The sequence below is a fragment of the Haliaeetus leucocephalus genome, unplaced genomic scaffold (genome assembly GCF_000737465.1).
Source record: "Haliaeetus leucocephalus isolate CR32 unplaced genomic scaffold, Haliaeetus_leucocephalus-4.0 Scaffold428, whole genome shotgun sequence".
Lineage (NCBI taxonomy): Eukaryota > Metazoa > Chordata > Aves > Accipitriformes > Accipitridae > Haliaeetus > Haliaeetus leucocephalus.
Window position 1 is genome coordinate 7,107,602 of NW_010972864.1, and position 72,089 is coordinate 7,179,690.

Sequence of the window (72,089 nt, forward strand, 5' to 3'; positions counted from 1 at the left end):
CTGGAGACTCTGACGGGGAGTAACGGCTTCGAGCTGCGGTGAAGTGGGGCTCCTGGGCCACGGGTAGGGTTGGGAGTGGTCCCTGGTGAGGCTGGTCAAGGCCGCCGAATTGAAGCCCTCGGGGCCCTGGCACTGGCAGGGATTCGTCACGCTTCTGCGGGGAGCGCAGAGCTACCAGCACAGGGGTCTTCTCATGGTGACAGAGGGGTAGGTGCCAGTGACGGAAACCGAGTGCTCTGTTCATTAGAGGGGTTCTCAAATGATCTTGCTTTAAGGCAAACTGACAACAAGCAGCCCTCAAATGGATTAGAGCAAGTAGTTTGGATGTTGAATTTCAGTAGCAATTGACTGCGTTGCCCTTTTGAACCTTGCGTGTTTCAGTTTTCCCTCATTGAGTATTCTTAAAAGAACGGATGCATTGACTTGCATGCATGGTTTTTGGGAGCAAAATCATCTGAAGAACACAGCCCCGTGCTGTAACAGCCGGCTGGCTGTGTGCATTCATTGGGGAAAAAGTCAAAAGCAGTCCACACTTCAAGAATGGCTCTCAAGGAGGCCAAGGCCGCTGAGATTTTGGGATTATTCATATTTCAAAGCCAGTTTACAGTATAAAATTGTTTAGGGGCTAAAGGAATATAAGCAATTGTCATGTGCAGTTGTTTTTGGGTTTTGTTTTTGTTTTTTTTGTTTTTGTTTTTTTTTTTGAGAGGTTTGTATTACTTAAAAATTGCTTACAATTGCTAATTTAGCATCTGCATGAAATGCTGTATTGTCTGGACTCCTATATTTGCAAACAGAACAGATAGCAGAAGTGTAATCACTTCCTGCACAGCTTCTTGGCTGCGACCTGGACTGACCCCATGAACAGCAAGTGAGGGTGAGCAGTATCGGACTTGGATGCTTTTTCCGCTGTCGCTGGTGTGTTAACCTAGGAAAACTGCTTGGCTTCTCTGCTGAGCTTGCCACGTAGTTCCATCTATAATGTAAACATCTGTCTACCAACTGCAGTGAAACCACGATTTCATTTTGTGTAGGCTACCGAACAGCTGTCAGATGGGAATAACTTCGGTTATCGCATGTCTTAACCAATGTCCTAGATGCAAGAGGTTCTGAATGCCTTTATCCTTGCTTGACTTTCCTGGTTTTGGACTGGATCCTTCTCAGCTATATGTTTTGAGACTCTTACTAGGCTTTTAAATACCCCCAAGAGTGTGCTGGATGTTATCCTCCTACAGAGCTCAAGTAGATTAGACAGGAGCATTGAGTTCATTGGATCACTATGGATCCATTCAGTTCTTCTGTGCATCTCCTATCCGCTAGTGTCCCATCTCTTAAAAGATTTTGTGATATTAGTTTTGACAGGATGCATTATGCTGTACAAGGTTATGTCTTAAAATCATAGAACTATGAAAAGAGGATTCCCAGGATAGCATCACAAGCAACTGTAATGGCAGATGAGCTGATATTTGAGAATTTATTTCTGTCAGCATGGGCATGCATGTTGCTTTCAAGGTGACAGTAGGTTATGAGTGAACATACCTGTGCAGCAAAATATACCATAGACTTGGAAATGTTTGGTTTGGAAAAAGAATGCTCTTTACATAAGTGAGTATGCATTTGGCAAACAAAAGCTGTGTTGAGCACTCACCAGACTTTTTGAAGTCAAATGGGAATTTCAAACCACTTGATCCTGCAGAGCAGGCTGTCCATATATATGAAGGAGCCTTGTAACGTTCATTCTGAAGTTAGAAAAATGGCCTAATTGAAGAGATGCTCATACAGATGGTTAGGCTTCAAGGGATTTATTTGGCTGAATACCCCAGAAGTCATCTTTAAGTTCTCTGTGACTCATCCAGGCTGTCTGAACTTCTTAAGCTGAAGAGAGGAAGCGATGAGCAGGTTCACTTATGACAGAGCTTCCTGTTTTGCCTTGAACAGAAGGTGTTTAGAAAGACCTTTTTCATGATGTTCTGGTGATCCAAGTTGAGTTCAGTGACTGGGCAAAAACAGGAGAGAAAATGCTGGTTGTGGGGTGCCATTCTTGCCAAACCTTTTCAGCCTCCAAGGAAGGCTTATTTTGGCAGAATGTTAAGCGATGCTTTTTGGTTTTCTTTTCATTTGGGGAGGCTGATGGGAATGATGCTCCTCCACAGGCACTGAACTATAAATATTTGACTTTTATACAACCAAAATGCCTCCGAGTAGACATGGAATAAGTGACGAAAAATGAGCTTTTACCAAACCTGTGGAATTCATTTGAACTTTGCCAGGTGTTTGGCTGTAAGACTGTGAGGTCCCATATTTAACAGCTCATATACTTTGCCAATAATATGTGAAGTGTTTCATTATCTTATACGCTGTAGTTGGCACACATCAGTTTGCAGGCAAAGAGCAATGGTTTATGATATTTGTGGATTCCATGTGCTGTTGTAGCCATGAAATGATGTGTGGTATATGATAAGACAAATATATAAGAATGAAAGAGCTCATATAGCAAATACAAGATACTTTCAAGTCTATGATAAGTAAAACCATAAATTGTTAAGTAACATCAGTATTTTGATTTTTGTCTCCTCTTATAAATGCCAGGAGTAAAAAAACAAGTAAGAGGCTTGCCTTCAGCTCACCCAAGATGTTCAAGGAGTACTTGGGACAGATGAAGAGCTATTTTATTTTGAGGCTGCAAAATAACCACGGCTTTTTAGGGTATTAATCCTAAAGGCATTTAATTTTTCACAAATTAAAGCTTAACGGACCAACTGCATACTCACACCAATTCCCAATATCCAGTGAAGTATTTCAATCAGTATTGAAATAATTACTGCAAGATTCTGGTTGGACGAAAAGGTCTTTGTGTGTATTTTTATGGATTTTTTTTTTTTTCTCTGGTGTTTTCTCTGTTTTCTGAGTTTTAATTTTTCCAGAAAGAAATTCAAATGCTTGAAACTTTAACTTACTTCTAAGTAAATCTCTAATTGAACAAGTCTTTAATGTGTTGCTTTGCAGCATAGCAAAGTGTAAGTGTGCACTTCTTTCTTTATGTATAAATGTTTTGCTGAGGTAGGGTCTTAGTCTGAAAACCAACTGACTATTTACACCAGCAGCTCCCCAGGCATGGGAATCTAGTGTGTTGCAAGAGTGGCAATGTTTGCTGTGGCAGTGGTTGCAGCAGCCTGTGTGGTCTGCCCTCCTGGCCTTAGCAGCCTGTCTGGAGAACTGGCAGGAGTGAGCTTCCCCAGGAGACCTCAGTCCTTGGGTGAGCTCTCTTAACAGCCCACCAAGGAGTCACAGGGCTGCTACCCAGCTGCAGTGAGCAGGGCAGCTCAGGGAGATCTGCTGTGCCTCACCGATTGTAATCCAGAAAAAACACAAGCCCCAGGTGTCAAGAAGACTGGGGGGGAGAAAGTTAGGCTATGGAAAGCAGAACAGGTAGCTTCTCGCTATCCTGTCTTCTGCAAGAACTTTGGCAGACTCATGTGTTTGTGGTGGTTCTGCTGGTGCTTAGGATCTCTGTCAGATGCATTTTCTTTAGAGAGCTAGTGAACCTTTGCATACGAACAGGAAAGCATGTCATTTGTCTGATGCTGAATTTCAATATTTGTAGTATTTTTCCCCTTGAGGTGGTTTAGGAGTATAGAAGATGATTTAAATGAAATTTTTATTTTTATTTCTAGTGCATTTCTGTGCTGTAAACACTGAATGAAAAGCTGAAAGGCAGTCCCATCCCCTGGAGAGACTGGAGCCATCTGACCAAGAAATGATTAGACTAGTCAGTGGGGAAGACAAGGTGATGGGAAGATGTGGTAAGAATAATGTTGTGTATATGTATCTAAATTAGTAGATTGTAATACCTGGCTGGATGCAGGTCATCACTAGAAGAGTGTATTTGAAGTAGTCTGAATTCAATGGTTTCTTGTTATCAGAGAAACAGGCAGTTCTAGGAGATGCATGTTTTTCTTCGTGTTTAAAAGAAGCAAAATCTAAGAAACTTCCAAAGAGCCCAAATCTTTTGAGGAAAATGATGAAAATAAAGCTTTCGACTGAATCTGACTTACTATGCTGACACTTTTGTGGTTAGTCTCACTTCTAGTGACTGCACAGATACCATTCATTCATATTCCTGACATGACAGTAGTGAAGCCATTTCTCTGGCACTGATGATGTACTGGTAAGACCAGAGGATTCCTGGATCAGCTTTCTGCATTTGCTGCTTAACCTCCCTTTTGAAGAAGCTACCATATTTGGAGGAAGTAGCATACACAGGTCCAGATTCAGCAGTGTTTTTTGGCTGATAGCAATTCGATACGGCATTATGCAATTTTTATTCTCCCAGCTTCCACAGTGGAGTTCATTATTTTCTATATTGTGTTGGTTGTCTGGATTCTCCATACATTGGATGGACAGAAACTTTCCACAGACATAAAAAATGATCAGCAGTTAGACTATGGAAATCTGTGTTTAAAACAGGCATAGATTTAGAGAGGACTTAAGGAGTGTCCTAACTATTAGTCTGTCATCTATTTTTGCTTGTTGGGCAGAAAATAATTCAGTATTGTCTAGCTTTTAGTGATAATATATCATGATTAGGGTATTTATGTAGGATAAGGATAGCAGAAAAATTCTGAGAAGGCTTGCTGGTACATTTCTTAGTGGTCTAATCCCAAGTCTGGATCAGTTACTGATGCCCTCTGAACAAGGTGGGAAAACCAAACATACCTGTTTGGGCCTTATGAAATGTCCTCTAAGTAGCCTTTGAAAACATGAGCAGAAGGTAAATTTTGGTTATTATTAATGAGCTGGTTTGATTTTGAACTACTGCTTAAATGAGAGAAACATCAGATTATTAGTGTCTATCAGTAATCAGCTAAATGAAATTTCATTAAAATACTTGTGAATAATTAATAAAATGAAATCATTGATGTTTTATCAAGTCTTTGTCTAAGACCTTAAGATAAATCTTGTGAAAATATGCAGTTTGCATGAATTGAAATAGAAAAGCCAGAATGTCATCTGCCTAAGACAAACCTGTACAATGCAGAGAAGAAAGTTACAGTTTAGGATAGCAGGAATTTGGGATATAATTTCAATATTCTTTCATCTTTGTTCTAAGACATCAGTTCATGTAGAAGTAATAAGGCACATCTGTATTTCAGTACACATCATTTTAGGTCTAGGAGTGCCAAGTGTGGAAATAAATTTTTCTTATGTTGCATTTTAATCAGGCTAAAATGACGGTTTTAGAGTCACACAGTGCACATAACAAGATAAGCAGTGCTGCTTCAGCACAGCTTGCATGTACTGTCAGAAAGAGGTATACACTCAGAAAGCAAATGACAGCCCTGAAGTTATGGTGATACTGTAAGGCACTGGTATACAATGGTTATCTTCTATATCATTCTTACAACCTTGGCACACATGGTTTATGCTCAAGAATTTAATTTCCTTAGTTTTATATTTTTACAGTCCTTAAAATCTGCCATATATCCAAGGATGAATATAGGCAATTAAAGAATTTCATAAAACTTAGTATCTTGAGGGGGGGAATTATTAGAAAGCTGAACATTTGTATCAACATTTTATTTACAATACTGTCTGTTCTCTCAATATATGCTCACAGCTCTCCGTTGTTGTTGGGAATTGCATATGCTGAAGTCAAGCAGTATTAAGCTTTCACGAGCAGATAATTAACAGATAAAGCAGATAAATGTAGTATCTCTGTGCTCTGTAAATTAGATGTTGGTCTTAAAGAGGTTTCTCAGAAGCCATAGTTATGGTTTTTTGCTTAGCTAAATTTCATATTCTTACATGTTATTTTTTTATTCAGTCTATAGTTTTTGAAAACATCAATATGCTTTATGGTGACTGATGATTTTTGTTTAAACTGCTTCTACACATCGCTATGAAATAATCTTCTATTTCAATGTAACTTGGAAATATGATCCATTTCTTTAGGTGTAGCTAATAATGCTCTGGACTCTTACTATTGTAATGGTGTTAATTCTTCCCAGTCTCTGTTCTGCTCGTCTGGCTTGCGCAAAGAGTTTAAAAAGGGCAGGAACCTAAGACCACCGGCATTGCAGGGAAATAACATCTGAAAAGCTCCCAATCTTACAGTCTGCCCTCCTGCTGATGAAGAGCAATAGCAGACTTGATTTGGGTTTATTTGTGGATGGATATTTTCTAAAAAATAACAAATCAAAGAAATAAATCAGTGCAGATCTTATATGACATTTTATCTGCTTTGATTTGTTGGTTGCTGTAGCATGACTGATAGAAAAGGAAGTACACTTCCTATTTTGCTACTGGGAGCATGCTTAAGCTTGTTTCATTTATTTACCTTTCTGTCATTTTGCTTATACTTCCAAACACATTCTACTACTTTTTTTTTTTTTTTTTACTTTTTTTTTCCAAATCCACAGATTTTATATTCATCAGTTCCTACTTAGTTTAACTTTTTTTTTTGCACCTTGGGTCAATCTTGCAGTTTCTATTTAGTCCTTACTTTGGAGAAAAGCCTTAGTGACTTCAACAGGTGGTCTGGAATCAGCTCTTGGTTATGCTGTATTGAGTACATGATGTCTGCTAGAGAAATGCAGCTGAAATCACTGTGCTTGTTTGTCTGGTTACAATCTGAAATTTTACGCCAAAATCTATATCGCCAGTCAGGCCCTCCAGAATTGCTCTTCAAATTTGCTTTATTACTGAAGTCTCATTGAGCTACTTGCATGATGGTTGAAGCAGTAAAGGGAGACTGCAAAGTCAGTACCCTCTTTTCAGAGCCCGAAGAAGGAGACATAGGAGTATATTTGTGACTCTCTTGACAAACAGGTTCAAAAAAGTCTACTACTGATTGGCTTGTGTGCTGCTTCAGCAGCTGAAAGTTGCCTTCTTTATTGAAATGATGGACTGTGGAGTGGAGAAGTCCTGTTCACATGTACACATAATGCATGTGCTGTAGGATTGGGGGAAATGAGATCCTATGTTTGTTTTTATATCCAGAATCTGCTCTGTTACGTTGCCAGGTTCCTTACTAGTTTCCTTGAATGCAGAAGAAGCATGTCTGTTTTGAAGGTGTTTTGCTAAAATTATGTTTCATTGTAAAGAACAGGTCTTATCCTGTTTGTTTTGCCTTTTTAAAAGCTACATTCACTTGTGGAATCGTATAAGCAGTTATTAATAGCCAAACAGTTAACAGTAAAACAAAGACGTCCATGTCTTTGATTTGGATTTAAGTCTTCGAATAATCTTTTGCTGAACTGTGCAAAACACTTCTATTGTGTGATCGTTTGAATCATCGCTAATGAAGTTGACACACCCATGATTTTGGTTTTGGCTTCGATACCTGGAGGACTTACTGAAGTGGCTGGAGGGTTTGGTTGTGTTCCACATCTCACAGCATCATGGGACACTGGGACAGTAGTTGCCTCAGGGAAGCAAGAGAAAGTCAAAACTGGCATCATCACTGTTCATCTTCACTCCCACTTTGATTCTGCTCTGGTTCCTTTTAGCTTCTCGCTTCTTTTCCTCAATGCAACAGCAGGAGAGCATCATAACTCGGTCTGTGCAGAAAAAAAAGACTAAAGATGGCTTGATCTCCATTTTTTAAGTATGTATCTGAGCGAAAGTGGGTGATACTTCAGGGTTCTTTACTTTGGCAAAGAGCATTTACAAAATCTAAATACTGGACATTTAAAGCTAATCAGATTTAACCTGGGAATAAATTGAAAAATGAGTTAAGCAAGGGTAAGTGATTATTGGAAAATTGCTAAGGTATATAGTGGACTATCCATAAGGAAGTCTTTAAAACAAGGTATCTTTCTAAAAGGTAGGTATTGTAAATTAACCAGAAGTTATAGCCTGTGTGATCAGGAGGCTGTTCCAAATGCAGATCATGGTTTCTGTTAAATTTCTAGGTCGTACCACAGAAAAGCAGTAAGGAAGAAGGGACTTGTTGCTCCTTTTTAAGTTACCAATACCTGTCAGCTTTTCTGTCAAACAGGTCTTATTAAAAATGGGTTGTATCTTGACAAGAATGATAAATGTTTAAACTCTATGGGGTTTTACTGTATTTCATTCTTAACTGAAAAGGTAGGCTCTCTTCAGGAAAAAAACAACCATGTTAATAACTTCTAATGTTCAAAATTGTTAAAGTGTGCTAGTTTGCAGTGTTGAGAGACTTTGCTTAGGTTGTAGGGTAGGAGAGGAAAGCTCTCTCCCTCTCTTTAAACTGTCCAGGTCCTGACCTCAGATTCGGGGGCATGCCTAGCTGTGCAGAAACCAAAGACTGCATCCTTTCTCCTCTTGCAGTATCAGTTCAGGAAGCAGGAATAATGGATCTCCTGAATGACAGCAGTGATGTTAGTATGGGATTTTGCTTGCAAAATTGTCTTCCCTTCCAGATGGGAAGGACCTGGCATCATCCTAGCTGGTGTCACTGTGATGGCTGCAGGACTATACCTGGCTTCTCCCACTTCTATGGAATGTAGGCAGAGCTGACACACCAGCCCTCATCAGCCTCTAAGAAGTGCCCTAAATTTATTCAGCCCTCTGGAAGCATCCTGTTTGCGTTTGGCATACTTAGAAGCTCAGAAATGATATTAATATAAGTATGCCAATAGGTAGAAGGAATGAAAGCAGCCATAATATTTGAATAGAAAACATACAGGAATAACAGAATAGCTTTGCTGGTGGAGAGGTGGCATGATACGTTAAAATTCAGGTTCAAACAAGCTAAATAACTGTATCACAGTATGCCTGTGGATTCCAGTTAGAAGGAATATTATAATGTTATGGTTACAATATTGATTACTTGGTTGGGCAACTAACAATGAACATGATATGCTAAGAGAGAGTAAAAAATCACAATAATAATGAAAAACTTTGTTTCTGTATAGATAGTGTAAACATCATATGGGCATATAAAACAGGCCCCCTTTTTTTTTTTTTTTTTTTTGACACCATGTATGACATTTCAGAGTAAATGGCCAAACAAGAGGAGAAACAGCTTGTGATTTAAGCCTAAGTTACTGTGCTGGACATGGTACAAAAGGTAACTACCAAAGAGTCAGTGCAGTAGTGATTGCCATGTACTGAAGCTCAATATTCCTGTGGGAGTGAAAGAGCCACAGAAGTGTTAGACAAAACTGATGAAACGTCTCTGAAAGGAAATTAAAACAGTCAAAATTCTAAATTTCTTGAAGTGCCATGAAGTATCAGGGGTGGTTTTAGAGTCTTTTTGATAGGTAATATGCATTTTCTCTTGAAAATTAGTTTCTAAACAGACTAAAAAAGAATAAAAGAAATAAAAAGACATAATTGAATATGTGGAAGTCATTCCAAATAAGGAACATACAAAAGAGAATAAACTTTCACAAGGTTCATATCAAACCATAGTAAGGTACACCCAAAAAAATTTGAAGAAAATTGTGAAAGACATAAAAGTAAATAAATTAACTCTTCTATTTCAAGCACATTTGAAGTTGAAACTCTGCTGATGTATCTCTAGAATCAGTATATGAAAGAAATGTGATAGCATTGTACTGATATTCAGTATGGAGGAGCTTACAGCTGCTACAACATTTTTTTGCAGGAGGTGCAGCAAAGAAATATATTCAAATTGAGGCAGAATAGTTTTAGGCTGAGTATAACAAAATTGTTATGAAATTCTGAGGACAGATGCTGCTTACCCAGGAGTTTAAATGACACAAATATGAAATTGCCAAATTGTTAACTGGAGTATGCATCCTAGCTGTTACTAGTAGAGGAATGGAAAGTGGCTGTTTGTGTTGCCAGTCTAGAGTGTCTGACTTTGTAGCAGGCAAACTGTTAGAAGCTAAGTAATGAAGATTAGGTGAGGAGACAGAGGGACATGTATCATGAAAGATTGCCATTGTGGTTTTGTAGCCCTGCTTCACTATTCTACCAATTTTTCTGAAGGAGTCAGCATAGGGCGGTTGGATGCTATGTGCTGCCTCTCCAAGAAACATGATCCACCACCATCGCCATTCATCTTATAAAATTACTGTGTTGTTCAGTAAGTGGGAAAGTTCCCTTCTGAGAAGGATGTGAGAAGTAAAAAGTTAAGTTTGCAGAGTAAAGGGATTTTTCCACTAGGGTCTTACTAGATTAGTCTGCGTACATGGGCCTATCGGTGTATTTATGAGAGGATGAAGGACAAGGTTGGCTTATTCAAGCAGGAAGGTCCTTTGCAGGGCAGTAGAAAAAGGTCATAATGCTTGCTGACTGAATGATAAAGTGGCAGATGAAATTCTATGTTAATAAATGCAAAATAATCCATTTAGGGGGAAAACCAGCTGCGACTATGTTATTCAATGCTAGACTCCACATTAGCTCTTACTTTTCAGGGAAGAGACCTGAAATGGTTGCAGGCAGGTCTATGCAAATTTTAGCTCACAGCCAGTGAGTCACTGTCAAAAAGATAAATAAATTTTAGGAATGAATAGGAAGGGGACAGAAAACTAAACAGAAACCATCCCTGACTTTGCTTAAATACAGGATACATTTCTTGTTATTTGTAACAGGCCAAGTAAATAGATCTTCATTTAGTTAAGTATTGACTGATTTCATAGGAAGCCAATCCAAATTTAAAAAAGCAGGCTCAAAGGGTGATTAAAGCGTCAAAATGTCTAAATGAAACTTTTCCCCTCAAAAATTAAGTTTTTCGAAGTCACTTTGCAAATTGCTTCTCCAAGTCCTTGCAGCTGTGGGATTCACAGACTCCGTAAGTTGGCTATACTTAAAAAGTGTCGTGATTCATCTGTCATACCATAACTACCAAGAAACATCATGCTGTTAGGAAAACAGTCTAGTGAGCAGCCCACAACGCTTATGGAGCCATTTCAATATCTCTTAGCATGTAAAGTTGCCCGTGATCATTGAATGGGCAAACATCCTCAGGTTTTTTGACATGTAATGGTATGGAGTGATGTTTAATAATGTCTTATGTTAGAGGTTGCAAGATAACTCTAAAAATCAATTTGTAGCAAATGACACTTCATGTACAAATCATTAGTTTAAAGACAGAATATTTCAATGTTAATTTTTATTATGGGTCAAAGAGAAAGAAGATGCAAGGTGAAAAACAGAGGTAATTTTTCTTGTGAGAAGAACAGAGGTATATAGTCATGCAAATGTCATGCGTATTAGCCAGAATTTTGTTAAGAGTTACCTTAGATTTATTTTCTCATTCCCATGCTTTCTGGGACTTGAAGTGGGAGGGTCATGTCTCCCGCTCCTTCCTGTGCAATAAATAGTTAACAACATGGACATTTTCAATGTCCTGGGGCAGGCCTTTGAGTTAACAATTAACATAGGAGAGACACCCTGTCAGTTATTGTTTCAGCCTCTTTTTCTGCAGACTGACAAAAGTATTCTGGTTCATGTTTGGCAATTTCACACTCAGAAGGATTTCTGTTAGCCAAAAGGTCTAAGTTGTTGTTATTATTGCCTTAATGTCAGCATAGATTCTGTAGGCTCTGGCAGAAATGATGAGGACAATTAGCCTTCCCTGTGCTTGAGATCTGACTGTTACACAAATTTAATCCTTAACAGTATCCACCAGTTGAACTACATAAATATGTCTAATGTATCTATATATGCATATAGATATAATGAAATCTGTATCGTTTCTTACTGCTGGACTACCAAAAGTTTTGGAAACCCATAATGATGTCTGTTGCCTTAGCAGAAGTTGCAGTAACTCTATTTATTTAGCATTATTTTTTTGGAAGGGCATATTGACTGCTGTAAGTGACATCAAACTCAGGCTGAAAGTTTCCAAACTGAGACAAACTCTGCCAAAACAGAAAGAATTCTGTTATTGTTGAGCTCTAGATGCCTAATGTGCAACTCTCAAACAGCAGTGCTATGTTTTGGGAAATACTGATCAACTGGGACCCAGAAGCAGGCAACAAAAAGACATTGCTGGCTCCAAATGGCAAATTCCCTTCTCTGAAAGGGCAAAATGAAAGGAGGTGAGGGATATTTACAGAGAGTGCTTGTTATTCCTCCTTCTTTATGCACTTCTAAATATGCAGTTTCCTATTTGAAAGAATTTCTCAGCTAGGTAAGACTTCTATTTCTTGCAGCTGATCAAACTAGAGGAAAATAAAGAGAGGAATAAGATCAGCATGGCTAGTAAGAATGAGAGTGATTCTCGAGCATACCATCCAACTTTGATTATATTTTGCAATTTACTGTAAATACCCTTATGATACTTTCATATTTTTGGGGGAATTCTTCAAACTTTTGCTCAGCTAACTTCCATGGGAATTTATATGAATAATGACCTCTGGATTCTTGATGTGGAAATAATTATCCTCCTACTGGATAATACCTTGTCAGCCTGTCTAGTACTACCACAGATTTCTGTGTGTGCTCAGCTAGGCCAAGCCTTGAGAAATGAAGCTGCATCATGCTGCTTTGCTTTTCTTCCATCCTAAGGACTGTATACTTCTAGAAAGGGCAAACTTCATTCCTAGGCCTGGGAATGACTGACCGAATCACTCACCTTTTTTCTTCTTTTTTTTCTGGTTAACATCTTAGATGTGTTGTTCGTTCGTTCTTTTTAGTGTCTGTCTTGGAATAAAAATCTACGAAGAAGAAAACCTCCCTACTTGCATTGAAATTATAATATTTCCAATAAATGCTCATTTGCTTCCTTTGCTCACTTGTTTTATTTAAGGCATTACCAAGGTGTTGTAAAGGATAACTCATGATTGGGAGTCTGGGGATGTACGTTGTGACATGATGACACTGTCCACTCTGAGATACGAACAATGTAGACTTTGCTGATGGCACTGTGCTGACTCGTAGGGCCATGCTTCTCGCAAGGCTGGCAAATGGAAGAGGACAGGTGCTGAGCACCGCAGTTCTGGTAACGGTGGTGGCTGCAAGGCATGTGTGCTCCCAGTCTTGCCTTCAGGGGCATAAAAGCTCGCATGTAGCTAGTCAAGAAACAGACATGTATCAATAAAATAAAGCCAGGGTGTAATTAAACAATAAAACATGACAAACAGTGCATTTCTAGGGAATTACAACATGCCTTGGGTGGAGTTACAAGGCATGAGGCCAAAGGTTGGATGGCTTTAATCACCCAAGACACACAGAAAACCCCTAATGCCGACAGTGCTAGAGAAAGGAAGAGTGGGATGGTGTGGGCAGTCTTTCTGCATACAGTTTAGAAGTCAAGTTTTGATTTTGTCCTATTTGGGTACAGAACTGTCTGTCTGTCCTGCATGTGTTTTGCTGTGTATGGCCTCAACTGGTTAACCTACAAGACTGCAAAATGACACTGGCACGTCCAACCAGATAGTCACTTGTTCAGCACCCAAGTAGATCTAATGTGTGGAGCAGAAAGTTCTACCCTGGATTAAGGCAGTTTTTTCCAGCCTGTGTGCCTGGGCTGGGATTTCCCTGAGTAGAGTTCAAGAGCAATGCGAGCAGCTGCTAGGTCTGGTATGGGGAACAAGGAACCGGGAGAGTGAGAGGATCCTTGGGATGCTGGAAGCTGGACTGTTGAAGGGGGTCTGTGCTGAGGCTAAGGCTGGGGAGCCTTGAGATGACATATCTGGGGTAACAGACATCTTGTGACCATGGACTTGGCCAGAGAGGTCCAGAGGATGAGCTGGAAGCCAGAGTTACATTGTCCAGTGAGGTGGGACAAATGCTTTTCAGTGTGGATAATTAAAATATAATTGTGATACCACCGGGTGTCCTGATGGCTACTATTGTAATTCTGTACAGGGGGGCTGTGAGATTTCAAGAAGCTGTGAGTGGGATGGCCAGTTTCTTCTTCTTCATGCTGATCTGCTCCAAGTGACCTTTCTAAGGATCTGAAGTTCTACCCAAGAGGTAGGTATGAGGCAGTGCTTGCAGGTGTAGTGTTTCTCTTACCCTGTGTTCCTCCTCTTTGTTATCTTCTGGCATTTGGCTGGAGGGATAGAAGACTTCTGCAGAGACAGAAGACTTCTGCTGAGAACCACAGCTGGCAGCAGGATGTCGTCTCTCAGTGAGGGGCAGAAGCTAAATCCGGCGTGCTCGCTGCACGGCAGCTCCCAGGAGGGTGCGAGAGTAACAGGCTCTTGGAGAAGAGGTCTTGTGAGGTGGGAGTCTTTGTGTCGTGCTGGTAATAAAGTGTTCAAAGACAGAACATGCTGATTCACAGAAATTGAGACTGTTTGTGGGAAAGGGTTGGCTTTCACAAATATCTTGACTTGAAAACTATTGTGGAAATAAAGTTTTGGAACTGTCAGAATGTTTTGGTAGTTTCTAACTGAATGGCTTTCTCATTCAAAGTTACTTTTTGTTTTGAAAATTAAACTTAATAGCATATTTAAGAAGTTGCATTGAAAAGATATGTTTTGAAATTGTCAAAGCAAAATGTTGTCCTTGAACTCCAGGTTTTTTTCTTTGCTCTAGGTCTTTAGCTTTGAAAATTTTTATAATTTAAACCTTTCCTCTCACCTTGAAGTGTGGAAAAAAATATATCTAGAAAACTCTTTACAAGGAAACCTTTTCTCTCTCAGCTTAACATAAAGTGCCACTTTAACATGGAGTAGGCCCATTTAAAAACAACAAGTTTCTAATAAATTCACTTAAAAAATAAATAAAACAATTCTATTGCTACATAAGCCACCTTTTACTGCTGCAATTAGTCTCCCACAAGTACAACCAGGTTCTCTGATTTTAAGCTTAAAATGATTACTGATGATTGTAATGCACTCAAAAGAAACCAAACACAGATGGTTAAATTTGAACAATGTTTTTCTCACACAGTATTTAATGTTCAAGAAAGTCATAAAACAAAGAAGTCCCAATTCAGTACTGTGCAGCGTGTCCTGCTGATGTGTTTATTTCTGTTGCCTGGATTTTAATCACTGGGATGTGCTCACTTCAAATGTGATGCTAAACATTGCCTGTTATTATAATGCATTTCCCAGGAAAGTGCATTCTGACTAGCATGCAAAGCGCAGGAGAAAAACATAGGAGGATTATTATTATTTTTTTTTAAACTTGGCCTTAAGAAAAACAATGGTTCATTCTTTCAAGCCCTGGATCCTGAGTCCTATTTATACTGTTACCAGTTTGGCAAAGGGAAAGGGCCTTCCAAGTGAGTGTGAATTACAGTTGTACCTACAGCCTCGCACTGCCAGCGGGCCATACTCTAAGTGTGAATTCAGCTCCTCACAACTCGGTGTCATACTTTCTGCCCCCACTGTGCCAGGAAGCTTCATGGCGTGGCTCACAGCCTTACCAATGTGCTTAGTCAAGCTTGCAGGGCAGAATCCCAGTCCCCATCTGCTCTGCATGGACGTTAAAGATACCGCTATGCATTTTCCTAAGAGTAGTGGTTTGTTGCAGAGTTCTTGACTATAATTATGTCCCACAGTAACCGTTGTGCAGCAAGACATGAGTCAGTTGCCTACTTCCAGTCCAGCAGTGGTTGCGTTTTGGTGGTGATGCAGATTTCTGGAGCAGTGAGTGTGTTATATAGTGAAGCCTTGTTACTGACGTTGTTAGGTTAGCTGGGCTTGCTGGTTAAGCTTGTGCGATAGAAGTGCTTCTCATCACTGTGATGTCGGGGTGCCATGGTGACATAAGATGTATAGAACAGATATGATTGCTTTTTTCTTTATTTGTAACATTATTGCCACCTTTATAGTACTATATATAGGTTCAATCTATTGCATTGCATTTTGCTTTATTGCATTAAAATGATGGTGGATGGTGAAGGTAGGTGGAAGGTAAAGCAGAATAGCTATGAAGGAAAGGTGGCAGCTTCTCAGTTAGCCCATATTACTGAAACTAAGACAAAATACTTTTTTTTCGCTAGGACTGGCTAGAACCTCATCACCAGCTCTGAATCAGTCAAGCACAAACCCGATTCATTCTGTGACTCTCCCCACTTCTACTGCCTTTCAAGTATTTTTTACCTGGGAAACTTTATGACAGTAGTATCTTGCAACGTAAAACATTATTGTCCTACACTGTGTGCTCAGGACTTTATCATTACAGCAGAACACCAACAGCAGCAGGTTGGCAGATTTGCTGCTGAGCTGGTTGGGTCCTCCATGTCATTAGTCCATGTTACATGTGTTACCGAAGCCCAGCATTCACTGCTTAGTGTGGAGGTACAGAGACAGAAAGGAAGCGCTGTTGGCAGACATCTTCAGCTAGTTCTTGTCTGCGATTTCATGATGTTTAAGGCACAGCAGAGCTTTTTTCTCATTAGAAAGAGTCAGTATGTAGAAAACAGATCTCATGAAGCGCTGGTGTACTGTGTCACCCTGTTCCATCCTCATTTCAGCATCACCCACTTCTGCCTTGCCTGAAAAGTTACACACTCTGCAGGATGCCTTGGGAAGACGGATTGTTTTCATTTGCAGAGAGGTTTGCAGCAGAGCACTTTTAAAATGACATTGTAAGAAATTGCTACAGTGCAAGACCTGCTCTGACTTTTATTTATATAAAAAGAGATCAGGGTTAGGATTTCTATTTGGAAGAAACCCATGATTTTACTAGGACAGGGGGGCTCATTCTTCTCTCTTGGCATACCATGCTCTCTGCAATCTATTTGAGAGGCAATAAAGGCGGTAATAAAGTGGCAATCAAAAACAACGCTTCAGTAGTCCTGATCCGCAGTTTGTGGGACTTCATTTGGAACTTATTTACCTAACCCCCTCCCACACAGCTATCTGTCTTAGGCACCTCCACGAATCTCCTCTTTGGAGTACTTGAGGCTGTCAGAATCTTGAATTTAGTTCTTTCTCACAGCAGCCTGGAAGGCTTTATTGTTGCGAAGGGGAAATGTAGAGAGGTAAGGGTATATGGGTACTACAGGTATGGAGTACAGAGGTGGCAGTAATGACTCTGGAGCCAGGAGCAATACATTTGCGTCAGTGCCACATTATACCAGGTTAACTGACCCCCCAAAGAAGAAACCTGTATTTCTCATGGATTTGCTGGGGCTGGGGGACTGTCCTGCCACCAGATCTGAGTGAGAACTTCTCCATGTCTCTGCACCATGCTGTGCTGCACTGCAGCCAAACGGTGCCCAGGGGTGTCAGACCTGTCAGTGTTTGGGTGCTCTGAAGTGCAAAGTAGATATGTCTGAGTGACTTACCTCACAGCAGCTGAACGTACCTCCTGAGGTCCCTTCCAACCTGAATTACTGTATGATCCTGTGATCCCTCGTTTCACAAGTCCAGAGCTATTGCTGCAGCCACTAGGCAATCCTTTCCTTCACCCCACAGCTGTGGTTAGCTGGCTACACTGACAGTAGGACAGTAGCTGACACTGACAGCAATGCTTCTCACCTGGTAATACAGCTGAGCAAATAGTTCAGAATGAAGTTGATGTATTATCTTTTATTGGCAGGCATATAATAAAAGCAAGATATGTATAAGCTGCTCATAATTTTCTCACATTCATTATTTACATATTTTAGGGAGCTGTCTTTCACAGATCTTTTCTCTCTGTGTTGATTATGAACCATTCTGTGAGCATCACCAGGCTTCTTGATTGCTACTTTGTGATTAGGTACCAGGACTTTGAAGATCTTGTTTCTGACCTAGCTGGGACAAGTTCACAGCATTGCTGGCATTCATAATCCTGAGTGGATAGGTTGGATGCTTTCTCTTATTCCTCAGAATGGCAAGATTGACATATACTTTCTGCAGATTTTCATGCCAGTAGATACTGACCTGGATGTGGCCAAGAAAGGCTGAAGAGAGGACTGAATGATCATAAATTCAAAATTACACACACAGAAAAGGCTTGTTTCTCAGTTTCCTCTGTTTTACGTTAACTGCTCTGGAAGTCTTTTTCCTTTCCCTCTCTATTTTTGCACATATCTTCTGTTGGGCAGGAACATATTTAAAAGGAAGAGCTGAGCAGCTAGTAATAGAAATACTGTATGTTTTTTGTATGCATAGGTAGTTTTCTGTCTCTGGAGGCTAATAGATTTAAGGTCCTAGGCTAATTGTTATATACACAACTGATGGAAAATTGGGACACAGTTGACCATGATTATGAACTTATGCAGAGCATTTCCTTCAGTTTTCACTCTTCCAGCATAAGTGTGGGATTCTGTGTTCCTTGCTCAAGCAAAGTCCTGCTGTGCAGCTGAGTCAAGGTAATGGGCTGTTGCCTGAATGAAGACTGCAGCATTTAGAAATATAGCGCAAAGCAGATTTTCTACTCTTTATTGACTTTCTTCCTCACTGTGGGATTTGAGCACATCCCAATCTTTAATACATTTCTCTTTGTAACATACTTTGGGATGGAGGAAAATGTTATCATCCCAAATCTGCCTATAGGGAATTGACATGGGTACAGGTGAAAAACTTCAAAACATTCAGGTTTCCAGTGGTACAGATGGGACCTTAATTGGGTGCCTCACTCTCATAGTTAGTAGCTAGACATTTTTAAAAATGCCCCTAGAGACGTCTCTGAAAATCAGCAACGTGGCAGAGCAGGGACTTGAACCCACCCTGGTGTCCCGGATGCTTAGCTAGTGCTGCAAATGCTGGTTTATCCTTCCTGTCCTAACACTGTACTTAGTCTTGTCACTGCTGCCTTTGATTTAGAAGGGCCGCTCTGAATAGAAAGACTGTACTCAGGGTGAGTAATGGTGGTGAAATTGGTCTGTCTTTTTAGTAGCTGATTTTTAAGCCTGAAAAATCTGGCATCTTCACAAATTATGAATCAGTGCATCCAGCTACAGATGTTATCCTCTGCAAATTGAGGATCCTGTACCCAGCCGTACTGCTGTTGAACTACAGAAATGCTATCTGAAAGTGATTCCTATTTCTGTGGCATCCAGAGGATACTTGCTTTCTCTTTGTAGAAGCAAAAGATCAGAGAAGGTAAAAAGCAAAGTAGACTAACACAAAGGAAGGGGAAAAATGTGTTCAAAAGACCTCTGTCTCTCCCCGGCTTCCTGCTCCCTCCCCCTGCCCCCCGCCTCCTCTTCCTTCTGTCTCTAAGGGTTAAATATGCAAAGGGAAAAAATTGCTAGACTTTATGTCTGTGCTTGGTGGGAACTATTAAATTACGGCTGGATGTTTTTAATTATGCCACACATAAATGCCTGAACACAACAGTGTTTTAATCCAAATGTGAGCCTCATTTATGTGTGTTCTGTGTTTGCTCTGAAATGCACTGGCTGGCACTTGTTTGTGGTGGCCCCTTTGTGGCATTGTAACAGTGTAGGGTTTTCCCCCCCCTCCTCTTTTTTTTTTTCCCAAGTGCGAGGATGGGAGCTAGTGCTGGCGAGGGGGAAAGGAAATGGGTAATAAAACAGAGAGCTAAGCGGCTCACTGGAGCCAGCGATGCTGGGATCTGGTTAATTGCTCCGAAATGAAAAAGATTCGGGGGTTTTCATGAAATCCCATAGGTGCATTTGCCAAGCCTCAAATATTAGATTGAATTACAGTTCCTAATTCCTCCCCCCTTTTACCCACAGCCATGTGTCTTATTTCTTCCTAAGGGTTGTCCACTTTTCAGAGCAATGAATATAAGAGGGAAGCTGAGTAAGGACTGCCTGCTTGCTTGTTTTACACCTTCCCCACCTACGTCTTTTCCTAATCCTACCTTTTATTAAAAAACAAGAAATCTCTCTCTCTCTCCTCCAGTGTATCCCGATCTGTTTGTGGATTTGAGGTTGAAATGTTGCCTATATATTCTGCCTCGCAAGGGACTGTGGGGAGAGTGTACCGAGGAAGACTGTCTCTGTCCCTTGTTCTCTACACCCACGCACTAGCTAAGCATAATATAATCCTTTTCTGCATAGCCACCAAGACTTGTTTTTTTAAAGGGGCTTTGACCTGTCCCTCTCATTTTCAGGAATAATTTTACATTGGCAGTTAGTTGTGCCAGCATTTTTACTATCCCACAAAGGGATTTTAGCACCTGATTTGTGGGTGTAAGGGGACTTCACTGGGAAATTACATCAGTGGCGTGGCTCAGAGGAGTAACTGTCTCTGAGATCAAATCCTTAAATGGTAGGATTGGCACCCACAAAACTGAAGCTGGAGCTGAGACTCTCCTGCGTATAAATTATATCCACAAATCAAGATGCAAGCCCCTTTTCTGACAGTTATTGTATTTTGTTAACCAGTGAACAATGTATATTTTCTCAGCCTGGACATTTCAAGATTACAAAAAGTGCACCTTGGTTATTCAGCTGGTATCTGATCCAAGTGTTGTTTCTCTTCTTGTGAGGAACTGGAGATCTTTCCTCTTTCTTCCACCCTGGAGCTGGGAAGGCCCTCTGAGTCATCTAGGTCTGTCCCAGCCTTGGAACAGACCTTTCTGCTGGAAATTTCTCTGGCATGTTTTTCTGAGCTGATTGCTCTGGTGTTCTCAGCATCCCCCCACAGGTAGAGAATTCTGATGCATTTCTTCAGGGACCTTTTTTTTTTTTTTTTGCCTTTTGCTTTTGTTTCAACCTTCTTTTTGTGTTTTGGGTAAAGGCGTTCCTGCATGCCAGCCCTCCATCCTCGTGAAAGTTGTTGTTTCCTACACACCTGTGTTATTTCTCACCTTCCTCATACCATTTATCAGTGGAAGCTCCCCTGGAAATGAGTGTGTGAAGTGTTACTTCAAAATTTGCATGCACATTAGTGATTAAATGTAAGTTCCTACTTTCAGTCAGCTGTGATTATTTTAAATAATTAAAAATTAAGAGCCCCATTTCCCACTCAAAGGCAAGAAGGATTTGAGCCACTGTTTAGCTGGCAATGTCTACCCAGCTCCTCATGCAGCCTCTGCTCTTAGGCGCTAGTCTGGGCTGCTTAGCTTAAGAAAGCAGAGCAACTAAGGGCATGCTCTAGTAAAGCATGCTTTGATACTTCTGCTGTTTCCTTGTACGTGATCTCATGATGCATTGCTGTGGGGAGATCTAACTGTTCTGCCAACTTGTTTTCAAGAACTGTTTTCAAAGAGAATGGTTTTAAATTGCTCACTTGGGGGGTCATTTATTGTCTATTTTTTTAGTGCTGGGTCCTCAGGCATTTGAGGGTGAAATCTCTATTGTTCACCCCACCTCCAAAATGATCAGAAATCACGGATTTTTATTTAGCCACCCACTGTCTTTTGACCTGAATACTTCAGTTTTTATTTCCCACCCAGTCCCTTCCTAATGTTAGCCACAGTCTTCCCATCTCGCTCTCACCCTGTAGGGTAAGGAAATGTGGTTTCATCCATGAATGACATTAATGCCATTGTGTGAATCATTAGTGGATCCAGCATCACAAGCCCTAGGGGATCAAATACTTGCAAACCACTAGAGAGAGATTCTAATATCAAATACGTGGCAGGAATCATCCTAGCTCGAAGAAAACAAAACAACCCTATTTAATACCCAGAGAAGGTCACGGTGCTTAGAGAGAGCAGAGAGCTTGTGTAATGGCCTTGAGGGGCCCAGTGGCAACCATCCTGTTTCTCCCTTCTGTCTGCAGCCCCTCTCACCTCCCCTCCTCCCTTTCCAACCAACTAACCAGTTCCTTCCCACTTGTGGCATATAATGGCAGTATTTGAAGCCCTGACAAGGCAGTTGCCTTGTTCTTCCTCAAAACAAACAAACAAAAAGTCAAGAGGAAGCATGATTAACTCAGAAAAAAATTAATAAAGACAAAAACTGAGCTTTTGTGGGGGGGGGGTAGGAGAGGAAGAACTGAACACCTGCTGCACTGCTGCAGTGCCATCTCCATTGCCCCGGAGGCTGCGGTTAATTCTACCTTTGCTGGTCTTTGTGCCAGTGTTTCTGCTTTGCCTTAGCCCTAGGTAGAAGAGAGCACAGGGTTGTCTCGCAGCCCAAGGAAGAGCATAAGATGTAACCTTGTGACTGCTTGCTGGCACCTCCGATGATCCCAGCACTTAAGTATGTGTTCAAAAAATTTTTTTTTGTCTAATGGCAGGTGCTCACATTCAAAAATTTTGGCCAAACATCTGCTGGGATGTAAACACACAGGGCATATTTGGCTGTTGGCTCCTGCAGTATGCATTACCTGTGTAAGAACAGGAATACTGTGCAAAAGCAGAGGAAAGCAGATGGGAGTGCTCTGTTATGCATAACAGGACACAGACTTCCCTTAATGACCTCATCCTGGTAACCTTGAAAAGAAAATTCAAAGGTATCACAAACTCCTTTTCTGTGGAAACAATTATTCACAAATATCAGGCATCAATACTTCACATTCACTGCAAAAATTAGGCGGTTAATAAATATGGGCAGTCTATCCAAGTAATTAACCGGCATAGCTAGAGCCTGCTGTGGTGCAAGTGGCAAACCTAGAGATGTGTAAAACATCTTAAAACAGCTGTTGAAATATTTGTGTAAAATTGTATTTTTTTCAAGAACCTACATTTCATTTCTTTTCCCTTGTGCCCTATGAATTAAAATATTGGAATATGGGAATCTCTAGTCCCAGAGGGTGGTCGTGGTGGCAGAACTGAAGGGAAGGTTAATTAATTTTATCAAGTATACAGAACAAGCTTGAAAGAACTTGAAATCAGCTAGGTTGGTTTTAACTATATTCATGTCTGAAACTCTTTGCAAAGTAAACCTGATCATTTGTATTGGAGTTCTTACACTCCATCTCCAGAGCTAACAGAGGTGACAAAGCAATGCGGAGTGGAAAAATTAAAGTCAGTATTCTGAGAAATATCAGGTAACACTCTGAATTTTCAAACTCTTCGATGCTGACATCTGTAAACAGAGATTCTGTAAGTTTACTTTTTGAAGCTCATTGCCATAGTGAACTTGTTAGTTCTCTGGTAACTATGAAGGTTTTGCCAGCAGTGATGTCAGACTCAGAATTAAAAGTATGTGTAGAACAGATAAGATAAAAGGTGCCTTTTTTCTTCTTTGAACATTGAGGGTTTTCTGGTTGTAGTTTCTCAAACTTGTTGAAGTTAATACATGATAACACAAACTATTTTGGGACAGGGAAAGATAATCCTTCAGGCACAACAACAAAAAAACAAAATAAAGAGAAAGCACCTCCCACCCAGACCCTACGTATATGGAAGATTGATTTTCTCTGTGCATGATTAAATAAATATGTTAATTTATTAAGCAAAGACTTATGGAAAAAAAAGAAAAATGATAAAAATAATGTTTAATCCATGCATATGGCTACTACAGAGTCTTTCTGAGTAATCGATCTTTTCCTGCACATCAGTGTTACTACAAAACTGGAAAAGCATCAGAGGAATCTTTCGCTTGCTGTATGAGCCTTGGGAAGTTAAGTACTGAGATGAGGCTAGGATATGTTTTCCCAAACTGTGAAACTTTGATAAAAATAGGGCTGAAAATGGCTGTATAAGGTAATAGATAGGTACAAGCCCTTACTGGTGAAATCTTTGATCAGGATCAGCAATGTTCCATTATTTATCAGGAACTTGGAAATGCTATGATGTTTTAAAAATTCAACTAGATACTGTCCCTAACTGGATATCTCTCTACATACTGTATCTTTTGCTATTTCTACAGTAACTTATATGAACTATAGTATAAGTAGTGAAAATACAAACAGTAGCGAAGACATTTTTAAGTGATAACTTCTATTAATAAGGTACAACATAGACTTCAAGGTCTATGAGCATTCCTTAACAAGCAGAAGCTTATGTGGTAACTGAATAGTTTCATGGTTTCTAAAAAACTGTTTAAATCAGTGGACTTAAAGCAACTCCTGTCAAAGTCAGAGAGAATTTTACCAGTGGAAACAGAATTAAGCCCCAAAGAGATCATTTTTTCAGCACCTTTGCAACTTTTCATCTGGCACCATTGAAGGCAATGGAAAGGTTTTAATTGACTTTGGTGCATAAAGGGATCTTAGCTGTGTAACCCAAGATATCTCATATGTGCCAAAGAATAAACGAAATTTAGAATGAGACCAGTTTTGCTGTAATGGTGATGATATAATACTCAAGAGCAAACAACTAATAACCTCTTCTTAAAACAAGAATCCATCATGAATACTCTAAGACCAAAGGGAAAATTTGCCTCTGGCCTCTGGGATTCCCTGCTGGGCAATGAAAAGAGGAGCTATATCATGCAGAAAACTATGAGGAAAGAGGAAAAGCCCTCAGGGGTAAAAAGCCTCTTTCCTCCTTGCCTCCCCCTCCCCCCCCGCATAGCTATCTTTACTGCTTGTGCACAATTCCATTGAGAAAAAACAGTTCATGATTGAACAAACTGAGAAAGTGCTAGTTCAGGCGGCCTCTTCTTTCCTTTCATAGATTAATGGCAACTGAAAATGAAAGGATTATTTAAGGCCACTTGGGCAATATTAAGTACTGTGATTGTGTGAGTCTAGGATCACATGTAGCCTGGAAACTAAAGGCAGCAAACCACATTAGGTTAGTGTAGGTGGACACCTAGGTTATGAAACAGGGAGTTCTTGGATTTGCTTGTCAGTAGTTCAAGAATTGCCTGTTTTGAAGATGGAAATGAAGTAAATGGTGGTTTGCAGTCAGCCTTTCTGTGCTGGGACAGGAGCTGCCTTTTGAGTATCTCACTTTGGCTTTTGCCTCTCTCTGTATCAGCAAAAGGTTCTACCTGCTCTGTATCTCCAATTCTGGACCAGTACAAGTGTGCCAGTGTCAATTCATCATTGCTGTGAGAAAGCTGAATTGGAGAAGTGAGCTTTATATTAACTTGCTGACATGAGATACATGCTTATTCTGTTACCACATGGATGCGAGTTGCATAGATGGAAGCTTGCTGTCAGACCTCTCAATGTTCTTAGATTTATTATCTGACAATTTGGTTGTGCCCACGGAGCTTTGCATTTATGGGCAATCGTGTCTGTAAGAAAGGGTAGGGGTATGAAAGTGCATATCTCCAATGTAAAGCAGTGTAGAAATCCCTGAACCACCATCAGATGAGCTAGCTTGGGATCTGAAAGCTTTGGTATAGCTCTACAGCTGAGATAATTAGTCCTCCTAGGGGTGGGGGAAGGACCCAGGGCTAGTTTGCTTTGGTGCCATACAGTACTAACATGACTACTGCTTGTAAAGTCTGAGCTGGTGATGGTGCATTATGCTGTGTCAGAATGAAGCTGGCAAAAATTTGGATGGAACTAGATCTGGAAATCTCTTTGCATTAGATTGTTATATGAACTGACATTTGTTTGGATGAGTTAAGTGAAAGGATTTAATATAAGTCTGAGAACTTCCAATGGTATCTGGGAGGCCATTGGTCTTTCCAAGCATGTAGTACCCCTGTAGAGGAAGAAGCTTCACTGATACTGTCTGGAAAATGACTGGAGGAAAGTAAACAGAAATAAGCAGCGGAAGACCACTGCATTTTTTTTTGTACTTGAGAAAGTATGTTGGTAGATGGTCTCCATCCCAAATTGTGCTAATTCTGCAGTCCATGCACCCCTGTGCTTCAGGAACCTGGTTGCCAGTGATCATATGTAAGAGCTTTCATCTGGGATGGGCATTACACAGTGCTGGTGTCATATGGGACTTGTGACTCTCTTCTTGCAGAGACTAGGTATTCTTTACTTTGTGGAAGATAAAGGCCAAATCACAGATAGCTCCCAAATGTACTGGCCATGTTACACTGTGTGTTCTCCAGATACAGCTCTGGGTTCTTGAGAGTTTAGAACTGACCTTGTAAAAGGTACACAGAAATGATTTAAACGAACAATGGGGAGTGGGAGGAACGTACCTCTGCACGGAATACTTTGTCTGTGTCTTCCCACTCACTTCTTTGTCTCTAGTAAACCCTTACTGCTTCTTTCTTCCTTGTTTGTTACAGTTTTGGATGTCTCGCTGCATTGATATTTCCAATTCTGGATATTTTGAGTCTTACTAAGAACAGAAAAAATGGGTGGAATGAGAATTTCTATGGTTTTCATGTACAGAAGGTGGTGGTGTTCATGTTTAGCTGTAAGTTAATAAAAAAGCCCCTGAACCCCAGGCTAAGGTTTTTCAAATGGGCCCAGGCTCACTTTCCCCTTTTATCCAACCTCTATTCTTTCAGGCTAGGAGACATTCTTTCCTATGTGTGAAGAAGTGATTGGTTTCCTTCCCAATCTGGATCTACAGCAGTCTCCTGAATTATTTTGTCTAAGGTTCTTGTAAAGAGAAGCAGGAATTTTTGTTCCCCCTCCCTCATGCAGAAGTGCAGGTTTTGTTCTTGCTGTCTCTGCTTTGAGCAGTGGGGAAGAGAAATCCCTTCCTGGCAGTTGAAAGGACAGACAATTCAGAAATATAAATGTGTAAAGGAGGGTGTGTGGGGGTCATTCTTATATCACGCCGGTGTAAATCAGCAGTGGGGTCAGAGTGATATATGCTGCATCACTTGGTGGGAAACCTACTTGCCCCCATGCCCATGTTTTCTCACAGGAGTTTGGCTCAGTTATGTCCCAAATTCTTGTTGGACTGCTCTTCTCATGCCAGAGTATTCTTTGGAAGGAAACCCAGGCCAAAATAAAGCAGAGCCACACTTCAGCAGGTCCCACAAGCAGCAGGAGGCACAGAATGGAGACAAGTGCTGTGGAGAGTCCTACCCCAAGGTTTGGGCTCAGGGAGCACCAGACCCAAGGCTGTGGCGTCTTTAGAAATGAGCGTACTGGAAAAGGGATAGCCATTTCACTGGCTATGCTAAACATTACACAGCTAGTGCTAACTATAATACGCTCTGAAAACTCTTAATAATAAATTTTGGCTGGATTTATTAGTTGTAGGACAGGAGCCAAGTTAGCTCTTACTCAATCTTGATGTGTTTGGAGCAATCTCATCTTTATATGTCTGGAACTTTGTTTTTCTGACTCGGTTTCTTTGTATCTTCAATAGTTTTTATCAAACTGTAACAATGACATTCTTTCTCTAACTTGGCTTAGGGTCAGAAAAGGGGCTCTTAATCATACACATTTTGTTAATGGGCTTTTCTTTTAATTTTCTTATTCAATTAACAAAGAATCTCTAGTCTTTAAAATTTGCAATTAGCCTTTTCCTGCCTACTCAGGAAGTGCTTGGCTTCCATTTTTCAGAGTAATTATAACTTTTCCATTAATTTGGTAGCTGTGATAGCACTTGCCTCCTCTGATGCATGCACTCACCCACCCACCCCCCCACTCACATACAATGACATCTTTAAGGGGGCACATAATGTGTCCATAGAGGTAAACCTGATAGCGACATGTACAACAGAGGCCACCTAACCTCTGGTGTAAGTCACAGGTCTCAGTTTTTTGTAACTTTGCCCATTCCCCTTGCAGAAAACTTCTGTGTGTGTCGAGTTGACTTTTACACATGGAAGGTTTCAGTGAAGTTGGTTTAACCCTTATCAAGAAGGGAGCAAAGGGTAATAATAAGTAATTTTGGCCTATGACAGTATTATTTTCTCTCTCTTTGTTTCTTTCTGTCTCTGTTTTTCTGTCTCTGTCTCTCTCCCATTTCTTTTCCTGAGAGATCTTACATTTTCCTGTCCTGTAAAAGCCCACACAAATCTAACTGACTTACGAGCAAATTATCTTTATACCTGCTCCTTGGATCTCATCAGATGTCTGCTGCTAAAGTTCCTGAATGTTCTTTGTACAGATCACGCAGCTGGCTACGGTTCAGTTAAAGTTTACAAAGTTAGCTAAGGATGATCTCCTATATTAAAGGCGCTGGTCTAAAATGCTGTTAGAACTGTGATACATCTTTGGATCTACCACAGACTTTGTATCTATCTGACAGATGTCAAAGTGACTCTATGGAATATAGGGAAGATTACGTATAATTTCTATAAATTAAGCCTCACAAATATTGTTTCTAGGAGATGTGTGACTATTACTGCCACGCTTAATGATGGTTTTGTTTGTAATTTTAGTTATTAGTAACTTCTTCACTAAAAGCAATGACTATGGCCTATGATAAGATTATACACCCCTCCTCCATATTTTTATAGGGCATTTTGCTATCTGTTGGCTGAGATAAATTTAATGAGAATTTCTTAAAGATGCATGAGATTTTTGTACTTTCAATTATGAATTAAAGGCATAATTAAGGTTTAGATGCTCTGAAGCTGTGTATCCTCACTGAAATGGTACCTTTTTGTATCATACTACTCATTATATTTTATAAGTAATTCTAATTATAAGTAATTTGATACAGGATGAGTGCTCATTTCTGAGTTTTGTTTTCTGGAGCATATTTTATGGTAAGCAATGATACATGCTTTCTACTGTAACACCTTATAACTGCAGTGGTATTTTTTGTGAATATATGCACGCGCAGCTGTATCTGTAGAGAGTACATGTATATCCAACAAAAGCAAAGTGTGTGATGTAAATATGTATGTACATAACACATGTATATGATATACATTTGATTTATTGTAGCATCTAGCTGTATGTATTGTACCTGGGCAAGGAGGCAAAAGATCCTGGTAATTCCAGGGCCTGATTCACCACTGCACTGTGATTGCTTTGCAGTGCTTTGGTCATGCAAAGTAATTGTAAACCTGGCTTTACTGGGCAGTTAAAGTGGGTTTACAGCTGTCTTGTGTCAGGAAGCTGAGCAAAGCAGGCAATGAATCCGGCACAGCACTCCTATGATTTTGGTGTGGTGGAAGCCGCTCACCAGGCAGCCTTTCCACCAAGCTACCTCACCGAGAGCGGAGCAGGGTGATAGTTGGAGCAATTTCTGTTTCCACGGTACGATACAATGCGACTCTTTGAGACCTTCAGTGAACTTCAGCATGTCCAAATTTGATTGTAGGAGCAGTCCTGCTTGCTTACAAGTCTAATCCTACTCAGCGGGAGCGAGTACCACCACCCTGTCTGCCTCCACTCTGCACAGAGCAGTGTGGGCTGTGGTGGGTTTCTGTGCTTCACTGCCAGGGTGGCTGCTTTGCCATGATGCCTACCAAAGTATCTGCATCATATCTGCAGCACAGAATGGGGCTGTGGACTCTGCAGGGGAGGGAGAACAAAGCAGGTAGAAGTACCCCTGCCCACATTGCTTTTCAGCATCGGTTTCTGAACAGCAGTGGTTTTTCTTCCGAAGGGTAGCGCTGGAGGGCAATTGGTGCTTTTGCACCCGATAACTCTTCCTTTGTCCTGCTCAGCTGTTCCTCCACCAGTGCTGCCAAATAAAGGCTGAGCTGTACTAGAGCTCACCCTGGGGCGTCCAGGCTCTCAACTGCAGCGACTTGCTGCAAAAAATTAAAAAAACCCAAGAAATGAAATAGGAAAAAAAATTACATAAACCCTAATAAATAAGTGCAAAGTAAAAATACACACACAAGACGCTCTGCACACAATAGCTGGAAAGCAGGAGTGCAGCGGTGTTTTCCTCTGTCAGTGGGTCAGTGTGTTCTGTAAGCACTTCCATCCTGTCGAGTCCCTGGTTGGTCTCCACCTGCTAGCCGGCTCACTCGAGAGGCAGCGCTGACCTGGCCGCTCCCTCATTTTGCTGGCGCCAGCGGCTTGATGGGCCTTGCACTTTGATTATTTGTGTTAACAGTTAATTTAGCACCACGGACACGTGTGCCAAAGCTGCCTCCACTTCCTGCAGCCTTCCAACAAATGGGACTTTTATGAGATGCCTTTCACAGCTCCCCCGCCTCCTCCAGCTCAACTCCTTTGCCTCTCTTCCCCCCCACCCCTCCCCTGCTTTCCCTCCCCACCCCGCCGTCTCAATCTCAGCTGTAATCTTTTCTACATCTTGCAGGAAAAGAGCTATTTCTGGCAGCTCTGTCTCTAACACTCGCCCCACTCAAACTGATTTAATGGAGATTTATAGACGCGAGGCTATGCAGCTCTGAGGCGCTTTCCTGAAAAGTTTTTCTGTGCCTGTGTTACGTATGGAATTTATTTATTTAATGTTTGGTGTTGCAGCTACACTGTCAACTGTTAGCGTGACATATTCCACGTACTTTTTTTTTTTTGTTTTTTGCACAAGAATTCCAGCGAAATCCTGTTACACAGCACATTTCTGGTCCAATTCATCCCAGCTGCTAACTTTACCAAGCTAAAATCTGACACCCAGGTCCAATTTCATTAAACCTCAGTCGGCATGGTTCTTTGTGATAATACTGACTCTTGTCTAAGGCAGTATGTATTTTGGCTCACAGCTACAAATAAATCCTATCATAAGTACCTTCTTCCTAGTACGCAGCACACTGCAATAGTCCAAAAAAAAAAGCAGCTTCTGTAAGAAGTCACGGAGAAGAGAGACTATTATAATTTATCATGATTTTCCAAGTAAGCTTTCTGCTATCTTAAGAAATTATGTTCTCTAAAAATAAATGAGAACTGTAGTTGTATATAACACCAAAACTGCTGTTTCTGCTGTTGCTCCAGCTTTGATTGATGCAGAGAAACCCAGGCTGGTATGTAGGGGGCTGTATATTTACAGCCCAACACACATAACATGTTTATTCTGTTTTACCCCTTCCCAACTGCCCAACTACTAAAATTAGCATTAAATATTCAGAACAGAGCCAGATAAACAAAAGGAAATGTATTGTTAAAACTCCCATTTCATCTCCATTATTGGAGGGTGGTTTGCGTAAGTGCTGAAGAGCATATATGCTAGCGGTGGGACTCCTCCAGCAGGCCAACATCCCCGCCAGTCCCACTTAACCCCCAAGTGAGACCTGGCTTTCGTGTGGACTCTCAGCCTGAGGGTTTGTCTCACTCGATCTCTTTCACTGTCCCAGAGCGGTGGCACACATGGACTGTCCCCTGTCTGCTCACAGTGTCCCTCCCCATCCTGCCAAGCGCTCCAGGTGGCTGCATCTCTGCTGGCTTTGGGTGTAGGAGTCTTCTCATCTGAGCTGCTTTCAGGAGCTGGGGCATAAAGCTGTTTCCCAGCAGCTCCCCTGAGTGAAAACGCGTTTCTTTTGTAAATGAAACCGAATGAGCTAAGTGTAACCTGTGAAGAGGTCGAGCACAAATCCTGTACTCTCCTCATCTTCAAAACAAACACTGTGTGAGCCAGGATCCTGCCTGCTCCGCTGCCTCCTGCTTGTATAACAAATGATATTTTGAAATAATGCCATGGTGTATTTTTAAATATCAAATTTTGCTGTGTTTTTAAATTGCAGCTTCCCTTTGGTCAAGAAGGTTTTATCCCTGTATTTAATGTTTTGTTATTATGGTCTCTTTTAAGCTCCAGGACAGCACATTTTGGAGGTTGCTGCTTAGGCTGAGGCAGGTACTTTCCTGCTGGATTTTTTGTGACACCAAGGAAAAAGTTAACAAGTTGGAAGAATACAGGTATTACCATACCAGATCAGACCAGTTGTGCCTTGAGACCAGTATCTTGCTGTGAGAGTAGCTAATCCTGGATGACAGGTCTTTTTACAAATTAAACATACTTTGAGAATTATTATCTTGTGTAAGGGTAGCAGTGCTGGAAATTAAATGGGTTTTCCATTCTGTGCCATTGTACAGCACATGGCTTTCGACTTTTGGGGAATTTACATTTGTTCTGGTCAGTTACGGGGTTTTACAAAAGGCCTAGGAAGTGTTGAAATTGCAAGTTCGTGTAGGACCAAGTGTTGCAGTAACATGGTGTTTCAACACTGTGTACGTCATGAACCTGTAATTTCAACACTTTCTAAGAGTCACCAGAGTGTCTCAGGCTGAACTATAACATAACTAAGTGTTCCCCTCTGAACACTGAACTGTCTTTTTTTTTTTTTTTCCTGGAAAATATAATTTGAAACACCATTTGGCTGACATTAAAGAGTTTAAAATTGTTTTAATAATAATGAAAGAAAGACAAAGTAAAGGATTACTGTAAATAGAGAAACTTGCTGACTCAAGTGGTAGCGGGAGTGAGTCCTCCTGCTGGATAAGTACAATGGACTATAGTTGCAGTTTTAATTATGGATTCGCTTGTGAGGGACAAAGCTGAATTTTTACAAGCCGTCTGTGGTTATGCTTCTGCCTTATGTCATTGCACACTGGTTCTGATATCAAGTGTTAAACTCCTGCAAATGAATCTGCTATTACTTCTGCCTCTGGGCTGGATCTCCCGCAGGCTCAGCCAGAGCGGGGAAGAGAGATGCGGCATGGCTTTGAACGGGGTTTCAAGCAACCTGGCTGCCCTGTAAAGTCCACGGTAACAGTCCTGAGACTTGCACGTTGCGGTGTGTGCTCTCTTTCACTAGCTTCCCCTCTCAAATCCTCCAGAACAAACACCCAGGATGCAACCTCCCTTTTAAAGATACCTACTAGCACTAAAGAAGCCAGGGCTGCCACAGCCAAATGATCACAGCTGCAATAGTGAGAATGGGCAAGACCACCTTGCCTTGTAGACATCGTGGCTTTGCTTCCCCAACTGGCAGCCTGTGCGTTGAGTGACCAGATATTCCCATTCAGTGAAAAAAATGCCTTGGTCCTGCTAAGTATTTTGCAAAGTCTGAGCAACACCCCATTATTAGCTTGAGAAAATGAGCTTGAGAAAATTGCTGGAAGTCTCCAATTAGGGCAGCAGAGGACAGAGCCCCAGTAGCCAAATTCTTATTCAGTAGCCTAGTCACTGGGAGACACTGTCTCCATGGCACTCAGCTTCCCACCATTCTGTGATGCAGGGCGAGTAGGCGTAAGGCGAGTTGTTGATGCAAAAGCTATGTTTTGCATTTTTCCTTATGTGTTTGACCAACTTTCTTCTATCTCACTTCAGTAACCTTTCAGAAGCATCCACCTCCCTCTCATATCCCTTGCTATTTCCCTCAAGATCTAAATGACCAACACTTTCTCTGAGTATAACATTTTTCTCTTTTTGTATTTATGAGATGAATTGGGAAACTTCCTGTACCATCCCTGGGAAACTGGACAACAAGCAGGACAGGAACTCCTGCATTAACATAGCTTGTATTAAACATGCACTGGTGTGATCGTATCTGAGGGTGGAGAGGCAGAACTACTGGGAATGGCCAGGATTGCTCCCTGTTGCAAGCAATGCTGCTGAGAAAGCACAAACCAGCCACAGTGGTGAAGTCATGCAAATGCAATGCTCCCAAAGGCCACAGGAATTGTGGAAAGATTTGTGTAAATATCTCATGCATTCTTGTGCTCTAAGGTTTATGGAAACAAAAACCACAGTCACAGAGCCAATGCCACATTTGCTCGTCCCTCCCCCCTTCTGTTTCTTCTCTACAGAAAGGTTGTAGAAGAGTTTATGAGCAGCCGAGAAACTGAATATTTTCTCTTTTTTTTTTACTAGTAATGTAAAAAAAAGTGGAAAAGATGGCAAGCATAAATAAGGTTAAGCAGGGTGCAAGGGAAAGGATGGCTGATTTGTGAGTACCATGTGAACGTCTTTGCTGTAAGCATGCCTGGAAAAATACATGCCACACGCACATTCCCCAAGTCACTTCAGACTGTGCAATGTCTCTGTTACCCACCAGCTGGACCCCTCCTTTCCCTGCACCGGTTTATTCTGTAGATCGTCCATGCGATTTGCTTACCCTCACAAGGAAGATAGATAGTGTATGTTTACCTTCCTGCTTAATTTTTGAGGTTTTATCGTGCTCTCTTGAAAGGCTTACAATACCTGAGCCTAGACAAAACCAGCCCTGTTTATTCACATCCTGGCGTCATTCCTGTCTGTTATTGAATGCACCAGGGACACTCTCCCCTTCTGCGAGTGCTTTGTATCATTTCAGATAGTGGTATCGTACTAGAGAGGGACAGTCTACATGAGGGCTGTTATGCTGGAAATAGCTCAGGGGAATAATGCACCTGCTGTGAGGAAATATGTGAGTCGGTCCTACTGCTCTTACTGGATGTGAGCTGCTAGGAGCTGGTGACTGACTATACAACACTAGCAGGAGTGGGGGGGAACTCCATCAGATGCTCTTTTTTCTCAGGTCTTAGCTGCTTGCAGTCCCATACTGACAAGGGAGCAGATGGGGAAAAGGCAAAAGGAGCTGGTTAAAAGATGCATCCTTACTCTGTTGCAATTAACCGCCCCTTTTAAGTATGAGGGAGCTTTACCAGCATCTTTTTTCAATGGATCCACAGACCAGAGTGTGGGGAGGAGGGGAGTGAAGGACTCCAGCAGGGACTGGAAGCTGTGAAATTACTGAGAAAGAAAAAGAACAAGTTGTATTGTCTCAGGGCAATAACCAGCCCGGCTGCTGGCACAGAGACTGCTGTGACCCAAAGCTTTGCTGAAAGGCGAACATCTTTCTCACGTCACAAAACCCAATCCCTTGCTGCCTTCCCACAGTGCCAGAGCACCCTGTGCCTCCACCCCTGCGTCTGTCGAGGTGCATTCTTTTTTTTTTTTTCCAAGGGGAGATTTTTATACATAGGAAATTAGGCAGGACAAGCTGGTGCTAATATCAGGCTGGCTGCATCGGCCATGGAGCCAGGCCTTCCCCGGCCTCTCAGAGGGACGTCGGCTGCCGCCCTGAGCAGCCCTGGTGCCTCAGCAGGTGGCACTGTGAGTCCTGCTCACCCGCTGCGGGGCTTTTCTGCTCCAAAAGGTATTTTTCTTTTGGATAAGGAATAAAGCTGAGGTTCTGGCCACTTGCGGTCGTTCAAAACACCACAGTATTTTTAAAAATACAGGGGTGCTGGCCCAGGCATCCCAGCCAAATTGCAGCCTGGGTAGCGTCCCACCAGCCCAGAGCTCCACCGGTGATTCTGCTGGCATGTGATTTATTTCTTCACTTCCTGTCCTAAAGGAACACCCACAAAGTTGTGAAAGTCGTGCTCGCAGGGTATGCTGGGATCTCTGGTGAAAAAGAGATGGCACTGATTCCTAGGTGTGGGTCAGCAATCGCTGGCAATTCTGGAGTGGATCTTCAGATCGGAAGCGAGCAGGAAAGCAAGAGCTGAGCAGCTCCTAGTCAAGGCCACTTTTCTGGGTGTTGCTGATATAAACACCAATAAAAAAGGGGACAAAATACTTCAATATGTCAGCTGTGAAACATTTATTAAGTTAACAAGTCTACATGGACCAATAACACCACCCTCAGTGTCTGTTCCTACAGCCACTTATGGGTGCAGGCTTTACTCTCGCTTTAGCTGAAGTGTAAGGAAATCGGTGCTAGTTATCCCACACTGGGCTTTTCCGATCGCCCAACTGGCAGAGCTCCGTAGCGGTGATTCATTTGCTTCTATCTGTTGCCTCAGCTATGGGCTCAAAAGGCAATTATTTGATCGTATTACATCATCAGGGTTTTGTTTGGATAGATGACTTTATGTTTTAGATTCTATTAGGGACCGTCATTGTCCTTTTTTTTGTGAGGGAGTCTCTTGCCCACAGTGCAAGATTTGGAAAGCTATGGAGCACTTTCCTACCTGCTTCCAGATTCACTCCAGCTTTTCTGCCCTCCTCCCTGCTGTGAGTGCTGCACACAGGGCGCAGGGCTCCTGACCCTTGCAGAGTGCTATTTGCTTATTTTATCTCTGAAAACAAAACAAATTTCTCTGCGTTTTGTTCTATTTCCTACACGATAGAATCTTTTGTTTTCACTTGCAACCTTTGCAGCTTCCAAGAATTTTTACTCCTTGTGGTTTGTCGAGACGCGCGGGGTTCAATAGTCTGCCACCAGGCCCTGTCCCAAGGTCGAGGATTCCCTCCTTTTCCTTCCCAGTATTGTCCTGCATCCTGCAAGGCCCTTCTCCTTACATTGCTGCGGCTGTCGTGACAAAGGGGACTGGCACCAGGCACACTCCTGCTGCCACGGTGACAGCTGCTGAGCGCTCGCCAAGCTCTAATGACAATAGCATGACCTCAGATACTTTATTAAGAAAGAAAAACTTGAAAGGGAGGGTACACTTAAAAGCAGAAAATAACACCTCGTCTCAGCGCAATGCATTGTTTTTGCAAGCCCGGGATGGAAAAGGTTTAATATAGTCTTGGCCTATTCTCTCCCAGCCTCCCTCCCCATTTTACACACAGGCTCACCCACATCCACACTGGACTCAAGTTCACAACAGTAGCTGTGAATCTAAATGTGTAAATAGATCTTACTGAGTGTTGGACTCAATACGGGGCCAGGCGTCAGGAGTGGGAGTCTACTTTTAATGCTGCTGTGGCACTCCCTAAGTGGTTATTTCTCTATGCTTCAGTTCCTGTGGCTGTAAAATGGGGGTATTGGTACTTTGGTCACCATGACAAAGCCTCCTGAGCTACACAGGTCTGGATGGAGCTGTGCAATGGATGGAGAGGGAGAGAGGCTGAGAGCTGTGCTGTTGCGTGGCGCTGCCCTCCCATGGGGATATGAAAGGGGAGGACACCCCGGTGGGCGAGTGCCTGTGTTCACCTGTGCCTGAAGACCCCCCGAGCACAGGGGTCTGCAGCCGTGATGGTCCTGGCAGAAAACCTTCGCCTGGAGCCACACAGAAAGTTTGAGAATTAGTAAATAGGCTTGGCAGGAGGAAGTAGAGTTGGTCAGAAAAATTCTGACTAAACAAGTTTTCGTTGGAATTTACCGATTCATCAACATCAAAGCACTTTGTGGAGAGGGTCCAATTTTGACAAAGTTGCTTCCAAAACCATGCAGGGCTTGAAAACTGCCTGCCAGGCACATTTTAGAAACCTGGCTAGTTTTCTGCTGATTTACACTGTTGGTTCCTGAGCAGTTCACCAACTGGCTGTTAAGAAATGTCTATTGCCAGGTGTAATGACTCTGAAGTGACTGTCTCCAAGTGAGGAACCCCATGGTGGTCAGTGTCTGTGACCCTGGCTTGGTCCACCAGGCAGAGTGCTGCAAGGGTTCATGCAGCTCGTAAAAGCTAGGGCTCAGGGAGATTGGCTCTGCATAGTGCTATCAACTTTTATCAGAGGCTCCTTCTTAAATAACAGAGAAATCGGCTGACCTAAGACTTGCTGCTTTTAATTCTGGGACCTTTTATTTTGAATCTGGGAGCAAAATGTCTGAATTTTCTCTTTTATACATATGCTCAAATAACTCCATTGATTTAAATTTAATTACTACTCAGCTGAATTTGTGTAAATGGGAGAAGTTCAGTGAATTGCTACATAACTTTTGAAACATAATGAAAGCCACAAAAATACCTAGTTATTTCTCCTCTCCAGTTGGAGTAAACAATTCTTCTTTTGTTTCTTATGGATGATACTGGTGGTAAACCTTAAAAAAAAAAGGGAGAGGAAGAAGAGGAATAAAAAAATACGTGCTGGACCTGGTTCTTCTCAATGTGCAGTTCCTCCTTTTTTATCCTTTGCAGCTGGGTTTGTGTGTGTGTGAGAGTGTGTGCGTTCATGTGTGTGTGAGAGAGGGAGAGAAAGGAAGGGCTATTTCACATTTCCCATGATACATTTTGTTTAGGGTTGTGATAGCTTGATTCATTGTGTATAATCTGCAATCCTTTACAGGGCTTTTCTTGAGCTTCTCTTCATGGGAGGAAAAATAGCTGTTTTTTTTTTTTTCACAGAGGACTTTTCCAGTGTCTAGTGTGAACATACAGTACTGGAGAAGCACAGAAATATGCCATTGCTTTCAGGCTTGCCCATGTCCAGATGTGCATCCCAAGATGCGCTAGCTTTGGGGAACATAAAGCAAACTGAAAGGAACAGGATTTTACTGAAACGAACAGGATTCCACAAAAAGAAACAGACCAGTAAAAACTGTACAGACAACATTTTCTTTCATAGTACCTACTGTTATGCAATTGTGCTAATGTACTGTACTTCACAGTAGGCCTGTCTTTTACAGCAGACTCTTCCTTTTAAATGTATGCTAGTATTTTTTTTTCCAATTAGACACAAGATAATCTTTTAAGTAATGTGTTTATTTTAGCTTTATTTTTCCCACTCCCCTAGCTCTGCTAGGATTTCTCTCCTATCTTTTTTATGTGCCAGTGACATTGGTTGTTATAAGGTCAGGATTAGAATTCATTGTGGGGGGTAACAGTGCTGTAAGGGCTTGACATGAGATCAGAAGTAATGCTGCAGTGAATTTAAAAAAAAAAAGAGCAAAAAAAAAAGTAGCAAGGCTTATGGTGCCGAAAGCTCTGGGTTTCCCATCCAGACACCATCTGTGAAGCACTTGGGGACAGTGCCTAATGTCTGAGTCATCATGTTTGGCAGTCATTTACCCAGTGGTCTGTTTCCCTGGGGGGAGTATTCATTGGGGGAGAAAAGGAATGGTAGAAAGAAAGAAGATAAACTGCCCTTTAGCCCCATGATTTATATTTGGTCAGAGTACCCCTGTTCTATTTTCTTTTACTTGGAATGTATCTTGGACATGTTGTTTCAATATGAGACAATCAGCTGGGCTCTCAGAGGAATGTCCCTGGAGACTCGAAACAGCCTCCCAGTAGGGTAATATGTTCAGCAGAATTCTAAGATGTATTCTCCAACATCTGCAGTCTATTTGTGCCTCCAGAATATTTCCCATCAGCATTTGGGGAATCAAAAGGCGCTTTGAGAGATGGTCACCAATTCTCCACACTGCATGATAACTTGTAAAATGTTTACTTCTTTAAACTTCTACTGAGCTGGTGGTTTCTTTCTTTTCCCTTCTTTCTTCCTTCCTTCCTTTCTTTCTTTCTTTCTTAAAGAAACTAACAACAGAAGGACATGGACATACACTTTAAATTATTCTTTCATATGAATGGGTTCTGAATGTAGTAGCAACCTCCTGGAAAACAAGAAGAGCTAGGAGGCATCATGGACAACACAGTGAATGTTCTGGGTGTGTGACAGAAAAAATGACTTATTAGACTGCACGTTAGAAGTGGGTAGACGATCACATGGGGAGTATTACATGTTGCATCTAAGATGCCATGTCCTTATTTTGATTATTGCATTTGGTTTTAGTAACCCCATCTAAAAAAACAGATGGGCACAGAACTAGAAACAAACTCCAGGCAGGTAGTGAAAATATCAGAGAGCTACAGAGAACATACTCCTTGTGGGAAGAAATTGACAAGATTAGGATTATTTACTCAGGAAAGTGAAAAGAACAAGAGAACATACAGCATGTGTCACACAAGAAATAATAGATAGTAGGCAGGAAGCCAACTTAAAACTCCTTTTCAACCTTCCCAGTGATACAGGAATTAGGAATGTTCAGACACCAAGGGAAAAAATAATTGACACAATGTGTAATCAATCAGCAGGCATCGATTTTGCAGGAGACCATTTGTACAAGTAACAGAAAGTTGGCTGAAAGACTGAGAAAAGTATTGGGCACAAATATTAAATTAAAATGTCATCCAGGTAAGATAAAAATAAATCCATCTAGCTTTATGCAGCAGGGCATATAAAGGTAAGAAGAAAGATGAGCATATTACTGCGACTATGAGAGTACAAGGGATCATGTGTTCTTATGGCAGAGAGTTTCTAGGTCACCTGTCGGTATTCATGGGAAGCTGCTTGTTTGCATGACACTGATTTCTACTTGATTTCAGTGACTGGGAGCACTTAATTATTAAGAAATGGATTAAATTCTTTCCCATTGTTACTCTTGCTGACAAACAATTTCATAGCTGGTAATTGTGAGTTTTCATATGGATGAGAGCAGGCATTTGTCCATGAAATGGTGACAGTGAGAAATTACGGGCAGCTCTGCTCTAGCACTACTGTTATCAGCTGTGTGTGGAGACAGACTATCAAACTCAGTAGAGCAGAAATAGGTATATTATGGCATTCTTCTATCACAAGGCAAAAGAAACAAGCTGTGGCGCTGCATACGAAGCACATTAACTCACACCAAACAATAAAGAAAACATCTAAGGTTTTGATTTCATTCATCTTTTTTTCTGAGATCCTTTTTCTGTTTCTGTTCTGTGAAAGCCAAATAAGAGCAACAAATAACAAAAAAATCCCTAAACAAACAGTTGGGACTTTGACTTGCGAAACTGTATTTGCATGTTTGTTCTGAAGAGGTTCCCATAGCCCGGCTCTGACTTTTATCTATCCCCACAGGATGTACTCCTACACTTTTTCTTCCAGGGTCCCATGCTTCCTGTGGGTGTTCCCACAGCTGCCAATTCAGACAGCTCAAGTCTGGAATAGGCTTTGCACAATCCTGAAGATGCTATTCTCTCACTAAGTCAAGTGATTCCACACAAAAATATGGCAGATGTTTAGCATCAGGAATCAAAACAGCTTTTTCGCACCACACAGCACATTCTTCTGTTCTTGATACCTTTCATTTCCTCTCTACAGGATATGGAGCAATTTTCCTCTTTTGCTGCTGTTCATGTGAACTCAGGAATCTGTGAATTATACCAGGACACTTGAATTCCCATGTAATCTTCTCTGAGAGGTAAAGGGGCTTGGTTCACTGATGTCTCATGCTTCTTTTTTTCTTGCCTAAAAGATAAATATGGTGTTTGAAGACAGGTAATAACACTAGATTACTTCTCGTCCTTGATTTTCAACTTCTGTGATTTTCAACACCTGAAAAACAAGAGCTTCTGAAGGCAATCTGTGCTTCAGAAAAAGAATAACCATGGGCCAGAAATGTCTAAATGGCTATTAAGTGTTTCTGCAGAGGGGTCTGCAGCAGGAGCTAGAGGAAGCCAGATTGACTGATGCTGGAGATGAATATTCCTAATGATGTCAATGGGTGGATTCAAACTGAGATTCCAGCCACTTGTGGCCTTGGATTATCCTGTGGCATTTTCTTAAGGTGATCTAGCATCCCTTTAGGTGGTCTGATTGAGCTCTGCATGTGGCCCTCTTCACCAGACTTTTCAACTGCCTAGAGAAAGGCATGGTAGTGCTGTGCTGAGCCCAGCTCAAACCATTCCCCACCTTGTCTCTGGAGTCCTTCAGTACTGCCCAGTGCATGGGTTGCTGAGATACTGTACTGCCCACCGGAAAATGTCCAAGTACACTTATGTGGTTCAGGGTGAAAAAAACTTGGGAAAAGCTGTGCCTACCAGTCCCGATTCCAAGGAGCAAAGAGGAATTAATTCATTTGCAGCCTGATTCTCTGTCACAGAGACCCTGGGTTTTCTGCACATCTTGGGTTTAGCAATGTGACACACTGTGTTAAAGCATTAGACATACAAAAAATGAACACATTGTGTAACAGAGGATAAAAGAACTGCATGGCTGTCACAAATTCTTTAAGCCAGTGATTAAATTACTTTCTTTGCCCCCCATTCACTAAATTACTTCATCAAGAAATTACAAGCTCTTTCTCTTCTCATGATGGATCTGAGACCAAAATAAATATGAGGTACGTTACAAACTCGTCACTGTGTGCAATGCTGTTACTAATCCTCATTTCTACTAAGAATCTACACTATGCTGCCTGTGTTAGGCAGATCTTTAAAGAAACCTATAAACATTTGGAAGAATTCATGCAGAATTGTCCTCTCTACTTTATAGTATAGTTTAGTTATAAGGATTATGTGAAAGCTTTTAAACTCAGCATTTTTAACAATGTAACATTCTCCCAGAAAAATGCCTGCTTTCTCTGAAAATGTTCAGTTTTGGTTTAGAAGATTTAACATCTTCTGTAGACTATAGGATTTTAAAAGCTTTACAGAAATATTTGGACTTTTGCCCATTTTTGAAAAGGGAGGGATGGGACATTTTCTGACAGCTATGCAAAATAAGCCCCGTTTACACCAAACCCTTAACATAAACATACCAAGCACAAGCTTAGCAGCTGCACAGAATTCAGCAGAGACAGTGGAAAGGCTTTTGAATCCGTATTTCCAAATTGGACAGATCTGCAGTGTTAGTGTTGGTGGTGGATGAGGGATAGACAAGACCACGCATACTTCAGAGGTTTGTAGCACTGTCTCGTACGGTTTCCCCTCCAACTTCTGGAGCTGGGAGAGAGGTGCTATACAAACTTGTATGGCAGATCTCCTACCAAAGGTTTCCCATACACGATGGGCAGCCTAAACGGCCTTTATGTTGCTTTGACCCTCCAGGAAGAATGACTACAGTTTTTATCAAGCAAACTAACAAAACGGCAGCAATGTTGCAGGAAGAAAAAGTTCAGTGCTTGGCTTGAATCTTGCAGAGATCCCTGCATATTTTACCAGACACTTGTTGCATTCCTTCAGGCTTCTCAGGAATGTCTGTAAGCAGCAGTGCTGCGGGCAGTGTGTCATATAGTGTGAGCATCCTGGAGGAGAACACAGGTCCTGTTCTGTACAGCTTCCTCCCCACAGCTCTCTTTTTCTCTTCCAGCTTCCCAGGAAAGAAGTCTGTGAAAGCCGGCCTGAATTTTAAAAGCTGAACTGCTAACCTCAAATCCCAACAGCAGCACCAGCACCCTGAGTGAGAATTATGTTTTTAACACCTGAGATCCCATACAGGCTAGGGAAGTATGTGTATAAAGTTCTGTATAATTAGTCTGTGCTCCTCCTGGCATCTGGCTACTGCTGATACTCTCTGTAGTGTTTCAACATGTACACATGACTTCCAGACATAGCATTTCTTCATTTGTTATTTTCTTATTCTTTTATTCACCTGAAAATTATTGCAGTTGCATTGATTTCACTATGTAATCAGTGACTATCCAATGATTGCTTTGCCGTGATAGGACTGATCTCTAATAGGTAAAGAAGAGACTCTCACGCCAAGAGAAGGTTACCAAGGAGTGCAGAAATTCTGTAAAGTCCAGACTCTTTAGAAATATTTTATAAATGCATTTCTTTCTGTAAGCTTTTCCAAGATGATCGTTTCTTTACTTTTTCTTTTCAAGGTTAAAAGAAGAACTAAGGGTCAGTATTACACTTCATTCTATACATTTTTTTAGTCTGTAAGATTTCTAAGAAAGTTTTCACACTTTTGAAAAACCAATGCACTAGAGAGATAATAGCAGTTCTACTCTGGTTTACTGTATTCACACACTATGCTTCTGTATTTCAGATCCCTTATATGAGCTTGCTAGAGGCAGTAGGAGCCACAAAAGACCTTTCTCAGAAACAGAGATTGCAGATGACCCCATGCTGAGAAGAAAGGATGCAAACCAAAAACTTCTGAGGTACCCACATGGCACTATGTGAAGCTTTAGCAGGTTTGTGAGACTTCTGTTCTGATTTGCAATATGGAAGGTGCGTATTCCTGGTGTTCCCTGGCAAAATAAACATTGTATAGCATGTACTATTACAGACAGAATTCTGGACACAGTAAAAATTAGGTGTGCATATTTCAAATCAGTTTTTCTTTCAGTACGAATTTTTGAGGATGTGAAGAAATACAAACTATATTCTTAAATTGTCATTATTCTCTACAAGATGACTTCTCAACAGTCACTAGGCAACATATTTTTCTCTTATGGAAAGTGTAGCCACTTAAGTTGATTAATTGATTCAACTCTTCTGCACAGTCATCCATTCTAATATATATGGTGAAAAAAATCATTCACATGCCATTCTCCCTTTGGGATGAGGATAAAAGTACCTTCAGTCTTCTTTCTGATGTAAATACTGCAGCTGGATCTTTTCTGCTCTTCTCTAAAGAAAGTCTTTAACTTGTTGATGAATATTGGCACTTTAGCTAGTGTTCTTGTGAGTGGGCATGAGGAAGAGAATAGAACTTTATCTGGCATAGTCCGTATAGCAGTTACAATAATGTCTAGTTTTAGTAGATAGTAATATTGTGAATAGGTCCTCAGCAATAAACTCAGCTGGTTATTTGGTCAACAGAAGTGCTATACTGGCTGCTAATTACAACCCTATGTTGGATACTGTGCCAAGTAAATGTTCTCAGTATTAGCCCAGAAGGCACTGGTTTTCAAAAGAGAAAAGCTCTTCCATAAAATTCAGTTGTGAGACTGGTGCCTGAGAAGAAAGGCGCCAGACAACAGCTTTAAAAAGCTGTGGCACCTCCTCTTCCTTCCTAATCATTTGGATGTCTTTTTCCTTAGGGAGCATTAGCGGGTATTGACTAACATACTTGGAAGAAAGTATGTCAGAGAATACAGACTCTGTGAACTACTCTTTGAGTTTGTGTTGATCTACGTGGGGATCAGCCACAAGCTACCAAGGCAATGGGTAACACATTTTACAAGATGGGAAAAGAAGTAAATATTACTAAATAGCTATGATGCCATGGAAAGGGCAAAAGGTTATGAAAATGATTAGCTTGGGGGAAGAGTCATGTATACAGAGGGATGGAAACACTTGGCTAATAAGTGTGTGGCATTCCACGTCTGTGATATCAGAATTCCCAATACCAGCTGGCTTCCCTTTTCTGAACTCTTCAGAAACTGCCTAAATTTTCCATAAATAAAAATGAAAATAAAAAGGAAAAGATAATCCCCTGGGAAGTAGGAAATTTTTTTGTTCTGGAGCACAGCACCGCTATTCAGTTGCATGGACACAGCCTCATCAGTGCGGGTTAATGTTCAAAGGCCCCAAAGAAGATCGCTGTTTTTTCTTTGAATGTTTGAATACATTTTTCTCTGGTATTTTGGCTGGACCGAGGAGGAAGCCCTATGTTGCTTTAAGATAAAGAAATGAAACCTCAATGACTTCATTTCTGTCCTGTTTACTGCCAGCTATGAGTTTTATTGTGTATTTTTAATTACCAAATTCCTTAATACTCTCTATTTTAAGGAAAAGATCTTGTGGCTTTATTTAGTAGATCTGCTCTGCCTGGATATGTGTCTGCTTGGATTAGTGGTGAGGCCTATTTCATACAGCATATACTGTAAAATATGCTGCTGTCTCGATGTGGCTGCTCTGAATCCTGATGTACAACGCTAAGAGGAGACCTTGGACATTGCAGTTCCCTTTGTGTCTCCTGTCTCTTCTGAAATTCAGTCCTCTTGTAGGAGCCTTGTGGAGAACTGCCCTACTTCCTAGATAGAAATGCAGGATTTTGCAAATTGTCTTTTTTGTTATAGCATGTTGTTTGAAGGAATTTGCCTTGGATGGCATTGTCAGCTAGTGAAAGGTCTACAGAAAGTGCTCTACCTACTGTAAGCCTTCCATATAATATGAAAAGGTTGTAGATAGAATGGCTTCAGAGAGGTAGCCTTTGATGTCCCAACGGTCATCATGTAAATTCATGCCTCTCCCCATTTAAGCTTGTACAGAGAGAAGCATCTGAAAATGTTAAATTTTTTTTTAATTTAGTGCATTTATGCGAATGGGAAGTGATGCTCCATTAGCATGGATGGACATGCTGTGGCTCTGTTTACTGTCTAAGAAGATGCTTTACCTTACGGTCATTAATCCTCTTTAATTAATGGCACTTCTCAATATCCCACTCACTCATTTTGGAATTTCTCAGGCATTGACTGTTCCACTGCAATGCCAGTGGGCCTTGTCAAAAGAAAAAAACACAAACCAGTCCCAGTTTTACAAAGCTTTATATCTGAAAACCATCAGTACTACCACGCAGCCACCTGCTGCCTGGTGTGGCACTGAGAACAGCTATCTAACCCCCAGCCCCTGTGGGTTGTTGGTTCAGACAGCTGCAGTGAGAATTCTTATTCAGGCAGTCCGGCGGTGCAGACTGCCAAAATTAATCTCCTGTGTGCTAACCTACAGGGCCTCTGCGTGTGAGAAACATGAAAGTACGACCACTTTCCAATGAATGATCTAAGGAAAATTACATAAATGAAAATACAGCAAAGTCCGGTCATCTGTAGTTATAAATAACTTCTGTTGTTTGGTCAGCTGGAATCACACAAACATGCTATTGTTAGGACCCGCAAATGTATACATACAGATTTTGAAATGGGAATAATGCAGAAAGTGAAAGGAGTAATTAACCAGATAAATGCTTGGTTCCTATCTTATTCTGGCAATCTAATAGATAGGTGTGTAAAGACCTACAGAGCTAGCAAGATCTTGACCCCAGGCCTTCACAAGACTCCCAGCTTTGCCAGTGGGAAGTGCTGCTTTGATTGACTGACTTCCTACAGAAAAGCATCAAGCCAGGACTTCTGCAAAAGGCAGGCGCAGTTCTTCCCCTCCCTTTAGGGGCAGGAGTTGGATTAGAGTGGGGGAGTGGGGTGGGGAAGAGTGGGAACAGCAGAAACCATCCTTACAGGAGAAAGAGGAAACTAAAAGAGCTTTGCAGCTCAGGTCAGCTTTTCTCTATGCTTCCCCCACCCTTCTTACGAACAATAAGTCAGTTTGCTATCTCCTTTTCCTTCCTTCCCTTTCCCTCCCTGCAATACTTGGCCTGGGAACAGGGTGAAGGGGGTTGTTTATAGTAGTACCCACCGCAAGCAAGAGGGTGGAGGTCCTTTGTAGCCTTGGCCAGGGAAGGGCTTGGGGGAGACTGCTTATAGCCACCAGTTTTCTAGTCTGGAAGGTACGGAGTGAGGAGTATCTCTGATATACTGCAAAATGGAAAAGTAGTTAAACAAGCATTGGAAAGCCAAGGGAGTGAGTTAGGGCTGTGTAGTTGGGCCAAGCTGATAACTGGGTGAGCGAATTCCTAGACCGAGTGATGGACAGGCCTGAGATGCAGGCTCTATAGTAATTGCTTATCTAGATTGGGATCAGCTTTTCATCTGGGGGAATGTCAGCTAATGCAAGACATTGCAATAGTATGTTCAAGAATTCTCAGATGTGCTGCACTGTTATGCCACATGCTCTAATAAAACATGCTGCCTGTAACTCACCTTGATGCAGCCTTTTGTGCCTAAAGGCAAAGAAGACACTCCTCCTCTCTTCCTAAGAACTGAGAGAGAAGGAGCTGGATGCCGAATAAAAGATAGCTGGGAAACTTAACAAGAACTTGAGGAGACATGAAGGCTGCCTTTTTGGAGAGAAGGGCAAGATAGAGAGAATAAGCAGATCTGGCCCCAGGCAATTTCTATTTGTTCCTCTTCCATTCTGCCTTGTGCAAATACCACTCCGCTCTCTTAATTTTTGGCCTTTCTGCCCTTGCCTTAGAGACCTGTGGAGTGGGAAGTTGAGCAGGCAGCCCAGAGACACCACAGCCAGAAGAGAAACAGGAGGAGGATGTGGAAATAATTGGAAATCCCTGGGTTCCAGAAAGTCAGCAGAGAACATGCCAGCACCCTTAAGCTAAGGAGGGACCTGGGAGAGGGTACAGTTTGCATATTTGGAAGGAGAGAGGGAAGTGCGCGTTAATAAGACAGTGTGAAGGTCTGTGAACTGCAGAAGAGGCATTCTAGGTGGGAACCACACCCTGTCTCTAATTCCCTCATCTAATCTGGCTGCAGCAGAAGCCCACACAGAAACTCTTTTTCAATCCCCTTTACTGTCAGCCAGCTCCACACCGCTTTTGGGCTCTGCAAATGGCCAAAATGCGAAGCATGGGTGGTTTGTGTGTGCTGTGTTTCAAGTGTCAGGTTATAAAGCTTTGAAGTTGAAAACCTGTTTTTAAAATGAAATTTCCTCATCATGTGAAGAACAAAGCAGCAAATTTGCTACCTGAAACAGCCCCTGTATCAGTTAAATTATCAAATGCAAATGGCTCATTGGAGTAATTCAGAGGGGAGAACCCCCCCCAGCTTCTTAAGAAACATGCTATACATTTAAAAGATTTATATTCTGCTCCCTTGAGAACAGTGCACAAGAAATACGGATGTTCCCAGCTCTGCTGGCTGCCATGAAGCCTGATGGCTTTTGTCAAGTGGCTTTTGGCAGTGGCGGAGAGATACGCTGTAGGCTGAAGAGAAGAGTTTTAGCTTGCTCTGCAGGGCACGTGTTTGGAGCAGGGAAGCTCCTTCTCAGCCCAAGACTTCAACAGGTTATTTCATATGACAGTTCAGCCAGTGCAAAGGGAGTGGAAATCACCCCCAGATGCCCCTTCCTGGAAAGTCCTCTGAAAGGGGGGACTTCCCAACTTTAGAGTACTGCCAGAACATCCTACTTCTGCAAATCCTTCCAGAAGAAATACACTGTAGGACTGTGCACAGTTCCTTGCGATAGTCATCTGGGAAAAATTAGGATAATTTCTTTAACCAGGCATTGTGGCTGGGGCAGGGAGAATCAGGGAGCCACACGACCCCTTTTTCACATATTTGTCTCTCCTTCGTGGCTGTATAGGATGGGGGAATCCATCCTCTACTAATGTGCCACTGTAGGCTTAGGCAGAGCCCAATGAACCATTCTGTTTGCCCTCAAACTCCTTCAACTCACCTGAAAGCAAGCAACAGAGCCACTCTTTATCTCCTGCGTGGAAGCGTCTCAGCAGCAGAAACAGGGAAGAGGCAGCAGCTGCTTAGAGCTCTCCCCGTTTGCATTTGAGCTGCTCGCTGGCTCTGAGGTGCAGGGAGGGGGAAAGGGTGATGGGAGGCAGCTGGGGAATGTGATGCCCTCTACATCCTTCCTGTAGTGACAAGCCTTATTCAAACACTTCAGTTTAAAAAGCTCCAGGAGAATGCTTTCAATTCATAATCAAATATGGGGCAATAACAGATGGATAAAACAAACAAATGTGGGGGAGGATGAGGTACTTACTCAAACACTCTGGAGTGTGTTCTGGGAAGAAGACACCCACTTTCTGTGTGTTATTTCTCATTCAAGGAAATCTATGGGCAGGTGAACTTTGGGACCTTCTTCTCTGTGCTCAGGAAGGAGCACCTCTGGGTTTCTTTTATAGGAAACAGTTCTTGCGTCCTTGTGTGCTTTGAAGCTCTTCCTATCCCTGCTGTATTACTCCTCTCCTTCTTACATGAGGAAACTGAGCAAGTAGCTTGGCTTTCTGACCAGCACTAATACTACCCTGTCACTTTGCCAGGAGATGCAGCCTGTTGAGTGGAGCACTGGCACAGCAACCCCAATGTGCATTAGCGCTCTGCAGGCCTCATTGTATTACACTCCTCGCGATCGCTGCTCTGCGAGCTCGGCATGGGGCTATTCTCTCTGCTTGTGCACTGTGTTACAACTGCGCCTGCAGCCAACTCCATTGTTTTGCTGGTGATGATAATACATAGGTTTTTCCAGCAAAGAAAGCCTCCAGGCAAGCTGGGAGGCTTCTCAAAGCACAAGGGGTTGGTTGCCAGACAAACAGCAGAACGCTTGAGGAGTCTGTAACAATTTATTGTCTTAATGTGCCTGGGTTTCTATTGCTCAGGACTGCATATGAGATTTAAAACCTGAAGCAGACACCGCCACATTGGTAATGAATGAAGGACCTGAGGAAAATTCTTAAGGTGAACTTTCTCAGTTCAATCTTGTTAATCAGTATGGGGTTATTGAACAGAGTGGAAGGATCTCTGCAGTCGGTAGGCCTGTGCAATGATAGTGATAAGTGAAGCACAACATCGTCTTGAAAATCATGTTTTAACTTCATGGGGAAATGGGACATATATTATAATAGGAGAATTTCCCTTCTACTGTCTGTGCAATCAGAGGTCTTGATCTTTAATTTGTTTTCAAAGGTGATCAGTTTCTGCCACCTGCCAGCAAGTCACAGATGCAATATTGTACCAGCAGTGAGGTAAAGGACAGAACAAAGTGTAGTCAATTTGAGGAAATGGTATTATAGATTTTAAATCAACAGCAGTAGTTTAATTCTAGAAACCACGACAAAATGCTTTTTATTTTTTCCCCTGAGTTCAGTCTTGGAGCCTTGTTTTGAAAGCAGCACATTTTCTTGGCATGCCTCTGCTGATTTCTTAAATGTGCCAGTGGAGGAAACATGCTTCTGTGTCTTCAGCTTCTTTGTAATAAGATCCAGTTAAACAACTAAAGACATTAAAAATTCATTAGAGCATTTCAATTTTGCAGTCAATGAGACCTGTTGTTTATCAAAGCATTTCCAGCCAAATAAAATGTCTTTTTTTGAAGTATATAGTGGAAGACATTTGTTCAGAATGCTTTGTGTAAAATCGATTTTATATTTATATGTAAATAATATATACACTTCTCTAATGCAGCAGGAGGTGACATTAGGTAACAGGGCAGATCTGTGAGAATACATCTCAGCTTCAACTGCCAAAGTTACCTTTAGGTCAAACAGCACAGGTGAAATACATTACTGGGGTGGTATTCAGCAATAAAATAAGTTAGCTGGAAATGCTTCATTATTATCTTCATTGTGAAGAATTTTTAGGGTACCTAGAGGTCTACAAGTGAAAATACAGTGAGCCAAATTCTGCTCTGATTTTCTACTGGTGTCTCAGAAAGAAGAATTTGGGTCATCCATATAAACTATTACAGCAAAAATTATTCTGATACGTACTTCTGACACTACTAGAAACATAGGAACCTTTGAATAACTTGTGATTGTGTTGTCAAGGCAAATGTGCCACAAGAAAGTAACATGTCAAGTCTCATTTTGAGTACACTGAAATGTCTTCCGTATGGATTTCTGGAGCAGAAGCAGGTTAACTGATACTTAATTCCTGTTCAGCTGAATGGAATGTGACTAAAACAAGTGCTGAAATAGCTGATGCAGTTTCTCATCACCCAGAAACTTGCACAAGTTTAACTTCAAAAGCTCCTATCATGGAAATAGCTCTGTAGCATGATTTCTGTTCTACCTCAGTGTGGTTACTGAGAATGCTAGCCGGGAATCTGCAGTTAACTACAATGTCCCGCTACAAAAGGAGTTGAGCCACTGCATGAGATCTGTATGACCTTTCACAGGAATCTAGATTGGAGGTGACAGAAAACCTGACAATTGAGTTAAGACTCATGTTGGTGAAGAAAAATCGTATGAGGCTTGCTGCGATTCCTGTCAATCTAAATACAGTGGGGTCTGATATTCTTGTTTGAAGGATTATGTTATTTTTCTAAACCTACTTGAAAGGGAAGTGGGCATTTATACTTGGAAGACTGGAGATCCATTTGGATTTATGAGATTTCAGTATTTTAAGATTTAAATGAGGATTTAGAATGTATGCTTATCTTATGATATAAAATCTGTGGTTAAACTTAGAACATAATGTTTCTCCAGATGTTTACATGCATGAGCCAAACTGAGAGGATGACTGTCAAATAATTTGATACCCAGCTTGGGAGAAAAACTTGGTTAAAATCTTTCCTGAGCTGTGAATCTTTAAAAAGAGTGATCTTAAGTGTACATTATTTTTCAAGGGAAGTCTGAAAAGACTTTGTAGTCTTACAAGGACATACTTTATATACACATATTAAATATGTCCTCTTAAACTTCCTAAGAAAGATACATAAAGACAGAGTACTACTTTCAATAGCATGATTTATCCTCAGCAGAACATGCTCAGTTCTCTACATTTTTTTTTTCTTGTATTCAGAAAGTTATTCTTGTCAAAAGTACAGAAGCTTCCAAAGTTTCCTTTTCTTGTAAAGATGTGCCTGACCTTATCTTCTATAATAGGCTCTATTTTGGCTAACGCTTTATTTACATAGGAATGCAAGCATAATTAAATGCTGACAGCAAGAGGTCTATTTGGGCAGAATTTGAATGAATATCTTATAGCAATGTGGTTAACAAACCTTATAAAAACAAAAAAGAGAAGCTGTGCCCTCACACACTGGGCAGTGTTAGCAGAGGAGGGTTATGATGTCCTGGAGTGGAGGTATGTAAACAAAGAGGTGGCAGTGTTAGGTCTGTGGTGAGCTAGACTTGACAGCAACATAAACAGCATAAAGAAGCCTTCTAAACAAAATCTCCAGCTGATCAGCGGAGCTGACCCACCGCAGGCCTTTAGAGCTGCTGAGAAGGCGAGATGCATTTCTAGAGGATGCCTGTGTGTTCCCAGCAGTAGGGAAGGCAGTGAAGATGTGTTGAGAGGTAATGGTCAGTCATGGGGCTGTGAACAGGTGTGACCCCCAAAGGCAGGATGGACCTGAAAGCTGTAGAAGGCTGGCACATCAAAGGGCTGTTAGCAGCACTAGGCTTTCCGCTGCCCCAAATGTCAGAAAATGGAGAAGCGGCCCCATTCAGAAGTTAATTTAGCAAAACATTAGACTTTCTCTATCAGGCAAAACCAGAGTGAAATCCTGACCCCACTAAAATCCATAAGGATGTTACAGCTGACTTCAGAGAATGGTAAAATACCAGATTGTTGACTGCAAACTACCTATCCTTTTTGCTAAGTCTCTCTAGCCCAAGCTGTTTGTGTGGTTTTTGAGGGCACAGAAAGCGATGGATACCTCTCTGTCCATCTTTCTGCTTTTCTAAATTCTCCCCATGCCTGTTCTGTTGGAGTCAAAAACCCGTTTGTGTTCTTGAAGTCACACATGGATGCTTAAGAGCAGTTCTGCATAAAGGAAGTACTGATTTGTGCAGTGTTGTGTACCTTCCTAAGAAAGGAGAGTGGGCCCAGTTACCTTCTTTTTATGTCACAGGCCATGAAAAGTAGCGCTAAGAACTAAGTGTGATATGAACTGTCCTGAACACATGCAGCTGTTGTGTTTGATTGCGATGAGTGGTAGAAAAGCATGTCATATCTTCCCTTAAGAATGTGTTTATTGGTTGAAATGCTATATCCAAACCTAGCATTTTATACTGGTAAGCTTAAACAGGGAATATATATATATATATTTATAGCAAATACTTAAATAGGTGGTTATTTTTGCTCTTGCTTTTGTTAGTATGCTTATTTACAGTTGCCAATGTTTTAAAATTTATCTATCTGTATAAAGTCAGGCATATTTCAACTTACAAAGAAGTGGTCTCATTTTCCAAAGTACTGAGAGACTAAGAGGCTTCTTGAAAAACAATTGTAGGAGCATCAAGTGAGGTGCTGACATGATTGCATACAGATAGATGTGATCTCCTCTGCTGCAAAAGGAGTCATCCCTATGGAAACCAGATCCATTCCAGACTCCATTCCAGAGACTGTATAGGTGCATTGATGCAGTGTTGAGTTGAAGCTATCAAGACATGATTTTTGCCTACAGAGGTATCTTTATAGAAGTGTCTTCATGTAACATCTTCATATATCATCGAGATACCTGTGTTGGAGAATCTAGCTTTGTCTCACATATTTAAAAATGTGAATCTCGGTCCTGAATTAAGTGTGGTGTCCAGAGAAACTAAATGCAGGCAAGCCTCCCAAGCACAGCTAAAACCTGATGTGCTGTGTCTCAGCAGCAATAGCTTGTTACTAAGTGACACCTGTGTCAAGAACAGAAGATGTAGAAACTGTTTTCAGAAAATTCTTAGGTTATGGTATTTAACGTTTCTTTCTAGCTGCAATTACACCTACTAAATATTCAGTGAAGTATTTAATAGCATATTTTATATTACTGCCTTTGTTTGGATTATAGTGCAGTGGATTAAATTTAGGAGACTCTACAAGCTTGTCCTTTGTAGTTGACTGATAGCAGTAATTTGTCACTGTTTCCATCACAAGCCACATGATTAAGATCAGAGTCAAGAACTCGACTGTGCAGATCTCAACCACTGGGACCATCGCTGTGCACTGAGATAACCAAAAAAGGTAGAGACTGAAGGAAGACAGTGTAATTTGAAATTAATCAAGATGTAACAACTCCCTTTTGTAGGCTGTGGTTGGGAATTCTCAGCTGAGCTGACTGTGCCAATGGCTGAATCACAGTTGCTGGCCTGTTCACTCTCTGACCTAACACTGTGCTCTTCTCACAGCTGCCGAGTTGCTGATAAATCCTCTGCAGCCTAAAACCTTGGGTTGCCTGAGGTTAATGGAGCACTGACAGTTTGCACCAGTTGAAGATCTGTCCCTGGGTGTCTGAACCCTACAGGGAGCGTTCTTTTCTAATGAGCAAAATGTTTGGGGGAACTGCAGGGACTGTGAACTGAGGATACTGGGGTGAAACGACAGCCAAGACCCAAAAGCTAGTTCCTTTGGTAGCAGCTAACACATTTCCTGACTGCCGTGTTGTCCATGTAACTTGAAAAGAATTTTGAATGAGTCTGTGGCAGAATAAACTAGTTAATGAGATCATGGGAGAGGGCTTTTTTTCCTTGATGATCAACTGTTGTCTTGTCTGGTGGTAATACATACACGACAGCCACAAGTAGTGAAATAGCTTATCATTGCCAGCATTTACTGAATCCTAGGCTGTCATCTCCATGGGCCAGTGAAGTGCAAAGGCCACACTGTAGTTCAGAGGAAGAATAGACAGTCTGAAAGGAAACCATTGTTTCTCTCTTCCCGCTTGGGCTTTTGCAGTGTTTCTGAAAACATCTTAAGCTCTCTGTGGAGCATTTCTGTTAATCCTTAGAGAGCAATAATAAAGCTCTAGGAAAAGTACGCAAAGGAAAAGATAGGACATTTTCAGTCAGGATGGCTGTACTTGGTAGGAAGATCTGCTTCTGATTAACATGCCAAGAAAGTACTTAGGTTGAAAGAGAATTTTACTAGACACTTTTAAAGGAAACTGTTTAGAAAAATGTCATGTACTGACCTCTGAGAAAGATCTGCAGAATCAGTATTTCCTTCCAGTTCACCCCGAGGTTTCTACCTTTCTTCTCTGTCATGCACTCAATAGCAATAATAACAATAGCAATACTTTCAGTGCTGCAACACTCTGTACTTAAAAGCACTTCACAAACACTGGACTAGATTCAGTCTGGTCTTCTATGGATATAAACTTTGTGTGAAATCCTGGCTCCCTTATAGTGAATGGCAATTTTCCCACTGACTTCAGTGGGGTTGTGATTTCACTCACTCCTTGTCAAAGAATTTGGGCAAAGCAAACCTTCTGAAAGAGGTGTATGTGATAGCTGAAAGGAGACGAAACCTCTCTTCATTGCAGGGGAACACATAAATTCTCAAAATGGAGGACAGGCACATCCAGACTGTAGGGGAATGACAGAGGGAAGAAAGCCTAACCTATTAATCTCCCAGTGTGCTTCCCTTTCCTGTTTCTTTTCTCCTAGGTCAATTGTTAGGTCGATTCTCTGCTTTTGTTGTGCCCTCAAATTTATAAGTCTCTCACATTTATATAAATATGATTATGGAGAAATAGCTGCTTGACTCACTAGCTTGGTTGATTGGTTGATAACCTTAGTTTTCCAGTGCTTTTGCTTAGCACTGTCTTTTGCAGTCTTTCACATCAGAACAGCAAGGGTTTATGCCCCTTTACACAGGGGCAAACCAGTCAGGAGTCAGACTCTTGCTCATTTGCAGGATCAAATGTGTTTTACTTTCTAACACTTAAAACACTGCAAGTATCTTGAATATTTTTAGTCCTTTTATAACATCACTGAGTGAACACAGCATTTAAAGTCTTTTGGGGCCGAAAGAGATGTTGTATATTTCACTGAAGTATATTTAGAGATTGCAAAATGTTAAGTGTTTATTTTGTATGAATAAACACTGCTTTTAATGATTCATGATCCCAAAGAAATTACTAACTATATGCAAGGCTGAAGAGAGAGCATAGCACTAAATATCAAAACTCAACAATGAGGAAGATATTACGAATACAAATTGCTTTAAAAATGAGTTGAAACATTGAGGAATGTCACCCAAGCTATATTCACTCCTTCTGATCAGGGCTCTGTACCTGAAATCCTTGTTCAAGGTAGAACTTGTATCATGTTGCCATCTGTCTTTGCTTTTGACTGATCCAACCTAGCCTTCCTACCCTCCTGGGTATGTAAACCCCATCTGTCCAATAGTGTTGGTTACCTGAGCTGCTCTCTTTTTCAGCTTTCAGTTGGTACCTCCTGAACATGCCAAAGAGCAGTCCTGACATCTTGGGCCTGTTTTTTTTCCTGCTCTTCTGTGTGTATCTTATTACATGGAAGTATGCTGAGAGGTAGTTTGCTGTGTAAAAATGTGATGAAAATTGAAGAAGGACTTCAGGTTTTGGCCACAGTTCTTCTATCTTTTTGCTATGTATAAGGCTTTAGGGCACAGCCAGAAAGGAATGTGGAAACAGCTGAAAAGTAAGCTGCTCTTCTCCTCCTTAGCTCTAAATTCATAATTTCTCTGCGTATTTTGGAAAAGCTGCTTTCCAAATTTGGGCTTCACACATGTTACTGTGGCCTTCTATTTGCATTCTGTGCCTCATCACTAGGAGCAGCTGAACTAGTTTAAATTCTCAACAGCGATGAGAAATTCACCAGAGACAATAAATCATAGACATCATGAACTTCTGACTAGTGTGAAGTCATTCAGAAATATATTTCCCAGCAGATCTCTGCAGTCTGTGGTATTCCCATCAGGTGATTAATCCTCTGTCAGGGTGCAAAATGTATTGTAATACAGAGAGCGAAGGAAATACAGCAGATAAGGAATACAACGTTGCTTATGTTTCCAAAGTCTTTGGGTGATAGAAACAGACTCCAATCAGTTGCAATATCTTGCATTGCATGCCTTTTAAAAATTCTAAATTATGACTGAGGTGATAAAATACTCTGAAGTATAGATGTGTGAACACAGTAGGTGTCTGTAGGTGTAACGAATAAAAATTAAAACCACTGCATAACTTTCCTGACTAGCTTAAAATACCTATTTTTAGATAGTTCTAAGCTTTTTCAGTTTTGGGGGTTTGTTTTTTTCTTTTTTTTTTTTTCTTTTTCTTTAGGCTAGGAAAAGTGTCCCTGTTGCCTAAGAGGGAGGTATAATATTTGAAATTCTGTGTTACAGTGATTACTGTCACTGTTGCACTCTGAGCTCGCTTGCTCTCATAGGAAAACTTGGCAGCATTGGACATTACCAATGCCCAAAGGTTATGAGTTTATGGATAAAAGTGGAGAGGAGCACAGGTGTATAAACCCAGGAGAAGAGAACAACTCAATGAACAGGAATTAGGAATAAATGCAAGAATAGTGGTTTGGTTGTGTTGTGGTTAAAGCGGCATTTTTTCTATAGCAGAGCTTGAATAGATCTTGACTGAAATCAGGAATCTAAAAGAAAAGTGTGGATCCCCTTAAAGACCTTTCCCCTGAATAACTCTAAATCTTGTGGCAGACCTGACTGGCACTGTCTGAATGGGCGGGGGGGAATCATGTTCAGAGACGCTGCTCAGGATACTGATCAAAATACTGTGTGCCACAAAGAAGCAAGGAATGGAAGGTGACCAGCTTTTGGCTTCAGTCCTTATCCCTTGAATGGTTAAAAGGAAGAGAGTGCCATGCAATCAGAACTGAAATTTCAGTAAAGACACTGAACAGATTGGGTGGCTCTCATTTACACCTGTGCAAATTTGGATTTGGTCCATGAAGTCTGACTGTACACGGGTGGAACTGAGCTTGGTGTCTCATGCGTGGTCACTGAGTCTGGCAGCAGTGGCAGACAAGCTGCTATCAGGAAATGGGGCATGTGTTTCTCTCCTCAGATCTGTATGCTAAGTGCTAGGCCTGGCCTGACAGATGTTAGAGTGCCTCTGAGTAAGCAGGGAAATTATATACAAAAGTTTCCTATTACGGCTGGAATAAACAATTTCTTAACTTTTGTGTATGCTTGTCTTTCAGGGAGGCACAGTGCTCTCACTCTAATACCACTGATTAATTGCCACAGTGTTATGGATCCCAGCTCCTCTGGAACCTGCGAGAAACTCCTTTTCGTACTACTACACTGGCTTCTCAAAAAAAGTTTAAGTGCTTAATAAGCATAAATTAATTCAGCCAAGCAGTGTTTCTGTGATGTGGGAAAATCTGTGGTGCCTAGCTGACACCACTTACTTGACTTGCTTAATATTACAAACTGAATCAGTGATGCAGATAAGAATCCAACTCAGTATCCCTATTTCTGACCCCTTGCTTTGTACAGTAAATGCGGACAAGGCAAACTCCCAATACTCAACAAGTGGCTGGATTGTGGCTAGTGCACATTTGCATAGTAGTGCAAAAGCAATTCCTTTTATGAATTCCTCCTACCCCTTCAAAAACTAGCTTTAATGAGAGGGAAATGCTCTAAAAACTCACTCTTATGAATGTAGCACAGATGCTTTTCTGCTCTTAATTTTTTTTTTCTTCATAACATTGAGTGGCTTTATTTAACAATCAGAATATGGATTCTGACTTAGGTGGCTAGGTTAGCTGACTAGTCTTTAGATTTGGTTCCCTCTGGAGTCAACAGACAGGTGTGGATCTAGGAGGTTCTTCCAGAGGATGATTCAGAGCAGAAGTCTAAGTCAGGTGCTCAGATTTGAGCTGACTGAGTGCCTAAAGCCTTGACAAACTCTGTTCCCTGATTGCAATAGGTGGAGCTGGGATTCATCTGACAATACAGTATAAAAGAAATGAAATACATGACGGAGAAAAGACCGAGAGGCAATTATCCCTATGATATGCTTGTACATCTGTGAGGGCTCTAAGCAGTAGGAATAAATGTGTAGTGGAGGCATCTATGTTACAGGCAACCTTCTAGTTCAATTCCCTGCACTAAGCACAGTTCAGAAAGTATACATTAATTTTTGAGGGCTGATTAAAATTGTCAGTTTTGCATTAATTATGAGGCAACCTGTTGCCATTTGCCCCCCCCCCCTCCCCATTACATAAAAACTTCTGCCAGACAGTAAATTTGCCAGTCAGGGAGGCTAAATGCATGTGAACATTATCTGAGGTATCTTGAATATCTTTTCTAAAGACAAGACAATGACATTTCTCTGTGCAAGTTCAAACACGACTCTTTCCCGTGTTGCAAAGAACTGTCAAATTGAATAACAGGTACAGTGAAAGCACTTCTTTCCCAAACTATTCAAATGAGCATCACCTTAAATAAACAGAACCTGGCTAAGGGTTACATGAAAGATTTGTCATAGCGAGAAGTAATATTTGAATGATAATATCTCTTAATTTATTCATTATTTAAAGTTACTCTTTTAAATAGACCTAGAGGTGTCTTTCCCAGGTAACCCCTGAGATAAAGTTATCAGATTCTGGCTCTCATCTTCACTGCATCCTACTGTAAATAATGCCTTCGCACATGGTATCTCCTACCAGTCGTGATTGCAGTAACTCTTTGGATCCCAGCAGAAGTAGTTGGGGGTGTGGTAAAGCCAGGATGCAGCGAACATGATTCATACAAAAAACCTCAGACTTTGGACTAGTTGTAAGGGATTCCCACGTTTATTATGTGGGAAAGTGTTGAACATATTGTATAAATTATACAATGGAGCTGAAAGATTGGGATTTCCCTGTGTTAGTCACTTGGTTACTACACGAGATTTAGACCACCATTAGAAAAAAACAAAAATCTTTCTTATTATAGACAGCAAGACATTATTTAGAACACTTTTTAATTAAGAGAATCCCAGAGAAATTAGAAAGTGATGCAGAAACTGGTGCAACAATTGATTTGCTTTTGCAAATAACCACAACTTCTACAATGAAAAAGCTTGATAATTTTTTTTTTGCTTGAAAGTAGAGTCTCTAGCAATTCAGTTATACTGACAGAAGACATGACTTTCTTTTGTGGTATTCAGGGCATTTACGTTGTCTGGCTGATACTACTTTAGTCGTCTGTTAAGGTGCTATTTGGAGGAACCCAGATTCCTCATACTGCCGATGCAGAGAAGGCAGGCATGATTCAGAGAAGCCAAGCTAAATGCCTAAAGGAATTTGAAGGAGATGGTGTGAATACCACCTGTGTTTCTACTCTGAACCTCATTTTTCACTAATTTGTAGTTTTACTGTAAAATTTCTCTTGGAGCTCAAACTTTGACACACATGGAGTCAAAGAGACTTGTAACAGCCACCAATTTGTAACAGCTGAGGATCTGGCCCAGGATCTGTAATTTTGTTTTTAATAGCTATTTGGAAGAGATTATTTTACAACTTGTTTTAATATGTACATTCCCAGTAGACTGCTCAGGTAATTACTTGGGCTGCAGTTCAAATATTCCACAGTTTGAAATATACTTGCAGAAAAATCTATTTTTGTGTGTACAGAGGGTATAGAACAGTCACTTCTTTGGCATGTGTAGCTGTTCCTTTGCAAACAAATCCAAGGTTTTAGGTGTACAAATGTATGAACATGCAAATATTTTCAGTGTGTATTTAGGGATATGTTTGGAAATTTGTACCTTTACACAGCAAAAATTTGGTACATGGCAACACACTAGATTATACAGAATAAAAAATGAAGAAGTGATCATGAAAAAGAAGAATAACGTTGGAGAAAGGTCTTATATACCATCTTGAGTGCTGGTGATTTTCTCATTGGCATGTATAAAAGATACTACTTTTCTACCTGTGACTTTCTCTTATGTTCACAGGTCAATAGGGGTTAGTTTAAATTCCTATGCTACATTTATCTATATATTTATATTACGTGTCTCCATGATTAATAAAAAGTTAAAGATCTTTGAGCCACAACAAATTAAAGTGATATTTTAAACAAGGTGTTCAAGGCTGATAATTTGGTGCTTTAAAGATTCTCCCCACATAAATGTGAAATTATTCTGAACTGGTCACAGTGGATGCATAGGACAGCTTCATAAGTTAATTTTCCCAGGTTAGAGTCTTGACAAACTGCCTCTGTTTGTATTGTGAAATCTATTTGCTGGGTGTATGCCTCAGCCCTGCTCCTGATTTCCCATGGAACCCTGCCCTTTATATTAGAGGTGAATAATTAGATCACTAGGTTTGATGTTATTATGCAGCTTGCCAAGGTTTGGTACGCTATCACTTGCTAGAAGGTGTTCTTGGTCACCCTAACGATCCTAAGGCAGGACCAAGTCTTCATTTTCCCTTGGGAATCAACCTCAGGGTGGCGTCACTCAGTCAATGCATGACTTTTCTTTCAGGGTTTAACAAGCCTCACCAAAGACTAAATGGTGTATTGTAAAACCAGACCTGCAAAGTCTCACACACCTAACAAATGAGTCCCACTCCTTTTTGCTTAAGGAAAAATTAAAACAAAGCAAAAAAAAAAAAAAAAAAATTCTTGCCTAAAGGGATTTCTCAGTGCTATAAGGAAAACAATCAAGTCAAACAAATCATCTTTCTCATGCCTAGAGACTCAGTGACATTATCTTTTGCATGACAGCATAACTGTGCTTTGGTGGTAGCGATTAAATGGAGTTCAGCAGGCAAAGCCGTGTCTGAGAAGTTCTGTGTTTAAGAGAAAGAACTTTGTGAAGGATGGGTTATTTGGCTTGCTAGCAGTTTCAAAAAACTGACTAAAAAGGTGTCAGACAAGATTTTGAGGAAGATTTTTCCTATTTGAGAAATAACTTCAAGAGAATTTCAAAATAAATTTTTCTCTAATCCAGTGATCAAAATGCTTCACATTGAAACATTGTTAAGATGCTTAAATAGTTAAATAGTATTGATACTTAAAATGCTTTAAAATACCCTCATTTTCCCTCTACACAAAATAATCAGGTAAATTGACTGCTCACTACATGGCATATTTCAACACCTCTATTCTGAAAAGGGACTGTAGCTGCAAATTTGGTCTAGCTCCAGTTAGAATGACCTGAATTTAATACTGTCTCAGAGGGCAAGTTGGGAATAGATTTTTTTTGTACTTTTACATGCTATAGGGCACATATGAGTGCTCTAGAGAGACGATTAAACTGGCACTAAAGAAATTCACTGTGATATCAGGAGCATCTTTGAAGTGAATGGCTGCTGCAAGTTACAATATCAGTGCTTTGTCTTTATTCCACCTGCACACTCATTTATTCTAAATATACTATAATGAATATCCTCTTAACCTGAAATATTTAACCTCTAAGAACCCTTTGTAGATATAGCCTTACCTTTTCATTTCACACACATAAACTCCTTCTTTCTAACTGGGTCATCCCCTCCTCTCCCATGCTGCCCCCCCAACCTGCATGGGGGCATACACTTTTAAATAATAGGATACATAATTAGCCATTAATACGCTGAGGGTTAATGAGTAGGTATAATCTTATTAGCCTAATGGAAGTTACAGGTGTAACTTGTAAGCAGCCCTAGGCTGCCAAAGAATGCAAAAGAGTTATTGCTATCTTTAAATAAAAGTTAAATAAACATGATTCATATCTCATTTTTCTTCATGTAACTTGGCATTCCAGAAAGTTTTATGATTTTGGCTGAGACGATTAGTTGCTGTGAGCAAAAGGCTAAGAGGTTTGTCCTGTCTGAAATTTCTACCAAAACTAATGCTGTTGATAGACTTTTCCTATGAGACCCATAGACAGTATGTTTTCCTTCAGATATTGTAACTTTTTGTTGTTGTTTTCTAATAATTCCATTGGAAAATAAAATTTGTAAAAATATCTATAAATTTCTAATACAAGATCATGGGGAAAATTCTTGCTGTGTTTTACTGCACTAGCAAATTTAGGCAAATGTGACTTTCTGTGAAATGTTGTATACGGTTGTTGCTATCATCATATACATTGTGTATAGTATTGTACTTAGTTGCTATGATCTCAGGGACCACTCGTCTGTACCCCAGTTTGGTTTGGAGACAGCACCTTCTCTGGCTTTACAATGCAAATATGAGTGTTAATGAAAAGCTGTTCATTTGTAATTGCAAACTAGTGAGCTTCTAAATGAGAGTGACCTCAGACACAAACACTACACATACAAGGTACTTACTCTTCACATTTGAGGCATATTTTTTTTTATAGATAACTTTTCATGCTTGCTTTAAAAAAAAATTCTTTGCAGTTCCTTAAGTAATTTGATTGCATTCATTGACCAGAATATTTCCCTGTGATAGCCAAAGGCAAAGTATGTTCAAATGTTCATTAAGTTCCATTAATTAATTAAATAAATTTCATTAACATACTATTGAGTGAGGGGTTTGCATTATATTACAAAAGGAATCTCAGTCCTATATTTCTTTTCTTAGAATGCCTCAGAGCTTTTATTTTATTATTATTATTAAATGCTACTTCATTGGCAATTATAATTTTTATCACGAAAATGCTGTGCATTTACCAGATTTTTCAATAGCATCTCACTTTTTTAAGAAGCAGTGCATAATGTAGCATGCTAGACCTTTGATGTTCTCTGGAAAATGAACAGTGACTGGAGGGCAACTCCATCTACCCATGGGTTACTCAGGTCTCGTGGGAGAAAAGTTAAGTCCTATTCTGTCTGCTACCAGCTGGGAACCTGCTGCCTCCCTTGGTCTGCCTTCTGAGTGTTTCACCTGCCCCCTTGCCAATCCCCGTCTCTTCAGCCAGGCCGTGGAGCAGCAGATAGGAGGTGGAGCAGCACAGCAGCGAGCAGAGCTGCTGGTTTGCTGGCAGGGCTCTCTGAATTGCTCTAAGCACTGAAGCTGGCAAGGGGTGAGGGTGAAGCAGGTGAAAGGGTGTAGTCACTTAAAAGAAAGAAAGGACGGGTGGAGAACAGGAGTGGGAAAAGGGGTGAAGAGAGTTAATTTTTCAGGGATGGTTAGAGAGATGGTATTCGCAAGTATATTCTTCTGCCTTCGAGCTTTGTTGCTTAATGATAAAGATACCTATCCTTGATTGCCTTAGAGCTGTCTGACAAACCCAGCTAAAGATTGCCAGAGATTCCTGTTCGGTCAATGACTGCTAGAACTGGCTCCGCTTTCTCAAACATCCTTTGCTATGTATTTTGTGTTCAGATATCACTGTGTCTAGGCACAGCAAAGTGACGTGGCATTTTTCTGTCCCTATCACTGATTTTTTTGCAAAAGTACATATAAGGCTATCACCTAGTGTAGTACTTAATTGGTGTACCTATTTCATGACTAAAGAAGCAGAAGAGTTAAAAGCTGTATTTTCAAATGTGACCTCAGTATCTGAAGACCTAGATTTCCAGTCAAATTCAGGACACATGGAGAGCTCTCAGGTGCAATGATGTCAATGGGTGTTTTCCAATGAATACAGGAATATAAGATTGGGGGAGAGACCTCTAGGGCAACACTCCTCTGCTGTCACGGGCAACCACACCACAGAGCATTTTCATGAACCAATCTAGCTCCATCTAAAAGTTATGTTAAAATTTTTGCTTTTCCTATTGAAAGATTGTACCAGAACTTTCCTCCTTCAATGTTTAGAAGCCTTCCTATAATTCTTGCATCATATTGACTTCAGAGGGTTCATAGCTTTTCTTCTAGGTTATCATCTTCAGAGGGGATGTGCACCTGCAGCTTCCACTGAAGACATTTCCAATGGGTTGTTCCCAAAGCTAACAAAATCGAAAGCAAATCCCCCCGTGTTCATTTTCAATAGTTTGAACTAAACAGCATTCAGATCAGGAATGAACCCATGTTAGAAATTGTATCATATTACTGATGTTTCCTATGCCTTGATACAGACTGAGAATGCTTAAGATTATAGTCTTAAAATTGAGAGATATCATGCATATGTAATTTTGACCAGTAAGAACTTATGCTGTTGACATTATCATTCAGTAAAATGTGCTGACTTGAGGGAGATGAATGCATTGTGCAATGCATGAGAATTATCTCTTACTAATTAATCCCTCTTTGTAATCTCATGAGAAATATTTTTTCAAGTATGGCTGGAAGGAGCATATGGGTGCATCCTTAAGGCTGCCTTCATATTTTATCTAGTCTTTTTTTTTTTTTTTTTTAGTTTAAGGCCTTAAACCAAATTTTCCAGGTACATTTCTTTTTTGTCTGTAATCTTAAATCATTGTAACCTAAAACCTGGGTGAATATTAAACAGAAATCCCCTTCTAGCTAAAAATAGGGCTAATCAACTTCCATGGTTAGAAGCCTAGTTTGCCTCCTTTGGCTATCTTCCTCCATGGATGCAGTGAGTGCTGCTTTTGCAGTCTCAGCAGATTTATGTACTGCCTCAGGTTCAGCTTAGACTTTTTCTAACTTCATTTTTTATTGGGTTTGTTGTTTAATATTAACAGCTGTACATATGAGGCATTATTGGTTCTGATTCTGAAAATAACTTGATGCAAGTAAGTAATTTCTATGCATTATTTCTATGCATTGTTTGCAGAGTCAGATCTCTGCAACAATTAAACTCAGCTAGGACCATCAGGACAGAGATTACCCATTAATTTCTCTCAATTAAAAGGCTTGATTCTCATTTTCCTTGAGGGCCTTTTTCATATTCTTAGGCAAGGTATAAAGGAAAATCAAATCTTTTTGTAAGAACAATTAAATTTAAAATTTATTCTTGTCTGCAAGCTTCAGTCAAAAGCAACTTGATCAACACTCCCTTTCTACAACAGCTTTTCCTAACCATCATAATGTTTTGTTTTTTTTTAAACCTAGCTCTGTCTTTGATAAATGATATGGTACAAGAGACAGACAGCACTGTCTCTAAAAGCCACCTAACTGTATTTTCTGCTCAGAGGTTTTTCCCTGAAAAGTTTCATCAAATTTAGGATTTGGTGTAGCAAGTTCCTCTTATCTGATGGGAGCTGAGTGTTCTCAGTCCTTTCATGGAGACAGACAGCTCTTCAAGGAGCTGGACAGCCAGCAGAATACTTGTCTCAGGAACTGGTATGTGATCACTTAGTTTTATTTTCTTGTCAAATGACCCAGTGAAAATTAGCTGTAGTTCTCCCCACAAGAAAGTCACTAGTTTTCTCCTCAGTCTTCATGAGATTTCATTATAGATGCAAAAGAGTATAGTGTCAAACAGCTGACTTTTTTTTTAATTAGCAAAACTGACAGTAGTTAGGTGGGATGGAACTGATTAATAAAAAGAACTCTGGAAGAGATAATTTAGTTAAGAGCAATATGCAAAACAATAAAAAAAGTATTGAAACACCTTTTCAGTGGTTATAGATCTGCTTTGCTCTAAGACTGTCAAAGCTGTTAATCTGAGTGTCTTTCAACATCTCTATGAGGTATGAATTCATTTTTAGTATCATGGTTACTGAAAGGGAAGCCAAGGTAGAGGGAAGCCAAGCCTCCTATTTTCAAAATGGCCTCTAATTTTGGTTCACACAATTTCGGTTCCCTAGCTTCAGACGTATAACGCTTGATTATCAGTACTACTGAATAAAGCCTGCATAAAATGTGGGAAAGAAGAAGGGAAATTACAGAACTTTGCAACATATTTCTTTCTGCCCCTTGCTCCAAAAAATAAAACATTAAAATTGGCATGTGAAGTCCCATTTCTACTCTTTCCATCTCTCCAACAATATCAAAGCAGAATTTTAACATGTTAAGATTAGTATAGTATGTTCGGTCTCCCTAATTTTTAAATTTTTCTGGTGGATATTTCTTACATTGATTTTGGGAAACTTGCCTATGGACCCTTTTTCCATCCAAAATAATCATTTGCAACAAACCTTTCTTCTAGTGTAATATGTATAGTATTTTGGGGAATGTTAGCAGTTTCTCTCTGAACAATAGGAAGACTGTGTCTTAGAAAGCTCTGGAAAGGATTTAGAGGTCAAAGAAGACAAGTCACTCAACATGAGTTCCCAGTGAGATGTTCTGGGAAAAGACTGATGTGGTCCTTTGATATATAAGAAGGGGAGTTGTGAGTAGCATAAGGAGGTGTTTTTACCTCTATCTGACACTGGGGAGATTAACACTGAAAATACTGCATACTGTTCCTGTCTCTTAGCAATGCTGTTGTAACTTCGGTGGTCTAAGGATACAAGGAAGATTTGTAGGAAGTGATGCTTTTTTTTTTATTGGACCAGCTAACGTACTTGGAAAATATGGAAAAAAGGTTGGGCATATGGGCCCTTCTTCACATCATGATGTCTGCATTAGGAAAAATTGGCAATAGTACAGAAAGGAGAAATAAAAACTATTCCAACCTGGGGAAAAAATACGATAGGGTAGGAAAAAGCAGTAACTCAAGGTGCTCATCATACTAAAAAGAATACTGAGTGCATTAACATCTTCAGTATAGAGCAAATTCCAAGTGCTAAGGGGCACTCTGATTCTGAGACAAAAGTCATACTAAGGAGGAAAAGAAAGACATAGTGAGGAAGAGAGCAACAAATGCAAATAAATAAGAAATAAGGCATAATTATTTAGAAGAAAAGAGATACAAGTAACCATGTGTATGCGTGCATGCATGTACATGTACCCGTGCCTCCAATAACTTTTGAACTTGTTTCTCTGCAGCCACTCCTGGCAGGGGGGAGGTCTGAAAAGCAATTATGTTTCTACAGGTTTCATGAAAGTATGTGGTCAAGAATAGGTGAAACCTCTCAGAAGAATCCTGACAGAGATCTGTAATGATCTGAGGTACCGTCAGGCTTATAATGTGAGTTGTCACATTAGTAAGACACAGAGGATCCACAAGGAGTTGGGGAAAAGACCTTTAAAATGTTCCGTATATGGGAAGAAACTTTAATCAGAGCTCACAGCTTGTTAGGCATCGAAGTCAGTCAACCATGAAACACGAATCCATAGGGGACTAAGCTTTATTAGTCCCAAGCCTATATTAGTTGTGTAATACTTAGGGTGATTAGCTGTTGGGATAAACTTCCAAGGGAGAAGTGGGTTTGCCATCTTTTGAAGTCTTTGGATGTCTTTTTTGGAAGACAGTGAAACACAAGTAATTGGGTTAACAACAGGAGTAAGTGAATGCAATTGTATGGCCTTTATAATAGAGAAGGGGAGGCCAGATGATCTAATGATTTCTTCTGGCCATAAAAATCTATGAATTCATGAATTATAAATGCAAAGCACCTCAGACGAGCCTTCTGAGGAATTGGCACGATGTGATCCAGCTAATTAACTATATAGCTACTGCCAAGTGTTTGTGTAGGTCCAGGTGAAAGCACCCCAGCTTGGCTACCGCGTTAACGTGCTCTGCTCTAACATCTTTCATTGTTGTCAGTGGAATGTTAATAGATGACGGCAGCACAACAGGGGTGAGGACGGACAACTGGGAAAAGTTTAAGATAATGTCATCAGAACTGAGTGCTGTCACAGTATAATGGTCTCCTGCTGGTACCTAAATGCAGAGGAACTCACGGAAAATTAAACATCAAGGCATGTTCATTTGCAAAGCTGGAGATACGGATCCTATGGCAATCTCCTGTTTCAATGGGCTTATTTCTGCTTTACTAAATGAATGTGGAAGCAGTGGACCAATATTTGTAGTATGCGGCCAGAAGCCAGGTATACTTTATTTTGTACTTCGTTTAGATGGAGGAGCATTTATCTACTAAATTAAAGATTAAAAAGTGTAGATTCAGGATGGATTCAGATTCTCTGTTAATCCTGCTCATGCTTACGATCTCCTCTAGCTCCTGCGCCATGGGCACTTTTGATGTCAGCTGCAGAATAGGCATTTTAATTCAAAATTACCTCACAGTTTGGACATGGTAGGAGCACTCTCCCAGCCAGCTACTACCACTTACTTGATAGATAATAGCTTACTAAGATGTAGTATCTCAGTCTGTTTGGGTTGTGTGTCCTTACATAAGACATACTGCATTGCAGGCCGAGGTATTGTGCCAAAAGTTTAATGAAAATAAACCTGGAATTTCTGTGTAGACTTTAAAGGAAGTAAGACAAGGCTCTGAATTTCCCCTTCTGTATAGAAAAGATGTAATACTTTATTGTGAGCATTCATTAGGACATGCTAAAAGAACATAGAGAGAAAGGTGAGATTTGTATATGTTCATATGACTTCAGCAACTAGTACTTCAAGAAAAATACGAATTATAGTAAGAGTCGAGCACAGGACAACCATGAGAGCTGGCAAGGCTGCTTCACAATTAATAATGTATGACAGGTCTAGTAACTAGTAACAGCTACTTGTTATTCTTTTGTTAGCTATGAAACCATGTTACATTTGGATTTGGTTTCTATAAATAGCTAAGCTTGTGGGTATCTGGATCAAGGATTTTGGCTTGGATTCAATTATAATTTGGATGTTATCTGACTAGCTGAAGCCTTTTTAATCTATATCATTTAATACAGTGCAGCCACCTAGCATAAATACTGCTGTGTGACTGCTGGCATTTTGGTAAAGCGTTTTTATTCCCTAAATATTTTTCAAGACTTGCCTATGCTCATCCTTTAATAGGTTCACTTTAAGCCAGCAATTTCACCAAACTTTTTGAAGAGGTTTTCTGAGGAAAACATGTTTCTCTTTTAATAGGTTTTTAACTTCCTTTTAATCAACAATGAATGATTTAACAAAGTTGTCACATACTGGTCACCTGTGAGAGGTAATGCAGGATTAATTTACCTGCTGAATATTTCTTCAGTCTTTCCATAAATTTTAGCAGATTTGCTGCATTGGTCAGAGTATAGGTTTACGGTTTCACATTTTCTAGGTGTGGTGTCCGTGTTCCCCCCCGCCCCCCCCCGGGGTTTTCTGACATTATGTAGTGCTGGAAGTGGAAAAGTTTGATGGAACAGTAGTCTTTCAGCATGATACATCATATGTAATCTTTCACTATTGTCCTTTGTCCTGCAACAGCTGACAAAGAGAGTACCTGCACAGCAGATGATGTTTTCCAGACACCAGCAAAAGCCTGATGTTATTTCTTAAGAATGCAGCAGCCACATTATAAACTGGAACTCTAAATCTAATTCTTCCATTGGTTTCCCACCTGCCTTGCTGCAGAAACAGTTGTCCTTGCTGACTGCAATGCAGATGATAGCTTTTAAAGTGGCTACTAATAGCTGTAGCTTCTCCACTTATATGAATGCTGAGAATAGAAAATGCAGTCCTCAGAATGCAGAGAGATCATTTAGGAAAATGCTGGGTTGATAGTGCTAATTGCATGTGCAGAAAGATCAGAGTGCTGGAGGTGAGCCTGACTCTGCGGAGGTGTGCTCATTCATAAACATGAGAGCCACCTTTTGCATTGTACATATAGTACTTTCTGTTGAAGGCAACAGGAATCATTCTGTTATGTTATCCTGTCAGATCTAGCACACTGAACAGGACAGGACTGGCTTGGTATCAGAGCATGAGGGTTCCTGGAAAACACTTAAAATATTGCAAGAAGTGATTTCAGTACAAATCTCTCAGGTTGGAGAGGTGAATTTATCAGATTTCCTGTACTTCCTCCTTTTCTCCTATCCTAATAATACATACTACTGTCATGCTATATCAAGATACAGACATCACGTCTGTACCAGCCCTCCTGAGCTGGCATTACATGGATGACAGAGCTTAAAATGGCACCATTAGAGCTTCCAGATTCTGGATGAATATTGTACTGAGCTCTTGACGGAGTATTTCTTTAAGTACAGGGATATTAATCCTTTTTTCTTGGCAGAACTCCCCTTTGAATAATTGTATTTGCCCATCTAAAATCCCCCCTGTCATTTCATTTGAAAACAGAATCCCATTTAACTTTCTCCCCTGATACACTACATACTTCTTTGTTCCAATCCAGAAAAAAAATTACATTTTGGTGATGGTGGAATAATTCTAAGACATAAATACCTTTAAGAGGCAGTTGCAGGAAAGCACTTTGGGTATTTTGCGGTTTATTCTTATAAAAGCTCCCCTCCCCTCTTTTGATTGTATGCTTAAGTACCTTTGACTTCAGGAGGATGTGGGCACATTTCTAAAGCTAAAATATATTAACTGCTCTCGTGAGTATTGATATGTTCCTAGTGCAGGACCTAAGCTTATATATTGCATTGGGATTCTCACAGATGAAAGAACTGTTGTTCATGTTTCACTGTGTCTTCTCCTTTAGGATAACAGCCACGTTACTGAGTAATAAGTAATAATATAGAAATCCATTAATTTATGTGGGCATGTTAGGACATAGGAGTTCCAACAAAACAAAAAGATCAATGAAAACTTGGAAATTGTGTGGAAAACATATCAGAGATGGGTTTGTATCATATATAGCTGGTCTGCCATATTGGAAAAAATTGCATACATTTAGGAAGTGCTATTCCATGTATTTTCAAAAGGCTTTTTTAAATCAACCTCTACAAAAAAAAAAAAGCTTTGAAATTGGACAAACCATTCTCACCGCCCCCATCAATAAAGCAGTGTTCTGGCTCTGCTTTAAGCAGACAAAGTGCAGGAAGTTTAGAGCGCGAGCTGTGAGCTAAGGCCCTGTGACATGGGGAGGTGTTGCAGCTGATGCGTATCAGGCACCGCAGCAAAGCCAGCGCCTTCATGTCCCGCGCCAGCGTCTCATTAGCCAGGTAGCGGGTCAAGCTGCAAACGGAGGTTCGTCCTTGTGCCCAGGCATTTTGGCTTCCTGCGGCCCTTAAGGCCACGGCCTCCCCAGCGAAGAGACAGGGCAGTGCCCCGGCGCGGAGGAGGAGCAGGCGGCGGCCGAGCGAGTGCGGCAGCAGAAGCCCCGCTGCACCACGGCATGGCAGCGGCTCCTGGGGCAGGCTGCGGCACTTCTGCCAAGCAAGTCATCGACAGAGAGCTGAAAGCGTTTAATAGCCCTGTGCTAGAGAGCAACATCATTACAGCACGACTGCAAAAATAAATATGAGAACTTCACCCAAATTACCTCGTAAAATGGAAGAAAACAGAGCACTTGGTTTGCCCCGTTTGAAGTACTGGAGGATGCCCGAGGGCCTGGCTCTCCCCCCCCGGGGCTGCTGGAGCCGGTGGTGTTAGGCCGATTTAAAGGTGACATGAGACCAAACAGGGCTTTTAATGCAAGTGGACATGACTGGGTTAAATTAATCTCGGGTGCAGCCGTAGGGATTGAAAGGGGATTAGGCTCTGGATCACTTAGGCCGTGTGCGAGCCGGGACGCTGAGGGGCTGAGCCCTGCAGGCAGCCCAGGGTGCAATGGCCAGCTGCGGCCGAGCTTGCCGGGCAGCCGGGCGGGCTGCGATGGCTTGCGCTGACCGGAGCTCGCCTGGCCACGCCGCGCCGCCTCGGCACAGTTGGGCTGGATCACGCCTGACACGGGGAGAGAGGGAGCAGCCGCGGCTCCAGCCTGTCGGGCCGCTCGGCAGGTTGATGGATGGGCTGGCCTGCGAGCGCTCGCCACCCCAGCCAGTCCAGCCCATCCACAGTGAGTTACAGTTTCCCGGTCTCCCTCCCGGCACCTCCTCCCCCTCTTCCTCCCCACTGCTGCCCGCCGCTCGGCCTGCAAAGCCCTGTCCTCGCGTGGCGGTGCCTGCTGGGGCGGGCTGCCATCGCCCCGCCGCAGAGCCCCGCCGAGGCCCTGGGCGAGGGCAGAGCGCTAGGCCCCCCCTTCTGCTTTCCCACCGGGAGACATTTTCCTCCCTGGTTGGAAGGGACTGAGGTTTAACTAGAGAGGGGACGGTGCACCCGCGTCACCAGGGGCCTGGCTGGGGAGCGGGGCCCGTTCCCAGCCCGCCTCTGGCCTCTCCGGCCCGCGGCGGCCTCTCACCTCCTCCCGGGAGGCTGTCCGCAGGGGAGCCGTCTGCCCGCGGGGCGTCCCGAGGAAGTGCGCGGCATGGCCCTCTCCCAGGGAAAATGTGCTCCAGCCCTGCCGTGTTCCCACCAGCTTCTCTTTTCCTCTCCGCGCATCTGTTTTCGTTTTCTTCACGT